At 45.1% G+C, this 70,775-nt stretch overlaps 3 protein-coding genes across 17 annotated transcripts in view; all 3 read right to left on the bottom strand.

Moving 5' to 3' along the window:
- The window catches only part of KANSL1 (KAT8 regulatory NSL complex subunit 1), a 101,922-nt gene extending 82,968 nt beyond the window's left edge, over positions 1-18,954 (bottom strand). For 2 of the 5 annotated variants that reach the window (XM_052785115.1, XM_052785114.1), the window contains exon 1: positions 10,012-10,223. The gene's annotated coding sequence lies outside the window, so the exon portion shown is untranslated. Of the gene's footprint in view, positions 1-9,027; positions 9,089-10,011; positions 10,224-18,783 lie in introns of those variants that run through there. The other 3 variants (XM_052785113.1, XM_052785112.1, XM_052785111.1) reach the window with 3 other exon arrangements.
- A 5,140-nt stretch (positions 18,955-24,094) lies between these two features.
- On the bottom strand, positions 24,095-58,816 carry CDC27 (cell division cycle 27). Of its 8 annotated transcripts, none has more exons than XM_052785120.1 (19): positions 58,569-58,815; positions 52,331-52,406; positions 48,829-48,976; positions 46,563-46,688; positions 45,485-45,582; positions 44,804-44,958; positions 44,477-44,691; positions 43,677-43,791; positions 40,027-40,160; positions 39,491-39,590; positions 38,986-39,193; positions 37,974-38,143; positions 36,614-36,766; positions 35,132-35,340; positions 34,345-34,462; positions 33,129-33,257; positions 31,319-31,393; positions 29,250-29,430; positions 24,095-26,972 (listed from the first exon to the last, which is right to left on the bottom strand). In XM_052785120.1, exons 1-19 carry the CDS (start codon positions 58,593-58,595, stop codon positions 26,890-26,892), a joined length of 2,520 nt encoding a protein of 839 aa, XP_052641080.1. In that variant the 5' UTR covers positions 58,596-58,815; the 3' UTR covers positions 24,095-26,889. The 8 variants fall into 8 exon arrangements, with proteins under 8 accessions (XP_052641080.1, XP_052641079.1, XP_052641082.1 ...); XM_052785119.1 differs by having other exon boundaries at positions 37,974-38,146; positions 58,569-58,814; XM_052785122.1 differs by having other exon boundaries at positions 40,027-40,142; positions 58,569-58,814.
- Positions 58,817-62,715: 3,899 nt separating this feature from the next.
- Positions 62,716-70,109, bottom strand: LOC128140824 (myosin light chain, embryonic). Of its 4 annotated transcripts, none has more exons than XM_052785176.1 (7): positions 69,482-70,109; positions 68,594-68,621; positions 66,022-66,171; positions 65,286-65,459; positions 64,750-64,827; positions 64,038-64,081; positions 62,716-62,948 (listed from the first exon to the last, which is right to left on the bottom strand). In XM_052785176.1, the coding sequence occupies exons 1-6, from the start codon at positions 69,578-69,580 to the stop codon at positions 64,053-64,055; spliced, it is 558 nt and encodes a 185-aa protein (XP_052641136.1). In that variant the 5' UTR covers positions 69,581-70,109; the 3' UTR covers positions 62,716-62,948; positions 64,038-64,052. The 4 variants fall into 4 exon arrangements, with proteins under 4 accessions (XP_052641136.1, XP_052641134.1, XP_052641135.1 ...); XM_052785174.1 differs by having other exon boundaries at positions 67,043-68,621; positions 69,482-69,553; XM_052785175.1 differs by lacking the exon at positions 69,482-70,109 and having other exon boundaries at positions 67,043-68,678.
- Between the last annotated feature and the right edge of the window lie 666 nt (positions 70,110-70,775).

Here is a 70,775-nt window from a genome sequence, read left to right as displayed (position 1 = left end):
TATAACATGTAACAGAGACAGGGCTTGAGGGGAACAAATCTCCATATGCTTAAACTCCCAGTGGTTAAAGAAACCCCTCCACCCCACACCCACTGGCAACCCCACTGCTTCCCTGAAAGCCTTGGATTTGAAGAAAGTTGTTTCCCTGGTGTATATGAAACCTACTTTCCCAGAAGTACATTTCCGAATAAGCGAGGTGATTTCCAATGTTAGCTATTCCCATTTCTCTTTCAAGAACATGGATAAAGATTAACCCACACGCACACCATGACAGAGCAGTTCTACACTGACTGTAATAGCAAGCCGTGGCTTAACTAAACTAGATCAAACAAGTTAAGAGACATAACCAAAGACCTTTCATTCATGTATGTACACTGCAACCATTTCCCACCCGCTCACCTTCAAGTTTCTGGTCATTTACCTACCTTCTTCACCACTAGAAGTATCAGTGTTTTTTAATGCCTTTTTTTAAACTGCGTTCACATAACCCACTGTGCTAACAGTGCAACAATTACTTTATTTTCCTTTTGCTGAAAAATTTATCCAGCACCTTCATAAGCTATTTCAATGTCAATTTAATAACAAAAAGTTGCCCTGAACTCTTGCCTGATATGCCAACCCTCTAATTTCACATAAATTTGCAGAAGCTTGTTGTAGCTGTTCATTAACGCACCCCAGTGACCAAATTAATATACCACTTTACAGGAAAAGCGAGGACTATCTATAAAGCTTGAATATGTTGAATGAGCAAAATTTAACAGCCAGTTTTGTTTCCAGCCTCATTCAGCTGCACCACAGTTGCTCCCCAGTGTCAGACCAGGTGCTTCCCCATAACAGGGACCATAGACAGACATTAGGGCTGAAAACCACTAAATACTAAAACCTGAATTTTTGTGAAAAGTCAGAGATGAGTTAGAGAAACCAGCCCACTCCCCCAGGGAGGGAAGGCCCACAGGACAAGCGCAAAGTAATTTGCTCTGTTTGGTTTCCAGTGAGCATGTACGTTGGCCAACTGGCAGGCTCACCACCAGGTCTCCAGTTCAGGCCACCCACAGTCTTGCTAACTAACTCTCTCACCAAATCCAGTTAGGTGACACAGAGGAAGACGACAGGGAAGAAAGGATATGCTAACAGAGGAAATGATTTAAAAAAAAAAAACAAGAGATAAATTGAAGCTATTCTAACAGAAGTACAGGGACACCAGAGATGGGTTCAGACTTCAGAAGTCCCCTGTTGACAGAACTTAGCATGTTTTGTAATCAACTATACCTTGTCCTTACTGAAAAAAGCATATTGCATGCCTAAAAATCTACTGCACACTCATTGAAAATGGCTTTTAGTCACCACTTGGGTCCCTAAATAAAGACTGAACATTACTATTCAAGGGGAAAAGAAAAAAAAATTTTAAAAAAAGGAACTTGCAGGGAACTTTCCACTTGTAGCTAAGATGCTCTTGGGAGAGGAGGGAGAAAAACTGTCAGAATAAAGGACTTCCCCCACTCCAGCCTCCTACCAAGACCTTCACTACAGAGACATGTACACTTGGAATGACTGTTCTTAGTGGGCGCTCTCAGTTCTGCAGAAACACGCTGGTCCGTCTTCCAAAGGAAGACTCTGGATCTGTGCTCTTCACCACAATTACCACCACAGCATTGCAAGGTATCGAGGGCAGCTTAGGAAATACCCATACTGCAAAAAAGCAGAAAAACCTGCACTTGGTGCTGACTGCAATGATTCTTCATGAATATATCTGCACTATACTGCAGCCATTTAGGAGTCTACCTAGGCTGAAGAGTATTTTAGAGCAAATTTGTAGGTCATCAACTTCAGTTAAATTAACAGAAGTAGAAAAAGGAAGCAAAACTTTCATACTGCCTTTTCCTCCAGGTTAGCAAACTCACTTTAAAAAGAAAATCCTCCTACTAAGCTACTGCAACCCTCCTTGGCTTCACTTTTAGTTGGGTGGACAGCATTTAAAATACTTTGGAAGCCTGGAAAGCCTCCCTTAAGAATAAAGCTTTGTTCTAGCAGCTTAAAGATGACCTCCAAAAGTTATTTGGTGTATTTTTAAAATTTTATTTAAGTCCTTATAAATTATCTGCATGTTAGACAGCACTGGTTTTTCTAACACTGAATTAGATCTCTACTCTTACCAACAATCCTTGGAAAAAAACATTAGGGAACATTTGTAAGCATGTTCCTCGCCCACCCCGTTTATAAGTTTGGTTGTTATTAAAGCCATATTACACTTATCAGTAATTTCTTCCTAACAGGGAATTAGAGGGAAGAGGATAGAAAGGCATCTCTCTGAGGTGACCATAGGAAGGAGGAATAAAGAAAAGAAAAGGTCATTCACACGGACACAGTCTGAGGAACCTTCAGAGCATTCTGAAAATTCTGACAGTAATTCCAAGAATTATCCTGAATCTTTTGTCTGCCTCTGGGAATCAAACCACGCTGGCAAGTTCTACCCAAAATGCTATCACCATCAATATTAGTAGATTGATGTGAGCACTCACGGGTCCCTTTTTTCAGCATTTCTCCACCAAGGATCTACAACTCCCAGCACTTGAGTTGGCACGCATGTGACCAAGAGGCTTCTCCTCCTGCAGAAGTCCTGCTGGTAGACAACTGTCAGAAAAACCGGATTACCGCTCCAGTTCCACCACCATAGCATGCCTGCTACAGTACAAGCTCCAGTCCTGCCTTCAGCAGCCGTGGCACAACACCTTGTGCTGGACTTCACTTGGGAAGATCCAAAAGGAACTGCTTCTGGCAGGCCAACGTGGCATTTACAACATGTCTTAAGATAATACTCAAAATCCACAAGCACGTTCTTCATTTCACTTTAAAACTAGAGCACTGCCAGAGCAGTTAGCATTAATTAACAGAGGAAAGATGAAAGGCTCTAGTAAGCAGGTAAAAACAGGGTAACCGTAACTTGCCCATCTTCCTTCACTTCCCGAGGAGTGCATGCGAGGCCACCGAGGGAGGAGAGCCACCAGGCGTACTCAGGTGGCTTCACCCACAATTCCACGTCAACTACACCAACATTCAAACTCTTACCACTTTTTAAACACAGAGCAGAGGGAAGAGCAGGAATAAGGTCGAGGCAACGAGGGGATGTTAGAAGAGGCACGAGGAACGGGCCCAGTCACACTATACCCCAGAGCAGCTATCGGGTCACGACACCCCTGAAAATAATCCTTCAGCGTGCTGACTTATTCAAGACCATCTGCTTTTAAAACCCAATTTTACAACCAGACGTTGAAAGGAGAACTGGGTTTCCAAGCACATGATTTTGTGCAACACCCCAGAAAATAAGCCCGAAACGAACACGGGAAGTTTTTGCTCTCTGAAATCTTTGTTACAAGAGTTTCAGAGGGAGAAACCAGGCACCTGTGCTTGCAGTGAGGTTCATGAGAAGATCAGGGGAGCTCTGAGTCCTGGACATGGGAAGTATCAATAGCCTCTCCTTTGCCCACCCATCTCAAGACTCGTTCCAGTTTCTCTCCTGAAGGGCTCTCCATGCCCTCCCACCAGCAGGTCTCCTCGCAGACACGAGTTCCCCCATGGCCACCGAGCCCTGCACCCGCCTGGCTTCTGCCTTCATTCCCTCCCAGCACCGCCTGGTGACACACACATCTACCTTGCGTATTTATATTCCCTGAATTACAGTTTAAACACTTGACATTATATCCAAAATTCCTGCACACACTGTCTAGTTTCATCACGTGCCAAACCACACTGGGACTGCTCTTCATAGCTGCTGCGAGGCCTCCTTACTTCCCCAGATCTGCTCCTATGAGGCACTCGCCCAAACCCACCTGGGCGCATTCCCCTTTTCCTACAACTTGCGCAAGAAATGAAGACAGAAGAGGTTGCGGGTGGTCATGCAGAGACTTAAGTTCAACACACACGTAAAGGACAAATAACCTCTGTGTTAAATGCAAGCCTCCCCCCCAGCTGACTACACAACCACCCGCGGACTCCTTCACCTCCAAAGCTCTGTCCTACCCAACAAAAAGGTTTTGCAGAGGATACGTACGTGAAGGTGCTGTTGCATTAGAAGCAGTAAAGGCAAAGCTACCCTGAAGGAAGTGAGTATTATACCTATTCCCACTTCCTCTCTCCTCCCCCACTACGAATCAAGAGTGCAGCCAACTCTTGAATTTGTGTGGTTACAAATGTCTTTTAGAGAAAAAAAAAAAAAAGCTAGAATAAAATCCCTATACACTTAATTTTGCAATGGAAATACATCATCTATGCTTCTAACCTCAGCAGTCAGAGTAAATTAAAAAGTAGGTACTCAACACACAAGCTAACACTCTGGGCCCTAGAAATATCTTCCGCATCAAAAATGTACATCTACCAAAAGTTATACCTATTATGCATAACAGATCCTCTACATGCCTTTTGTTATCACCTTTCAACATTTTATAGTTGTAAGACAGATGTTTACCAATTTAGAGAGAGATTTACATGAAAAGTAACTCTCAAAGCTTTAATTAAGGAAATGTGACAGACAAGTACAGGATGATAAACTTATTGATAAGCCAGCTATCACGTGCAGTTTGGCAGACTGTACGCTTATAATGACCTACATTTGGGAAACAGGCTTTTTTTTTTTAATATTAATGAAAAAAAGATTAAAGAACATACATAAGGACCACAGACTTTTTACAATATATACATGAGTACCTTCCACGTATATTAACACTACAGACTCGCACCTAATCTCTCTGAGAAAAGTAAGAATTTTAATATTAAGAACATCCCACGGAATGGTACTTATGCACTGGAGCAAATAAGAAAGATATTACTGAGCTCCGCTTTTATAGCCTTTGTTTCCGACCAGAAGCCCTCAAGATTAAAATAAAAGCTGCTGGTTTCCACTTGCTGATCTGCACGAGTGGCATAGTCTTTTGCTCAACTCTAGAAACAGCAATGTGAGGCCTCCTTCTTAAAGAACAATTTTCTCTTATGCCTGTGAATTTTCATTGGATATAAATAAATCAATTGCATAATCTGAGGGAGAGACAGTTTTATCAATATGATGTCAGAAAGAAAAACAAAAGCCACAAAGCAAGATTAACTGTCATTTCCCCAATCAAAAGTCTGGAAATTTGAATAATTACAAGCGAGAATGCCTTCACCTGGAAAATGAAGTGGCTGGAGATAAAAATACTGCTGTTAAGTCACTCTTCAGAACAAAGTTGCTGTTTACAGTCAAATAAAAAGAAATGTGGTTTAAAAAACAATAATGGGACATTTGCGCAAAGCAGCAGTCTGACAGAGACAAAAAAAAAAAAAAAAATAGCAGCCTTAATTGTGAAATCCAGGTCTCCCCCCATCCAGTATCAGAGATATTTTGTTTTTCTTTCGCATAATCTGGGCAAGTTGCCCAGGAAATATGAAAACCTGAACTCAGGACTCAGGGAGCAAGTTAAACAAAAAACAGAATTGCCTTTTAATTTTAAAGACACATTTTCATTCACTACATGCAGTCATACCAACCTTTGCTCAAAAGCACACGACTTACCAAAACTTTTACCCCCAACCCCCGCCCCATAAATGGCACCACCTTAATACTTCATGTTTTAAAACAAGGCATACGCTGTCACTACAAAAAGTCTTCTAGAGTTCCTTGCATTAACTGGCCATGTCCTCAAGAGGAAATAACAGAATAGAGAGGAGCAGAATTAAGTGTCTCCAATCACTAGATCCCTGCCCAATCTGGTAGACTCGTCTCCAGCTGAGTTTAAATACCTTATTTTGAATGGAGTTCATAACACAGTTCTCCAGGACGCATATGCTCAGCTAACTGCAGATCTCAGCTTTTATTGCTCCTCGGATCTCAGAGGAGAGAGAACAATCCACAAAGACTGCCACGGCAGCAACTCAAAACAAGATGACATGAACTCCAGAACAGAGATATTCATTTAATAGAAGGTGATGTTCAATCACACATCACAGGTTCCTTTTTATGGGCCATAATTACGGCCTGAACTCAGTTTGCTGTTTCTCATTTAGCGTAAGGCAACTTGACAGTAACCTTTCCCATCATATCCTCTGTCACTGCAGACCTCAACAGGAAGTTATAAAGATTTCAGAGAGAGGACTCCTAACGTTTGATAAAACTGAAAGTGAGAAATCTTTAAGGTCCATCTTTTGCTAACGTCTCTGAGGCCCAAAGCAGCTCCCGATACAGAAATATATATTTCAATTAAACTTTTTAAAAATAGCTAGGTTTTTTTAAAACACTTGTCCTTCCACCAAATCTGCAAAAAGTAAGTTTGCAGGAAGAGATTAGCTAAGGAACAGATGAAGATGCGGCCTGTTCAGGCTGACAGCTACTCCCATTTCCTCTCTTCAGATACGATTTTGTTACCCTTTTTCCTCATTTTATTAGATAAACAGCACAGTTCCATCACTAAATTCAGATACTGCGCTGTCAAAACTCTGTCCTCCAGAATTAAGTCTTCACGGCTATTAGCATATCCCATTTCGCTGTTTGTCTGACTCTCTACACTGACTTATACTTTGGCAGTCATCTGCTACCAGCGGTTCATGGCAGGGGGAGATCCATACTTATTTTCTAACTTTCTTTGAAACCTGAACAGGACCTTACCCAAACTATCCTCTTCCAAAAACACGGGTCTGAACTCGGGCCGAAGAGGACACGCACAGGGTTTAATGGAATTATGTTTACTCAAGTCCTGCATCACCAGGACTCTTGCTGATTTGAGTATGACAACTCCTTGCCCAGCTGAGAAAAAACAGAAAGCCTTTATTCCAATTTAAATGATTTGTTACAGAAAACTGCATCCTTGAAGACGCAGCTGAACTGCTATTTACAAGGAAGGATTCTCAAACCAAGTGGTATGCTGAAGTCTTTGCTGCTTTTCATTCCAGATAGACATTGTATTCCTGGAAGTTATGACCAGGGACGTGGTATTTATAAAATGCAACAGCGGAAACGGTGCTTCTCAGATCACCTGCCATTCTGACGGCCCAAATGCTAACAGGCTCTTTTTAATGAAATGATAAACATTTTGAAGAGAGGCATGTGTGCAGAACTTACTTAGTATTTGGTCTAATAAGTATGTGACCCACCTGAGACACTTCCTCTGCATTACATTCCCATTCAGGCATAAGCTGGCCCACCTGTTTCCCACACAGCACAGTAAAAAAGTGCAAAATCAGGTGCTGTTAAATGGGGATGGGCAGAGATATCTCTGACCTACTCTCAAAAAATAGTTCCAGAAAAATATAATTTTCCTTTTCTGGAAAATTAGATGGAATGGGGGGGTGGGGGGAAGGCCTACAAAGCAAAATATGTGGTGCTTGCCCCTTCCCACCCCCCACCCCCCCCCCCAAGCTTTACCCTTTCCCTGCCTTGGTAGGGCCTGGGAAGTCCTCGGGCCTTATCTTTATTTTGCTATACATTAAGTCTTATCCTCCCTGGAAAAGTCTTCCGAGGTTCCTAAGGACATGCACCACTCGCTGCCTGAGCAGAAAAAGGGTGGAGTGCTGAAACTCCAGAGACAGTCTTTGTTCGGAGCGTTCATTAGATAATGGCAGTTGCGTTCACAAAAACACAGTTATAAACAGGGCAAAAGGAAGTGACTTTGGTCAAAGAACTGCTCAGTTTTCACCCCTCACTTGCATGATGTCAGAATTTCACCAGTTCTCCAGTTACCAAATGATCTCTGAGAGCAAATGAGACTCAAATACGGCATTAAAAAAATGAAAGGAAAAAGAGGAGGGGGGGGAAAGCCTAAGAGAAACACACAGCCACATCTGCCTGGTCATCTGCTGCTTTATCACCTCTGAAGAGGGAACACAAGTCATCCTCATTGCTAAATCATTACAAATCAGCTATAACAGTATCACAACCAAGTTCCACAACTAACTGCTCCTGCAGCATATCAATCCATTAAGCCCTACACAGCTGTGCTACCTTGGCAGTGTGGCTACAAAAAAAAAAACCAAACAAACAAAACAACAAAAAAACACCACACCACCATACCCATCCCTCCCGCGCCAAAAAACATGCCGCCCATATCTCGTCTTTGACGGTGGCCGACAGCGGACACCTTGGGAAGGAAAAGTGAGCAGCCCCGGGATCCCGGTCCCATCGGCAGATCGGGGGTTTCCCGAGCTTTGCCTTTACAGCCCCTGGGTCGACTCTGCTTCGTCTCCCCCTTCGCCGATTTAAAAGGCTGCTGACTTCTCCATTAAAGAAATAATATAATCAGATTGAACGGCGCTACTACCCGCACCGTTCCCGTGCCAGAATGAAAATTCAAAGAGGACTACGCTAAAGCAGGGGAAGAGCATCAGAGGTTTCTCCATGAAAACAAAGGCTATAAAAAGGACAAATACGGTTCTAAAGAGAAAACACTCCTATACAAACAGATCCCTGGATTCCTAACTACGGCGGAGGTTTAGTCACACACACAGAGACACGTAACACCTTAACTGCCCCCCCCAAAGTGTTTTATATCCCTGTCGTCAGCGGGACCGTGCCACGGCTGAAGTACTCTCTACTTCCCTACCTCCGAGAAACGGGCTTTTACCTCGCCTTATTTTTAGAGGCACAAATCACACTGTACACAACACATGACATGATGTAACCGCGAACAGACATGGCCCAAACCAGTTCAAAATATAATGGTCAGTCAAAACAAATAAAAAACCTGCAGTTCCTCCCATAACCTGACCGGTTTCATGGAAAACTACAGTTTGTCATTCAAGTGCATTTTACATAACAGGCAATATAATCTGTATCGTGCCTGTGTTTTGATCCACCTGTACACACAAATTTAAACAAGCGGAGAGACGACACCTCGGTTTGTAAGGAGGGTCTGCTTTTTTTGTAGAAAATAAGGCTAGTTTCCAATAAATTTGGCCGCTGTATTTTTCCTTTTACATGACCCCCATTTATACCCCAAAAGGATGGAAATTTCTCTGTAATCAAGCACTGGAAGATGCTAATCCCGTGATGGAAGTAAACACACGTACCGATCACGGAAAGCGTTTCAGGATAGCCGTGCTCCTGCAGCTTGTTTTGAGAAAAATAATACTGGATCGGCAGGGCCGGTTCGAAAAAAAAATAAAAAATAAGCAGCCGGAAAGTAAATACAGGAAAATGGCTTAGCAGCTCAAACCCACATGAAAAATTACGCTATTGTATACCCCGAGAGAAGGGGAAAGCGCGCCGTGACACATCCACGGCTCCCGCACGCAGACACCGGTGACAGCGCCGGGAGCCCACCGGGATTACCGGAGACAGCTACGTTAATATTTTCCAGGCGGATTTAGGGACGGAGGAGCTGCTCCCCTCCACGCGTTTTGCAAGATTGAGGTTATGCAATTTAATTTTTTTTTTTTTCTGTTTACTTTTAAAACTTCGCGGGTGCCCCCCCTCCCGCCTCACCCCCCCCACCCCCCCGCAGGTTAGGGAATGGTGATCCCCCCCCTCCCTCCCCCCCCCCGCCTCCCCGTCCCTTTCCCTCCCCGGCCGGGGGGGGGGGTAAAGCGGGGCCGGGCTCCGCCGCCGCGGGGCCGCCGGCCACGTGAGGGGCCCCGGCCCGGCCCGGCGGGACCCCACCGCCCACCCGGGCGCCTCCGGGCCGGGGATTTTCAATTTAAAGTGGCGCCATCCCCACCCCCACCCCACCCGAAAGAGCCGCAGCACCGGGGGTGGAAGGAGGAGGAAGGGGGGGGGGGTGAACGGGCCGACGGGTCAGCCCGCCCCCGGTTCCCCCACCGCGACCCCCGCACTTTCCCCGGTACCGGGAAGGAAGAGGGGTGGGGGGGGGGTGGGTTAGGGAGGGGGGGGGTGGCGGGGGAGCCGCCTCCCGCCGGGCGGATAAGTTGGGGCGCGGCGGCCGCCCCGCAGCGGGGCCCGGCGGGGCGCGGCGGCGCTAACAAAGGGGCGGCGGGGGAGGCGCGGGGCGGCGGGCGCGGAACGGAGCGGCGCGGCGCGGGGCGAGCGGCACCTACCACGTGACGAGCGGCGAGCGCGGTCCGGGCGGGCTCGGCCCCCCACAAAATGGGCGCAGTTTGCAAACAAGCCCCGGCCGAGGGGCAGCCGCGGCGCCGCAACCGGGGCGGACGCCGCCAGCCCCGGCCGCAGCCCCGGCGCCCCCCCCGCCCGCTCGGGCCCGCCCCGGCGGCAGGGGGGATGGGCTCGCCCGTCTTCCTCGGCGGGCGCAGAGCGGCGGCCGCAGTCCGGGCTGGGGCGGGCGGGCGGGCGGCTGGGGAGGACGGGGGGGGGGGGGTAGGGGGGGAGCGGCCCCCCCACCCCCGGTTCGGGAGCGCTGGGCGGCGGCGGGGCGGGCCCGGCGGGCGGCGGGGCGCGGCGGAGCGGGCGCTGCGGTGCTTTTCTTCTCCCCCCGCTCCCCCCCGCTCCGGGCGAGCGCGGCGGCGGCGCGGCTCGGAAAATGGCGGCCGGGCTCCTTCTCTGCCCTCCCCCTCCCGTCAGCCGGAGAATGCACCGGGGGGGGGGGGGGGGAGGAGGAGGAGGAGGAGGAGGAGGGAGGGCGCCGCAGCGCCCCCGCCGGCCGTCGCGCGTACCTCACCCGCCGCCCGCCCGCAGCCAGGGGGCCCCGCCGAGCTCCCGCCGCCGCCGCAGCGCCGGGCGCCCGCCGCGCGGAGGAGCTGCAGTGCGGGAGGGGCGACCGCCGCCGCCGGCGGGGAGGGGAGGGGACGGGAGGGGCGGGGCGAACCCGCCGCCTATTGTCCGACCGCCGCGTACACCGCTGCGGGGCGGCTGCTTCAACTCGCCGCTTCCCGCCAGGGGGCGCCCGCTCCGCCCCGCAGCGCGCAGGCGCGCTCGGCCCCCGCTCACGGGCAGGGTTCCGCAGGGCCGCGCGGGGCATGCCGGGAGATGTAGTCCGGCACCCACTGCCGCCGCCACGCCACGTGCCACCGTCCCGCCGCGGGGTCTCCCCCCACCCCACCCCGCACCCACGCAGCGGCCCCGAACCGGGCCCCGCCCGGCAAGCCCCCTCCCTGCAGAAACTGGCACTGTTTTAAGCATTTCCCCCGCACCCACCCCCCCCAAAACCCCAACACTTCCCGTTTTTCCATCCAAAGCCCGCTCCCTGCGGAAAAACTTTGACCGTTTTAAGTGCTTTTCCCCCTAAAACAACACATCTCGCTCTTCCACGTCCACCTGCAGCCCCAGGAGCTTTTTACTGGCTCGTTTCACGTTCCCCCTTGCCAAGCTCTTCAGCTTTATTCCCAAAAATTCTGCCTAAAAATTCCATTAAAATCCCTAAATCCAGAGCACCCAACGCCAGCACAGCTCTGGGAGCCGTTACTGCAAAATACAGCCCTGGCTGCAGGACCTCCTGCAGTATCAGCCCCCTGGAGGGCTCCCGATGGAGGTCTGCGTGCCCCCAGCACCTCTGCACCAGGGGGTCTGCAGCCCCCGATGTCAAAGGCTACAAAACAGGCTTTTTTACCAAATACGCAGGGTCGCAAACCTCGGGAGGGTGGTCTGCAGCTGAGCAGAAGAGGGTTTCTCGTACCACCATAAGGATCCTTTCTCCCCCTCCTCGACAAACTCCATCTCACTACGCGCGCAGGTCGCCCTGAGAGGCAGCGGAGCAGGAAAGCATTAGTTTGGGACTGCAGAAGCCATTTCACCTCTTTGACCTTCAGTTTTGCCATCTGCACAAGGGTGACACCAATCTGTCCCCCAGCACAGCTGGAGCCGAGGCGTGCACGTTCACCTGACACGCTCGGGGTGCCACAAAACCACTCAATATTGCTGCCAGGCAAAGGCACTCTCCCCCCTCAGGCGGGTCTACACGCCGATTTTGATTTGGTATCTATTGCAGCCAGCACACTAATTCCCCCTCGCTATAGCTATGCTGCCTCTACAGTAGGAATGCAGTTATGCCAATAAAAAAAGCGCTTTATACCATCATTTGTCTGCAAAGCGAAAAAACTACAGCAGTGCATGCTGTTATACGCCGTCAGAGAGGAGTACTTGCCCTAGGGAGTTGGGTTTAGAGCAAAAAATAAAAGTTGTACTATCTCCACTGCAGAATTAGGTAAGACCTATGAATACTGTTCCTGTAGCCAGTATGGGCAGTCCTGATCTGGATTATGCAGCACACGCAGAGAAGTTTCTTTCCCTCTCTTGCTTCAAATCCCACCAGCACACCAGGGGAAAAAGCAATGCTCCCCTCCTTTAAAAAGGGTTTGGACATACAGAGCCAAGATACTACTATTGCTCTTTAAAATCCAATATATTGCTTAGTAAATCATGCCATAGAACTGTCATTACAGCTGGGTTTTTTGGGTCAGGAAATCCACGGGCAACACATTTCATCACTTTTTCTGCAGGCCTGTGTGGCCACCTATGTTTGTGGCCAAAACTGCCCCAGAGGCCAGCTACCAACTGTATTTCTGCTGACCAACACAAAAGCTCAAAACTCAGCTCATACTTAAGTGTTTTTCAAGAAAAGTGTCCTGCAAAGGACAGCAGAGAGACCAATGCTGTTTTTCATGCCCTAGCACGGAGTTGCAGACCACCAGCTCTACTCCTGTGCATGCTGTCCCTTGCAGTCACAGTCCTCCGCTCCTAGATGGCCATTCCCCATCCCAATGCATCAGCTACCCAGCCTCAGCAATTTCATGCAGAACCTTGAAAAATGAGTCTAAGGACCTTGAACTGGGCTTTAAGTCAATGAGGAAGCAGTGCCAAGGAGGACATCAGGACAGCGTGTTGTCAGCAACCCCATATCCAGCACAGAGCGGGGTCACACAGAGAATATATTCTATTCTTAAGGTTAACAGAAATAGTGTTTCTGAAAGATGGTCACATGGTGAACTCAGACAGCAGCTTCATGCCTTCTCCTGATCTGTTTCTCCCCAACACACCTGGACAGCTCTTTAGGAAGCCAGGACACAGGACCCTACGACAGCATACGTACCTCTGATTTTTTTTTTTTCTTTTTAATACCTAGAATTCAGTTCAGCTAAAAAGCAGAAGTAGCAACACATGCATTTATATACTGGAACAGAAGAGGGAGGGCAGTCTGTTGTGGACAAGTTTAAAAAAAAAAAAAAGAATCCCTGTGCAATAAAGTTTCTAATCTTTTGTTCCTTCTGCACTGCAGAATTTTCTGGTAATTGAGGCGAGCCTAACCAAGAGCTGAGATCTCTAGCTTGACAGTCCAGTACAGATCTGGATCTTCCTGCAGCACAGATGTATCTACAGCTTTCATCAGTCGACCTGATCTGGAGATGATGTAGCAAAAATTGCTGTGCAGTCTAAAATAATATAACTTTGGCCTCTGACACATACCTTTTTATAGCCCTTCCAGTCTCCATCTTCCATTCAAAATAGTGCCGCAACATCTCCTCCAGGTCACCTCGCTACTCCTGTACCAGCTACCCTGGCCCATGAGTCCCTGGCACAGCTTCGTTACTACTGTTGAGATGCCCCACATGAACAAGAGGAGCTCTCCCCAGTGAATCCACAATTTTACAGCACCATCCTTTAAGTCTTTCTTTGAAGTCGCCCTCTTCCGCAAAGCATCAAGAACACACAAACCACAGGGTTCAATACACGGTTGAGTGTTATGCACTCAACTGCGCATACCTGACCATTACCTCGTCTTTCCCACAGAGGTTCATTGCCTCTACTTATTAATCCTCATGACTTGCTTTGATTGTACCTGCCTCAGAAATGTAACAGTCTCTATAAAATAAGTATATGCATAGTTGTACATATAGTTACATTAACAAATATGCTAGGACACAAAAAGGGAGACTTTTGAGCCTGCAAAGATGCTAGATCAGTTTGAGAAACATCCTGAAGGTAGAGAAGGCAATGGCCACCAGAGAACACAGCAATGAGACTCCCTACAGACACAACCACAACTTCTGCATCTTCATTTGCAACCTCATTAGACATCCTAACAAAAAGGAGCCAACTCAAATGTCAGTGGCCACAGAGGCTTCAGAATATGAAAAACTTGTCTGGTTTAAAGCTAAATATAGATAAGCTGTAGCAACAACAAGAGACCTTTGCAGTGATCATTGTTCTTCTGATATTCTTCTTCAACACTAAAGTGTCCAGTGACATTAAGAAAGGTAGTCCTTAGCTGTGACGGACACAGCACATCCCAGCCAGCTATTCTGAAAATGCTCACTAGAAAGGAAAGAAAAAGAGCAAAGCCCTTAAACACAGAGTAGAGCCACATGATGGTAAATAGTGCAGAGGCTGGTAGAGCTCAGCAACCCCGGTACCTCCCTGATCGGCGAGGTCTCTATTCTACTAGCAAATCCTGAGGTCGAGCTACAAACCTGGATCTTCCCTGGGGACTTCTAGATCGATGGATTAAGTTTTAGTTTGCTTGATATAAACAGGAAATTTATATACTACTCACTAAAAAAGCCAAGTGATCCACATAAGAAGTAACACTGCTTGTCTGAAAACCCCCTTGATGATTTAGATCAAGTCATTTGATACAGACATTCATAATTTCAAGGACAACACACATTGCTTGTTCTCATATTGGAGAGTCTAGTGTATAGAACATCCATACCTCTCAAGGTCACAGCTCTATTGTTACCCAGGCTAGGGGGGAAGTTATTTTAATCTTCTGTGAAGTTAAGGGGCATTTGTTATTATGACATAGTAATAAGCTATTTTGAATCAATTATGGTTTCAACGGCGAAATGTATTTCTATGGTTTCCATAGGGATGAGAGGCTGGGAATGTAAGACTATTTAACAAAGGTAACAAACAAACTTCACCACTGTATTTTTGAGTCCCTGCCAAAGACGTTGGTCTCATCATGCCCAAAAGCACTCGAATACTCCACACTGTTGCATCGGACCGACGCACATTGTACAGAAGCACCTGACTTCCCGAAGTCCTCATGGGAACTTCTATTTGTACCAGTGTGGGGAATACAGTCAAATACTTTCTGAAGAAGAAGGGCAGGCTGAGTAGTCACAATAAAGCACCCTGAATTTTTAAGCTGTTAGTCCAGCTGCGGACCAATAGCTAGGTTTTATCAATTTGCTCAGGGTAAAGCATCCAAACCTACATTTAATCGTAACCCCATATCATGTAGGTCCCCATGAATTGCCAACAACATTATCATGTTGGCTTAGATCTATCCAAAACATGTGTATGAAACTGCATAAGAGGTGCAAGGGTAAGCCTCGGATCCCATCAGCTTTCTTGTGTATTTGCTTAAGAAACACCATGATGGCAGCAATTAAGGCAATACTTCTTTACAGAAATCAGTATGTTTTGCGCAGAGTACACTGTATGATCCCAGACATTTAATGATGTGAGCAGTAAAATAAAATACAAATGAACAGTAGAATAAGTAAGGTGATAGGACACTTTTAAAAAGTTGCATTCCATCCATTTCAGATTATAGGTAGTTATATTGGGGGGGGGGGGGGTGTAAAAAGAAAAAAAAAAAAAAAAGAAAAGTAGAGGGAAATGTGATCCTCCACTAACCATGGAAAAGCCCGTGTCTTATAAAACCATTAGACATAGGCTAATTGAGTTTTAGGGGACAACCCTTTCAAATTTCAACACTGAAATACACCTTATGGGTTTTGTATAGTTACAGCACAGACACATCACACTTCCATCCCCACTGCTACGGGTAATGTTCCATTCCGTTGTACGACAGACAAACAGGTTAAGGAGTTTCACATAAATAAAAGAATTAGTTCGGAACCCAGCAACTGGTAACAAGCAGGGGTATGCTTCCAGCGGTACGGGGCTGAGAGGGAGGCCAGACTAATACCTGCTGCATAACTCAACCCTCCCTCCGTCTTCCAGTTGGAAAGTTTTGATGTACTTTATCCACGAGCCATGGCTAAGGCTCACAGAATGTCTTCATAGTTTCTACTTGCACCAAATCCTGCACCTCACACTTCCCCTCATGAGTCAACAGCAAACCAGAGACTGCCCAAGGCCAGCCTCCGGTCACTGCTGACACTGGGATGCAAAAGCTCTCCCTCTGCCACAAGCAGGATGAACACCAGTTTTAAGAGTCTCTGTTTGTTAATTCATGTTATAGCCTTCTTTTTCACATGGCTTTTCTCAGATCCACTAACAGAAGAATTAGTTTCTATTTCTGCTGTGGGGCACTCGGAACAACTCTATTGCTGTTTGGATTTCCAGACTCGGGGAAAAAAACTACCGCTCTATTGGTAGCTGCTTATAATTCAGTTTAATCCTAAACTGGAGCAGCAGTTTAACCAGACCAAAACATAGCCGATAACCAGGATATTAGATTATTTACTCTTTTGGTCACGCTCAAGAGTCACCTAGCATCTTGAGATCAGAGCTGTGCTCCGAGAGCTTCTGTTCCAGAGATAACACAATCTGCAAGCCTCTGAGCCCCCAGCTTCAGGGCTTCACACAAATGCCTCAGTCCCGGCCAAATCCACCTGCCTTCAAACCCTCGGCAACGCAGGCAGACATCAGAGATCATAGGTGGAAAAAGTCAAGTCCCTACACGCTCTCCTTATTAACGATACTTCCTACGACAAGTCTAGCTCAGAAGAATCAGTGCCCAGACGACCGCAGGGAAATGGCAACGAGAGGAATAAGGTGGCGAGTCTCCCGTTTCTGCGACCACCAACACAGCACAGAGAGCTTTGGAGCAGCACAGTCTGCAGATTTTTTTTCCTGTGCCCGTTAGGTGTGAAGAACCAGGCAGACCTTCCTGCTCCTCTGCTCTGAGGAACCCTCCCTCCCCTTTGAGGAGCTGCAGGTAAAGAGGTTTATAAAATTTAAGAGCTATAATGGAGTTGCTCTCTTCTATGATGAAAAAGCATTGCAAACTGTGACGATATTAGGCGCTAGAGTTTGAGCGCAAGGCAGGGATACAGGACACAAAAGCACTCAAATAGGTACTAATCAGAGGCTTAAAGCAATTGGCACAGGAACAGATGACACACTCATACACTCAAAAAAACAAGGTCCAACTAGATCCTCACCACAAGAAGTGAACGCCTCTAAGCAAAAACGCCGAGCGGACGTGACGGCCCGACACGACGACAGCCTGCACATCCTCCTCGGTACACCCTCCAGCAGACTTACGTGTGACCGGCTGCCACAGGCGCACCTCATTCCCCTCGGCTCCTGCCAGCTTGTGGGAAGCAGAAAGGACCTGGAGTTATCCTCCCACGTGCCCATCCCTGACCCGCTCCGTTGGAGCGAGCGGGTGCCTTCTGTGCCCTCCCAAATCCAAAGCCGGGGTTCTCTCTCCAGCAGCCAGGCTGCAGAGCGCGGGCACTACCTGCAGCTTTCCCAGCCATCAACAGGAAGATGACACTATCTCTCTGTTTCACAATGGCTTGAGCACTCTTAAATTTTACCTTTTTACTCCTCCAAGTTTTCCAGACTGAAGCACGAGGCTAACAAGCTCACGTTTGGAATCAGAACGTTTTGTTAGACAGAGCAACATCACTGTTGACTGCTGTAGACCCTCGTTAGTTGGCATACACGCTGAAATCGCAGGGCTGACAACACCCTATGGCTACACAAGGACCCACACGGGTGTCAAGCTCCACACAGCCACATGCTAAATCCCCATTTAGCCAATACATCAGCGTGTGGCACTCCGGAAATAAGGACCAGTTTCCAGAGGAGCTATCTGCTGACTTCCTACCAGTTTCAGCAGGAACTGTAGGAACACAGACTTCCAAGAAATTTGGTGATAACCTCCAAAACCTGTAACAGGGAGTTTTAATTCCTTTTTTAAAGCCCGCATAACAACTTACTGTAATTATGTGTACAAAGAATAAGAGCCTTTACTGTTGTGTTAGCCAACTGGAGATCAGATACCAGAGCAGATTTGTCTAAGGTCAGTGTGAAAGGATTGAGTAAAGATTTTTGGTTTTCCCATTACAAGAGAATTTGTCTAAATTCAGCCTCCATAATTGGCCTAAAGTCAGGCTGCTTTGGCTTGAAGATTTATGAAAAAAAGGAAATACCCTTCCCTTTAGCCTTCCCTTTAGGTTTTATTCAGCTTCACAGAACTTGATTGCTGTACTTAAGTGCTTAGGGGACAATTCTTTACCTGTAATAACATTAGCAAGGTAAGAGGTGACTTTTCAAAACAAGTATCAGCAAACCCTCGCCGCCCTCCACTCCAGACCCAGAAGCACTACGGCCGCTTTGCACATGGGGAAGCCAGAGGCACGGAAACGCGAGTGTGAAAACCTTTGGTTTTCACGGGACAAAGCCGAGACCGCTCTGACAGGTACAGGCAAAACTCTCTTGATATTATAAGTAGATATATAAGCCAGATTATATCGGCACGTAAAAAGGACCCGATTGATGTAAACCTGGGGTTTAAGGATGCACGCAATAAGGGGGGGGGGGGGGAAGTAAGAGATCTTTCTTTTTCTGGGCAAGTCATACCTTGATGTCTCGATACTGTTGCATACAAGGATGGGTAATACCAGGAAATACATACACGCACTCCCAAGAGGAGGCTACACGTCTCTTCGCTACGTACGGGCATCGGCACGGTTTTTGGGGAGAGAAACACCCTGCACACACACGGGATGAATCCACATTTTCAGCCGTATTCCCGAACCTCCATTTTAAAGTTACGCATTCACCAAGAAACTACGTGCAGGGGCTCCAGGCTCATCCCGCACCCTCAGAAACTAAAAAACCGCCTGCGAACGCAGCTCGGCCCGGCCGACCCAGCGGTTTGCAAACCCCAAAGCTTGGCCTCGCCAGGCGGGAAGCGGGGGAGACCGTACCTTGCTGGGCATCTTGGCCAGGCCCATCCTCGCCACCTGCGGTCCAGGCGGTCAGCCGGTGGCGCGGGGAGGGCCTCCGGATCCTTCCAGCCTCCGCCGACGCCTGGTAGGTATGCAAGTTTCTTCTTTATTTATTCGAGGAGGTGGAAAAATCCAGGACCTGAGAAAAGAAAGGGCTGTCAGCAAAGGGGGGGGGGCACAGCCGGCACAACACGCGACCCCCGTTCTTCCGTACCCCCCCTCCTTTTACCTCCATCCCGCCCCGGGCCGGCCGGCGGGGACGGGGCCCGGCAGCACCCGCAGGCCGGGCCGGGAGGTTCGGGGGGCCGGGGGCTTCCCCCCCCCCGGATCCTTCTAGAAGCCCCCCGGGGCCGGGCCTCTCTTCCCCGGGCTAAAATGGAGGCCCAGGGCGGGAGGAGAGGGGCGGGGGGGGGGGGGGGGGGGTCCCCGCTCCTCACGGAGCCGGCCCGGCCCGGCCCCCCCCCCGGGCAGCGCGGCGGGGCGGAGCTCTCCCCGACGCCCCGGGCCCTGCGGCCGGCCCGTCCCCCGTCGTCCCCCCCCCCCACCTCCTTCCCGCCCCGCAGCGAGCCCCGACCCCCAACTCCCCGGGCGGCCACGGGAGGAGCCGCCCGCCCCCCCGCAGCCCCGACCGCGGCCCGGCCCCCCGCAGCCAAGTTGCGGGACGGCGGCGGCGCGGGGGGGGGGGGGGGGGGGCCGCACGACTTGGCCTGGCGCTGGCCGCGGGTGGGGAGGGAGGGGGGTCAGCGGGCTCCGCTCCGTGCCAGCCCACCCCGGGGCCCCCCCCTCCCCGCCGCCGCAACCGGGGGGGGGGGGGGGGGGGAGCCCCCCCCCCAACCAGCCGCCCCGCACCGGCAGCGCCTCGCCCCGCACCTACCTGCGCCGCTCAACCAGCCTTGAAGTGGGGACCTTCCGCCCTCCCCCGCCCCCATTGGTTGAGCGCGGGGCATGGGCCCGCCCCATTGGCCGCCGACGCGTCAGTCAGCGCCGGAGGGGCGGGGCGGAGGGGGGTGATTGATGCGGTACCGCGGCTCGCCCCCTGCCCGGCACCCCCCGCACCCCCCACCCACCCACGCACCCCCCCACACACACACCCCGCGCGTCCCCGGGACCCCCCGCCCGGTGTTTCCTCCCCCCCCACACACGCACACTCCCTCCCGCGTTGACCCCCCGCAGGCCCGGCCCGGCCCGGCCCGGCCGGGAGGCCCCGGGCGCTGGGCCGCCTCCCCGGGCAGCCACGGGTCCACGCGGGACCGGCGCGGCGGGTGGGGGGCGGCGGAGGTCTCGCTGGAGGAGGGGGGGGTCGGGGACTCGGAGGGGTGTCCGGCGGGTGACGGGGCACGGCTGCCCCACAGGTAGCACCCGATCGTCACCCACGGGGCGTCCCGCGGGCCACGAGGCCACTCATGACCCACGGGTGACACGGGGGCTCACGTCCCACAGGTATGGAGGCAGCCCTGGCACGCAGGGGGCACCGGGCTCCTGTCCCACAGGTGACACCGGGCCCCCATCCCCCAGATGACACTGGGCCTACATCCCACAGGCGACGAGGGCTCCTGCCCCACGAGTGACACCAGGTTTGCATCCCACGGGTGACAGCAGGGTCCCGTCCCACGCTTGACACGAGCCCCCGCCCCACGGGTGACACTGGGGCTGCAGGAGGCCCAGCAGCGTGGCCGTGCCTGGGCTGCGCTGTGGCTCCCGTGGGTCCGGGCCGACCGAGGTGACCCAGCAGCAGGTCCCTCGTGTCCCCTCGTCAGCCACACACCGCCGGTCTCGGGGTCATCTTCGGTGTCACCACCTTCTTCCAGACAAGGAAAACCCTTCCTTCCGCTGGCTTCTCCTTCTGCCTGCTCACGTGGGGGGGACTCAACGGCGGGGGTCTTCATTCAGTTGCTTCCACTGTTGCTTTTTTTTTTTTTTTTTTTTGTCTTTTAGCTTTTATCCCAGTGACGGGGCTGGGTTTAATTCAAATAAAAGGCACGACTCCGTGTCCCACAGGCCAAGAATGAGACAAGCTGCTTCGCTTTTCGCTGATGGTCCTTCTGTGTGACAAGAGTGGCTGTTTCCCTTTGGGACAGCGGAGCTGTGGAGTGGATGTTTGAGGTGCTCCAAATATGTCAACGTCATAGATGACATCCTGATCCTCAATGCCCTGCTCCCCCAGGAATCCCTGGGATGTTTTGTACCATCGTAAAATACCCCCAACATCTGAATAAAGGCGAGTTCTTCTGGGATGGATCAAAGGAGGAAATTCCCATTTCTGGCTCCTTGGGCAAACCGAGGCATGTTGGGTTTTAGCTGTCGTTTCTTGCCCCTGCACCTCCCCAAAGTCCAGGTAGGTTCATCCACCAGACGATGCCGATGGAGGGAGAGACTCCGCTACACCCAGAGGCTTTACGTGGGATTAGCTGAACATTGGTAACTCATCCAGCGTGGGGAGGCAGGAGACTTCCTCCTCTGTCAGGGGATTACCACGCACGTGCTATTAGGTACTGGCAGTCTTTTCCTCTTCAGCAGGTATTTTCAGTTTTAGGACCAAAGTGAATTTAGGACCAAAGCCACTTCTGGCCCTACTCAATGTAGCAGCCAAACTCCTCTATATTTTAATTAAAGTTCATAGACACCCTACACAGAGCAGCCACATTCACCGCCTCCCATGCAGACACCATCCTCTGCTTCCCCCGGGAAGGTGGTTTTCATATGGCAGTTGCAACCAGGCTGTTTTTCCTGGTTATCCAGGGAAATGCAGAACACAGCCATATTCTGCAGGCGATGGCCAGTGACGCAGCAGATTGCCTTAACGAAGTGCTTAAAAGCGGGTGCAGTAGATGTGCCGCTCACCCAGCGCAGTGGGTCTGAGAGAGAAACACCTGCCAGAAAGTGCCTTTTTCAAATCTGTTGAGACACACAAGAAACCAAAAGAGGCAGAAAGCAGCAAACTAATCCTCTTGTCTTCTTAAGCTCGCTTTCCAAATGTCTTGACAACAAAGAATTTCTGTTGTTCCATACATATGTGGATATGAACTGCTGGATTTTGGAACAGGAGGAGATTTTTAACTGATAAAATGTCTGAATGTAAAAATTGTCAGAAAGGAACTTGTGGCTCCTTTCTGGATGTGGTTTTCTGGGGTATTTTTGATGGAATTGACCTTTGAAAGTGGGTATTTTTTCTGATCTGGAAGGCGTTTCTGATACTTCCCTTACGGGTACCATTAGGATATTTGAAATCCTTCCCATCCTTTAAGGATGAATAAAATAGTCTGGGCCAGGAGAGCAGGTCCCAGATGAGAATGGGTCGGAGCATCACATGAAGGGGGGGCCAGGACCCCCAACCCCTGATGGATGGACCAGAAATGCAGCCAGAGCCACGGCTGAGACGTACAGGCACCGGCGGATGCAGGAGCCATCAGTGTCCGTGTTCGCCTGTGCTGTAAGGCTGCAGAGGCACAGGGGGTGGCCCTGCTGAGCATCACTCCTGCTGAAGTGCTGAGAAACCCAGAAAAGCCCCAAATCAGCCCAGTCCCAGGTGAACGTGACAGTTGGCTCTAGAGAGGAGACAACCACTCAGCCCGAGTCCCACATGTCACCCCGCCGTGCCCGCTCCCCCATTTCTCATCAGTCTCACATCTCTGTTGCAGCTGCCACAGCGGCTCCTCGGTCTCCTTCATCCTCATCTGTCCCATTTCCACCTCCATGGGCTGTTCTGGGTCTGACATTCCCGGTCTGTGGCTTTGCTCAGTGACTCTGCCCAGCTGGATGCGAAGACAGAGGCTGGAGAGGCATTTGCTGTCTGGCTCTGGTGCTGTGACCCCAGGGAAAGGACCGTGTCCGCTCCTGTCCCTGCTTACCTGACTGCCTGCCGCTGCGGGATTTCAAAGCAAGGAACATCTCCCAGGGTTTATATAGCAGCTGGACTGGAACTAACTGAGAAATCAGGTGCTCCACGAATACTGGTTTGAAAAGCAGATAGGCAAAAGCAGCAGAGATAGTCTTATTCTCTGTGTTAATATAATTTTAAACCCTGCTCCTCTGAGGATCAGGAATGTAGGGCTTCCTGCCTTAGAAACCCTGTTCTGCTCCATTTAAAAAAAAATGAACCAGAGCCTGCTCCTGGATCAGGTCTCACTCAAAGTCACTAACTTTGACAGAAGGACAGAAAATAGGGAAATGATGCAGCAGCAAAGTTACTGATGAGCAACAGAATGATGCGTGATGCACCAGTAAGCAGCTGTAGGTGTTCATGAAGACCAGGTGCCAGAAACATTCCCGAGCTGGAAATCCTGACATACTAACAACTCCTCATGTTCACTGCATTGCTACGATTCAGACACAGAACCAAGTATTGCAGCTTACAAGTCAAACTTCATTAATGCTTTCCCTTTCTCTGGAGACCTCTAAAGCTCAGCCTACCATTAACAAAGCTTCGTCTCACCGCTAGGAAGCATACAGCCTAAATCACCCGTATTTGAGCCGACACAGGGAAACTGCAACCGAGACACAGGAAGAATAACTCGGCTCTCACTGCCGTGCGTAAAGCAGGGCGGGAAGTCGGCTACAGAGCAGAGAATTCGACTACGGGACTGCATTTGTACACACAGTCATAAAGTCCAGGATTAAAAGAAACATGGGGAAGAAAAAGGGGGGAGGCAACTAGGTGTAGGAGAGGGTTGAGTTCAGTGTCACCTTTACAGCCAAACTTGGCTCTCAGAAAAATTACTGGATTAGGCTAATAGAGTGGACAAAAATAAGCGCTAAAAGCTTTAATCGAAGATGACTATATGCAGCAAGAGGAATTCCGATACAGCTATGAGCCTCAGCCTTCCTGGCAAGCTTTTCCTCCAGGTCTGAAAGTATAGCAAATTCTGTAATCATTTCTCTGCTGAGCTGACAACAGTTGCAGCCACAAGCAACGTTATAAACTGCTATGGAAGGCAGAATAAAAAAAATAATTAAAAAAATCTGCTCCATACCTGGGGGCTTATTGAATCTCATCGAGCTGCAGGATGTAAGCTGACGACAAACAGACACATTTTTCAAAACCTCACTGCATGGCCCTAACATCAGGTCTAGCACCCCACACCTCACCCAAAATTCCAGCCCAGGAAGATACACTTGCAGCCCGCTTCGCTGGAAGCCTGCAGCAGACTCACAGGTGACACCAGGATCACCTGCAGGACAGAAAACAGGCCCCACATAGCCGGAGGTGTGTCCTTAAACCTCTCTCCAGCTCTGCTGCACTTGCCCACCTCCTGAAGGATGAATCCCAACACTGACCCAAAGGACCTGGGGATAAGCCTGCTTTTAAAAGTAGTTTATTTGGATTTTCCACATCCTTTAATGAATCGCAAATATATTAACAGAAAAGACTTTTTTTTCTAAGACTGTACAATTTTTGAAATAAAAAGTCAGGAAAAGCAAAAAAAAAAAAAAGAAAAAGACAAATTACATTGTTTCAATGCAAATAGTACACACCACACCCACACTTTGCATTTTTCCATAGTTTTGTTGTAAGAAAATGACAGTTCCCTAATTCTTTTCAGTGAACACACTTGCTCTAACCTGGCTGCCAGAGTGCCTTCATGCTCACCGTCCTTCTCCCTGCCCCTCTTCAAAGAGAAGAAAATTTTATTGTTTAAATACTAATTTTGTGTATCTATTTAGAAGGTAAAATAGCAGCATGGTCTAAATGTTACTTGAGATTCTTGGGATAAAGGAAAAATCACTTTAAGGTATGATGTACATATAAAGCAAGGGACAGCTTTAAGTACTAAATCTTCCAGGTAGCATGAATATCCTTGTAACATCCCAGCTGAATTAAGAGCTCTTTCCAGGGTGTTGAAAGTTTTACTACAATTGTTCACAATTTTTAGAGAACAAAAGAAAAGGGAAAAAGCCACCTAACTTCCTAGATCTATGGTCCCCATTTAAACAACAGCATTTGTTATGGAAAAGTCTTGAGAGTAGCACCTGCTTACTCCTGTTTTTTGCTTAGAAAATATGACGGGAACCAAATGGAAGCCAATTAACACATGAATTGGTGGCATTCACACAAGTGCTGCCTCCAGACCTTAGGCTGAGGTGCTGCTTAGAAACTCCTCCTTGCGAGGGATGCACTGGGAAGCTGCATACGCTGGGGCTGGATGGGAAAACCAGGCGAGGACAGACATGGGCAACTCAAGAGCGCTGTGCGTGAGCTCTACCGTAGATGCAGGTCAGCTCTCGGGAAACTTGAACCCTGTGTCTTCCTCAGGGACAACTCATCAGGAATGAGGGAATCGGCCCAGAATATCTATCGCCACAAAAAGCAGTGCAAGATTCGGTACGCTCAAGCCAGCTGAGACATGTCATGATTTGCCAGTCAGTCATTCAACCTTCCAGACACAAGCTGATCAGAAGAACGTGGCAACAGGCACAATGCTCCTTTAATATATTATCATTCCTCAGATTTTAGAAATTCCTTTTCATGCTGTTAGGGGAGTTTAAGCCTATTTTTCACTGCTTATCTTCCTACTTCAAAAAAAACCCCCACCCAATAATAATAAAAAAAAAAAAGAATCAGAGAATTGTACTTTTGCTCAGGAGTTGAGGATTATTTTTTCAAATGACAAAGGTGTCTGTGTGGCTCATGACCAGAGAGGAGCTGTGACAGAAGATGGGCCTAGTGTAAGATAAGGACAGAATTTTAAAAATTGAAGTTCTAAAGGTAACTAGAAGACCCCTAAAACCCAATACATTAAAAAAAACCCCAAACATTAAGACTGATCACAACAAATATGTTGCTATGAAATTTATATCATTCCCAATTTATTATGCACAAATTGCTCTTTAAAACTGTTTATATCATACATTTTCTTTACCATCACTGCATAAAGGGCACCAATTGTTGCTGCAGAAGGCTACAGAGAAAGATCATTTTGGACTCATTAACATGGAGTAGCTTGCTTCTCACAGAAGCAGCCTCAGTAGAAGAAGAAAGTGTTCCTAGAGTGAGAATCTTAAAGAACAGCTCAAAAAAAAAAAAAAAAAAAGGAGAAAAGACAAATTAATTGCACATTTTTGCATCCTGCTGGAACCACACTTTACAAAACAGTTTTAAAAACAATACTAATCTTAGACAATTATTTGATGTGTTCAACTAATGTTCTGATTGTATTAAGGCTTCCACGGTCTTCCCAGTCTATCTGCTCAGAAACATGCAGTCGCTCTGGATTAAGGGTTTGATGTTTTCACAATACAGTTGTACCTACGTTTCTCTCTTGATTTTGCCCTTTATTAATTTGTATTCTTAAAAGGGGAAGAACAAGTCAAGGGGTGTATGAAAAATGAAGCAACGTGTTGCTGACTTGTTTCTCTGAAGTATAAAGTAAACACTGACCTTTCAGAAACTAGGTGAATAAATTAATTCCTGGTTAGAACATGAAAGCATTTCATGAAAGCTTTGATTCTGCAATGCGATTCTCCTGTTTTCACTCCTGCAAGTTTGCACTCTAAGTAGGGACACTGGATATTTTACATAGTCTGACACACTCCCCAGTCCTGAGCATGTGCATTGTGTTTGTTCACTGGAGACACTGCAGCTTTAAGGTCATTTACATTCCCTGGCATTTAAGTTACACTACAATATGCAAAATTCTTTAACAGCCTGCATTTGTCAACACTGTCCTTGAACTTGGAAATGAGGTTCAGCACTCTGCTTACCAAGAACGAACCAAACTAAGACACATTTCTGGAAAAAGAACAAGACACTGCTTCATTAGTACTATCCCCACATCTACTGGCTTCGTTACAGCAAACCACAAGTCTTTCTTCCATGATATTTTTCCAGCAAAGGGGAGTCCAAAAATAGCATTTTCTCCTCAGTCACTTTCATAAACGTGTAAGAGCCAACTAGTCAGACTCAGTAGCAGCTGAATATTGCACTGCCATTAACTCTGTGTACAGTTTAAGTCTGAGTGGTGTACTCATGGTGTCAGTGGAGAATAATGACAATGCTGGCTCAGTGATGTGAAGACCCAGGATGCGAAGGAAGGGGAGAACACAACAGTACCAGTCACACACTCAAGCTCAGATACTGGCTTTTAGAGGTTAAAATTCATCACTTTCAACTGCGTGGAGCTGTGTGTCATCTGCATCCGTCATGCTGCTCTCTTGGGATTCGTCTGTGCCAACTTTAAAGAAAAAGAAACAGAAAGTAGTCAAACACTACTGCGCTGCTTCACTACAAAAAGATTCCCACACAATCAACTCCATCATGCCAAAAGCACAGCAGCAATGGGTTTGGGCTTCCCCTCAAAATGCTTCAAAGCATATGGCTTTTCCCTTTTTCCTTCTAACACACTGACCCCTACCAGCTTAATGAAGTCTAAATAAATGCATTTAGAAAGGAATTAACACAAAATACATATTAACAAAACATGCTGCCTTAGCCATCTTCTGTTAAAAATCTGAAATCTCTGTGACACCTAGTTAGGTACAGAGGGTTCCAAAATTGCCTTATGAGCAATTTAACCTTCCTGCTCCTTCAAAACACACCAGCTGCCTGAAATGCTCACATTAGTTACCCACTGTATTAGTACATTGTGATCACTCAATTTGCAATCAAATAATATTCAATTAGTAGTGTTAGGCAGCCTCTACCTGCTCCCTGCTTCTGTGACAAAGAATGCTGCATAAGATATGTGGTAAGAGAACTGCTCTGAGTAAATGCATACAGACATTTCTGATGCTGAAGAATTACTCTGCTCACTCAGCTCAGGTGATGGCTAGCTTAGAGCTTCCAGGAAAACTAGATTCCTACTGTTATTTGAATAAAGACAGCATGCTGTGCACAGCATATGAGATAAATGTGTACATGCTGAGAGGCTACCCTTAAATAGTTAACTTCTATACTTGTTAAAAGTAGAACAAAGATAAATATCTAATGATGGTTGTTCTTCACACACAGGAATGAGACTTGAGTCTGTTTTCCACAGTACAAGTTAGCATATTGATTGTAAATCCCCAAATGCCAAAGTTGTTTCACATGGAGAAAGGCAGATGTCTTTTATTGCTTTACTGCAAACACTTTATAGGTTTCTGTACAATGGACACAGCCAGTCCCATGCTAGGCAATTCAATGCACAAAATGGCTTACACTAGCCAATATATTAAAAACAATTCCCCCTCCCCGCCCAGTACTACCTTAATTTACTTTAGCTTGTCTCATGTATCCTGAAAGAGTTACTCAGCTGAGACTGTGAAACTCTTCCACACTTTATCTGCACAGCCAGGGAAACTGAATTACTTACACCCAGCCTAACACAGTTTTATTTTGTTTATGTTTATTGGGCAGATTAAGGTGTTGGGTTTTTTTCTTTTTGGTTTTTTGTTTGTTTGTTTCTTTGGTTTTGGGTATTTTTTGTGTGGTGCTTTTTTGGTTGTTTTTTTGAGGTGTGGGGTGTTTTTTCTTTTTTACTGCTTAGGTGTTGCTCAACAGTTCAAGTACTCTGTCTCCATCTTCTGGTCACAAACGGGCTCAGCCCCCAGTGAGCCAGTGTTCAAAGTTAGCCCAACTACAAGAGCAGGGAGAGAAAAACTCGATACTTCAGGCAGTGGAATGCAAGATAAGTTTCCAGTATTAAAAAGCACACTGTAGATAGGATCAACAAAAATCAAAGTGATATACAGTAGGCAAACATGACAACTTTTTCAGTTGAAGATTTAGAATTGCAGAATGTAGCATATATCTATTAACAGGAGTCCAAAACCTGCTGTATTTTCTTCTTTGGAGGGAAAGAATTAAATTGCTTATTAGTATTTATATTCTATCACTATGTCAGTCTGCAAAGAGGTCAGTATTTATGACTATCCATGCTTCACAGAGCTACCCATGCTTCATAGAGTTGAAGCTCATAATAAAAAGTTAGAGAAGAGAATCCCAGGCCATTCCTTTTTGTGGACTATTCCCAAGTAGTATAATGGGAATGCTTTATTTTCTCTTGGTTCAAATGAAACTGCTTCCATGACTTTTGTCAAAAGCCACCTTTTATGTTTAGCAGACCAAATATTGTTACCCAACATCCAGTTTGTTCAACTTTTGACAAAGCCTCTACAGACAATTTCAGTTGCTATTCAGTTACCTTGAAATGATTTCATGCTTCTATGAGGGAAGATTTGTGGCTCTAGAATATCTTGCTCTCCTAGGATACTATTAGCCAACCATGATTTGTATGCATTTACAGTAGCCATTATCTCTGTTCTATTCCATCTACAGATTCTAAAGAAATGTCACAATCCTTTATTTCATGCTTACTCTAGGAAGCACAAATTAATTCTTCTGAATGAAGAGTCTCTGGAGTTCTTACTTGCTGAGCAGCAAGGTTGAACAGTATGTTTCACTTATTAAACCTGGGATTGTTCCTACCACCTAATGACACCTTGAATGACAAAGGGTTGGAAATACAAACCTGATTCATAGGGGTAACATTCACTGATTTGCTCTTCTTGAGTTATTGGTTCTTCATCATCTGGAAGGTAACGTTTATCAATGGCCTCTTTAATCTGGTTATTGGCTCCTTTGGGATCTAAGTCCATTGCCCACGAGAAATTCATTAGGGCCAAATGTGTTTGACCCATTTTTTTATAAACCTAAAATAAAAAGCATAAAAGGCTACATTTACATGAAGTTGCTACTTGAAGGTTTGGACAACAAACATACCAAGCCACAGTTAACTGATATTTTATGAAAAGCAACAGAGGGTAGATATGAAAGATTTATTATGCGAGTCTCAAGGGAAACAGCAAATACGTGTAGAAAGAATGAGCAAGTGTTTCTATTTAAGACTCCAAAAAAATTAAATTAAACTAGCAGCTGACAGATTAAAAAACATAAGGAGGTGGATCTTCAGAGATAAATTTAAGCTTCGGAACTCTGCAGCAGGAGGGTGTAAAAGCTGTTAGTGTACATGGTTTTTTTGGTCTTACCTCTCACCACTCTTTCGATTTCTTGAGTCATTGTAACCCCAAATCTACTTGGGGCTCAGGAAAAGTCCAAAGTCTCAGATTTCTAATGTCAGAGGCCCAGAGAATAGTCTGGGGAAGTATCACCACGTGCACACATTAATCTTATACTCTTCCTTACAGCTCTCAATATATATTGAGGGCTAGCAAAGGCAGGATACATGGTTACACAGATTTTTGACCTGACTCAGCACAGTCGTTCTTACATCCTCAAGTGGCATTTTAAGTGCCATTGGCAGGTGGAGAAAATAATGGGACATTAAGTGACACCTAGCTTGTCCTGCTAAACTGAACGGCAATGTTTTCAAAGCAACACTGCGTTGCAGAATCCAGCCCATATTTTACCTTCTTTGTCGCTGTAACTTGCACTGAAGCGCTGCTTATTATTAAGGACAGATGACCAAGTAATTTATCTGTGTTAAGCATTTAAACAGCAAAAGAACTTAAGTTTGTCAAGACATGGCGACTCTAATGTCAATTTAGAGGTCCAGCTACTCCTGGACAAATACCAGTCAACAAATTTCAGCACAATTTTTTTTTTTTTTTTTTACTGGAGAGAGGTAAAAGAAAAAAAAAAAAGAAATCTTGCTGATTAAGAGTTATCCAGTACTGTGCTAGAGGTAAGTTTGTTTTGTTTCTTCCTAGTGAACAGAAGAAGAAAGCTGCAGAACTTATTTAAAGCATATTAGCAGAGAAGACAGTGAGGAAGGAGGATTTCTATTACCAGATTTCTTTTCTCTGGCATTAAGCACAAAGAAGGTTGGAATGTAAACACAGCTGACAAACTAGTAATACCTTCTCCTGTGCTACCCTACTCTATTAGCCTCATTAAAGACTCTTCTACACTTTCAAACCGATAACCTTCTACAACTCTTTTAGGGAGGCTGTCAGCTGAAAAGGACATTGAGGCTATTGATGGAGACTTAGGAGTATTCTACAGTTACTCCTTGTTCAGCATTTCTGATACAACGCATTAGAATGTGATTCAACATTTTAATGGCTACACGTGCAAATAACCAACTGACTGATGGATGGACTATCCCTCAAAATTTTAAGGATTCCCACTGATCACATCATTGCTATCATATTGAATCAAGTCTTTAGATAGAGTTCCATCTTCAGGGAAAGATATAAGGCTGTGTGCATAACCACTGTATCTCTCTTCAGTGAAGAATCTTTATCAGGATCAATTTCTTGCTTTTTAAAATTAATTATCTTTCAAACTGACAGTGGTGAAATCAAAGCAGGCAGAGAATAACACTGGCTTGGGTTATTTTTTCTTGGTTTGTTTTAAAGAGAGCTGAAGGCTGCTCCAGTAATAACTGTCTTTTGCATTTAAAAGCTGATACATAACAAAGCTGTGAGCAGTAAGCCTTATTTAAAGCTTTAGGAATTTTTAGAATACTGCTCCAAAGAGAAGCAGCTTAGTGACAGGCATCAAATTTTCTCATTAAGCATACATTTCTGCAACAAAGGAAACCAAAAGAACTTATGATCACAGTTAAGTTTTACCTACCTTTCCTATTAAAAAGTAAACAAGAGACTCTTTGGGAACAATCTGTTTCAGTTCTTCAAGTTCTTGTAAAGCAGACTAAAAAGGAAGAAAAAAGAGCTTAGTAAGTACAAGCTAGCAGTCTGCAACCAGTTATGACATCACTAAACTGTGACTTAGCACCAATGTGGAAAAAAAAAATAATCCTGGCATTTACATACAGTATATTCCATCAAGAACAATAGTAGAGTCTCATGAGAAGCATCTAAAATTCTTTTTACCTTAGTTTCTCATTTAAAGATCACAGCATATTATAGCCCCATTATTACAGAACTAAAGCAAGTTTATTGGGCTTTGGTCTCTAACACATCTAACAATTGTGATATAAATTGCCCCAGTCACCCCCAACAAGGCATAACAGGGTAGAAGACAAGCAGCTGACTGTATTTACAGTGGGCACTTCCTTTAGTATACTGAGCTTCTGAAAAAGTAAGAAGATTGATGTATTTTGTGCTGGATGTACCGATCTCAAACCCCTGCTTTTGAAAGTTTCTGTTTTTAGGTAAGTATCTGTGGACTTTTACAAGTGCTGACTGTGTTTATACTAGGCATTTGAAGTCCAAAATATTTAGTGAAACTTCTACTTTACTTTTAAACTAATTGTTGACACTGGAGCAATTTATTCTGCTGTGACAGCAACCCAGCATTGTTAAGAAAACCTGCCTAAAAGCATTTAGTCTGCAGTTAGAAATAAACATTGTTTTTAGCTATAAGAAGTTCAATCCAGCCCTCTAGAACTTACTCATGTGAAGACAATTTCGAGTTAGGGCTTGTTACATAAATGGAAGTGTAAACCTACATTTATTTACCTAACACTAGCCAAATTTATCACACTATCAAAATTCTCTTCGTACTAGTGCTAAAAACCAAAACATTTCATTAAGTTTTATGTAGTTTATGTGAACAGCATAACTTTAGTCTTACAAGTCTCAGCCTGGTAAAGAAAAGAGTCCAAATGTTTTATTTCCTAAAACATCACTTCACCATGGTCAACAAGTTCCTTCACTAGTGCAGGGGCAATAAGATAGCAGACTACTAGATTTATTTTTTCATCTTATATTTATCCTCTGCTTTTAAATTTTGAAAATAATCTACAAATGGGCACTTCATTAAGTCCTTAATCTTAATACATTTGGTTCAGTTATGAATTTTTAAAAAAAAGTTCTAAGTAAAGTTTTCCCTTTACATGTGCACACACATTTTTGAAGTAAGGTTTCAAAAACCAGACCACGGCTTGTCTTCTGTGGCCAAAAAAAACAGGCCAGAGGACAACAGTCACTAGAAAGAGACTGTGGGAAGATCTTCACTCATTCTAAACAGGGTACAGTTCAGCAGGGGATCAGACCAAAATTGCTTAGCTTCTTATTTTTCACTCAATACCACAGTCTTTGAAATTTACTAAGCCTTTTTTTAGTAATTTAGTATAAAGTCATGATAATACAGCCACATGTCAGTGACAGCTGCAATAGTTTCCCCTTCTTTCCTTTCTCCAGGGTCAGACTAAAATAATAATAATTTAAAAAGCATCATCTGTTGGCCCCAGATTTTAACAATCAAGAAATTTAACATAGCTTCCCCCTCAGCAAAGGTGGCACTTGTCAAAGCAAATGCTTCTCATTAGCCTCTACAAGATAGGCCAATGTCCCAGGCTCTTGCTGCAAGCCCTGATGCTGCCCAGTGCTAATCTGTAAACATTTAGTTTCCAGTGCATCCCCATTCCTAGCTACAGCAATTTAAAGATAACCTGAGGTTGTCTACATGTACCAAATCTTACCTTGTATTTTTCATTTGCAAATAATACAGAAGCTCTATGGAATTTGCATAGCGGGTTCTTGGGGTCAATGTTAATAGCTTTGTTTAAAGTATCCAAAGCCTTTTCAGATTTTTTCAGTGCATGCTGGACCTATTACAGAAAGGGAGAACAATTTAAAAAGGGAAAATAACAGCTCATTTGCCAGACAAGGACAAATCCTTTTTTTTTTTTTTTTTTTTTTACTTATAATCTGTTCCTTTAAAAAAAATTTGTCCAATTCTAGGCCAAGTCTTAACGAGCTTTCTTACAGGAAGGAAACTTCACCTCGCCCCATCTCCACCTCAAAACGTTCTCCCCACCCAATGGCTTACAGAAATCATTTAACCTTTGGCCAGGAGTGAACTCAATGCCTTTCTCCATATACAAGTGAGAAGCAGTCACTATCCCTGTAGAATTTGACATAGCTTTGCTGCCACATAGAAGGCAAACCAATGCCAGCAGGTAACCATCCATCACACTTACACAGCCTTAAGTCACCATCACGAATATCTGAGAACTGCTTCCCAACTTTGTAAGCAAGCATTTGTTAGAGCAAGGCTACTGTTTTCCAAGGACTGCAGTATCAGATGGATAAACAACCAACTTTTCAAATAGCCCTGTCAATTTAATTGAAGGGATGGTGGCTGAAGTAGCTGCCTGCTACTTAAACTTCACTTGGCATAAAGTGGCTTTAGTAAGTTGTCACATCTACAAGTGACTGGAATGAAGGCAATGTGGACATACAGCCAGGGTAAAAATATTGCACTCTGAAAGGTGAGACAGGTACCTTTGCATTTTACAGAACTGGAAGTGCTGGTCCAAGTGCATGCAATAGCAGTTAAAACCCACTTAATTTCTTATGTATCAAGTAGGAAAAAACTCCTACAAATACTCTGTTCACATCAGTATCTGCACACAGTCTTGATTTTCATATCACTACTATTTTGGCTGACTCACAAACATGACCTGATAGTATAATTTCATTACTGACTAAAAGTAGTTTGGAGAGAGAGGAGGGTTTCTTTTCTGACACATTAATCATGTGGTTATTCATTCATATGGCACTTAAGATCCTCCAGCAGGTACTCTGAACTTGTTGGGATTTTTTGCTAAGAATGTTCAGAATGATTTTTCTACTGCTAACAAAGCATGGAAGCAGATTAAAACACAAAGATAGAGTTAAGTGCAATCTACTTACTACTCCAATGTGACACAGTAAGACTGAGCTCTGAGGATTGATATCAAGTGCTTTCTGGAAATGCATTTCTGCTAGACTGAATTTTTCCTGTTTGTAATAAATCATTCCCAACCCATACCTGCAAGCAGAAAAACAATTCTGTTAAGTAAGACTGTATTCTAAGCAAACTAGTCTTTATCAGTGAATATGACCTGGCAGAAATGGTCTATAGACTTGCCAACCCCATCCAGGGTGGGAAATGATTTCTTGTGGGGAAAGAGGTATATGTAAAACTATCTTGGTTTTTTTTTGCTCAATTGGGTAGTTTGAAGAATTGACATGCAATAGGCAAGAAGACTGGCTAAACAGCTACAAAGTAAAAAGCATACAAAAGTTTCTCAAGACTGACTTACACTAGCAGATCTAACTTTTACTGCTTTATATATTTTTTCCACAGAAAAAGCTGTAAGAAACTGTATCCTAAAGTATAAAGGTGCAGATCTCTCATCTCTCCAACTACAACTGAAGAACAATCAACTAGATGCATAAGGAGTGCTGCACAGAAGAACAAAACAGCTGGGGTAACACAGCCAAGAAGATCTGTGGAAGCCGAAAACGCTTCAATTTTTTGCCCTCCTTGTGGAAGTAACTGTTTAATAAACAGATGAGGCCCACATCTTCTGCAGAAATAGCTTTTTTTCTCAGAGAGGAGAGTGGTAGGGAAACAACAGCAGTGGCAGCATACAGAGGATACTTCTCCAGAAGTTCTGTACCATGTGCAATAGGAGGGGGATGAAACAAAACTTACCATGCATTATAGTGTCTAGGATTGACTCTGATTGCATTTCTAAAACAAGCTAATGCTTTGTCTAGTTCTTCTGTTAACACAAATTCATGCCCCAACAGGGTGTAGGCATAAGCATAGTTTGGATCAACTTGAATGGCTCTCTGGAAGAACTTGATTGCAATGTCATGCTCTCGTTGCAAGCTGAAACAGTTTCCTGCAGCACACCATGCCTAGTAAAGACAGCATTGCAAAATCAGCACACTTTTTACAACTCAGAGTGACTAAGTTTGAGCTGAACAGATTTTTCCATACTGATTTACATAATTATATATAACTTCCTCCTAGATTAAAAAATAACAACAACAATAAAACAGTTAAGTCTCATTCTTGAGAGGCAGATAGGCCTAAACACACCTTATAGCTAGACAAGCTGAAATACAGAAATTTAGAATCTAAGGACACCCAACAAGTTTGTGCCAATTAGATACTTCAATGACTAATGACTAAAGCTTTTGAAGCTGTTGAAAAGGCTAGAAATAAAACATCTTAGATATTTAAGAACAATGAAGGAGGAGACAGTACATTCACTTTCACTCTTCAGCTCCCTCCAACTGACAAATCTAGAAATCTGCAGAGCAACAATTTTAGCAGCAACCTCCTCTTTCCCTCCTGCCCAGCAACCAGCATCGAGATTGTAAAGCACCACAGCCCAGGGTCCCTTGCTTTCCCACATTGTTAGCATCACTGCCATACCGCATAACTGTTCTCTACTCCTTGTATTAGAACCTGCATTTTCTTCTCTCCAGAGTATCTTACTACAACTACCAACTGCTTCATGGGTTTTGATTTTTTCCACTATTAGACAAACTAACAAGACAACATGAACAGGATTCTCCTCCAACAACAAAAAAAATCCCAACATAATCTACAGTTTTCTTAACTCTGTTAAGAACCCATTTAAAAATGTATACATCTGTTACTTTTACTGTGGCACCCATTAAAAGATGCCTGACTTTTTGCATATCATGACTTTATATTACCATACACTCTACAGTTTAATGGACTTTGGCATAAAAACGTGCAACATTATGTCTGAAAATAAATTCTAGAGCACGTATGTTTTAAGTGCCAGTGAATTAACTACAGCAATTAAAAGGTGGTACAGGAAAAAGATATTCCTTATCTTTGCATACTGGCAGCAGTATGAGTGACTAACTAACCCGTGATCTTCCTGGATGAATGGTGCCAATGCAAATTTAAATAACCATTAATAGATAAAAGGTTTCAACCTGTTCCATGTAAGCTGATATTCTAATTCTAAGAAGCCATTTCAGGCATCATCAGCTCAAGAGACAATCCTGCCACCTCCCTCTCCAGTTTTGCCATGCAGTTCTCACAGAAGAATACACTTCAACTAGATTAGAGCTCAGAGCTTTGCTCCAAACCATTCATTTTGCCACATACATTCACCCTCTTCTCATTCAAGACAACAGCAATTCATACCTCTGGTGAATTTTTATCCATGTCCGTCAAATCCTTTGAAAGGACTGAAAGAGCAACATCTTTCTGCAGATGCCACAGCGTAGTCGAATAGATCTCCATGCCTTCTACTCTGTAGTTTTCAATCCTCCTTACTTCTGAAAATATTCTCTCAGCCTAAGAACAGAAATTAAACTTAAAACAAAATTCCACCTACCAAATCAGAGCACATAAGTCAAGGTGAAAAGCCTCCTATGTCCAGAATATGCATCCTCTTTGCTTTGCAAGTGTGCTACGCAGAGCTACAAGTCCTGTGACTTCCCCTTGAAGCAAAAGAAGTGACTATATCCCAATACAGTTATGCCGGCAGAAATGCAGCCAGCCCTCCCTACTGCTGACTGAGATTACATTACTGTTTCTATCACAGCGCACAAGCAAGGCAAAAAAAGTCACCCACAAAATCAGAAAAAGCATAGCATACTTTTGTTGGACAGTTATGATTATTAGCCATTCTAACAGATGACAGGCATCGCATTCATACTGAGGGCTACACACCTCCAGATATCGTACATAATAATTATGAGGCAAAAGGCAACATGACAATCCCTGCAGTAAACACGGCTGATGCAGGGAGGGAGGGCATGCATAAGCATGCGACAACGTGTATATGTGCCCTACTGTCATTTGAGACAGTTAACGCTTCTTATCAACAGTTGGCTAATGAAGTCTTTCTGACGTGGATATCTATTTCATAAACTTAAGTTCCAGGTTACAACACTCAAAGCAACAACAAGGGAATAAGCCTAGCTTTAGGAAACCATCAGAGTCTGTAGCCTCAGTTTTCGAAATAAACTATTAAGAAGCACAATGTGCTCTATCTCTAATCAGACTGTGTATACAGTTTAAAAACCACTTCTGAAACCTACTGCATTTGTCTCCTGCACACTATCTGTCAAAAAGTGTTTTAAAAACTTCTGAGGAAATGGGTACATCAGCTATCAGGACAACAGCGACAAGGAGAGTTAAACTGCTGGATTACCCTTAACTGCTCGCTTCTGTTTCTGAAGCAGTTTGACATCACCTCAGCTGTGCCAATACTGTCATTTCTGAGGCTGCAATGGAAACTAGGTCATTGATGTGATCTGCATTAGCTAAAAAGGGCAAGAGAAGTTTTTGGTTTTAGAACTCAAAATTGTTTCAAGTGATCTAATTTACAACATTGCAGTACAAACAATTACATCAGCACAGCTGTGGGTGAAGATGGGGAGAGGCAAGGAGGAGACTCCAATGGTTGCATGCAAGAGGAAATAATTTAAAAGAAATCTAAAGTGTAATTCAGCCTCTTCAGGAAAGCTGAGTAAGACCCAACCCACACAGTTCCTACCTGCATATATTCTGCAAGTTCGAAGTAAGCTCTCCCAATTTGGCACAGCACCCAGCCAGTGTTGTAGTGGTGGGATGGTAAATGGCTTAAAATATTTATCGCTTCTTTACAGTTGTATGAACACAAGGCTAAATAACCTTTCCCCATGTCACGAAGAAGGCTCATCAAACCTTCTAGGAGAAAAGTACAATAAATAAAAATGGGAAAAAAAAAAAAAGACAGCTGAGACTTATTTACTTGAAACTGCTAATCCCATAAGCTCTTCATTGTGGCAGGCACTGCTCCTGAATTTGCTTATGAAAATCTTTCAGGAGTTCCCAAACACAGGCTTATGCACTCTTAACTTAGGCATAATATTCTAAACATCAACCTTTGTAATGGAAGTCAGATAGTAACGACTTCTTAAGCCAGCAACAGAATGCTGAGGAACAGAGAAACTCTGAAGTTCAGGGCAACTGGAGTTTTGCATTTACAGCAGCTATTCAAACATTTTGTTAGGTTTGAACACAGTTTCCACGTCTGGTATCCATGGATACATCTTCTCACTGCCTGGAAACATTATCGAGCCAAAAGAGAGGAATTCAGCAGTTTGTCTAGGATTTTCTGACAATCTGAATAAAGACTTGTTTTTAAACAAATGGGAAATATCAAGGGAGAACAGACTACATAAACCCAGTTTTGAGGGAAGATTACTGGGTTAGTTAGTCATAGCTCCTGTGAATCAGTTTCCAAGGATCTTGCCTGAAAATATTTTAATCACTAATAAGGAACATACTCTGCAAGATATATCTGCTTACAACTGGCCACTTTTTACTACTACTTCACATGTTCTTTGTAAGTTAACTAGAAGATACTGAATTCAGTGTCTTTATAATTATAGAAAGGTGATAGCTGCAGGCTAACTGAAACAAGAAACAAACACTGGAGTGAAACTTTTTTTTCATTCAACCTTAAAATACAGACATATGAAGCTTTACTCTGAACGCTATTGGACTGTAGTAAACAAACAGACCTGCTGCTGCCTTCTGTAGTGTAAAAGCCTGGATCTGTGGTGCAACAGTGGATATCTTCCCTTCTGAAATGATGGAAGAGTCCAGTTTGGTAATTTCCAAACTGTCATTTAAGTTTGGTTGAGTTATTCCTCCCTTATTTGTTTTACTCTTTGTTTTTCTGTTTGGAATCTTAGGTGGAAACTTCATTTTTAATTTTTTGCTATTTTCCTGCAAGTAAGAAGAGTAAGAGTTACATACATAAAAGTCTTTTAAATTCAGGTAACTAAACATGCAAGTGAATTATGTAAAATAATATTTATGCCTCTTTGCAGCCTTAACAATGATACCCAGCCGTTTGAGTTTTAAACTTAAGCATACACACACTCAGTAACTTGAGTATCTTTAGTAGTTCATTTTTAAACAGCAAACATTCAAATCGCCTAACTACAGTCCATAAAGATTTGTGCTTTGGTGTTCCCAAAGCATGGTGTCCCACAAGGTTGCAAAACACACAAAGTTTGTTACCTTTGTTGTAGAGCTATCACTAGTAAATAGGCGAGAGCTTCTTCGAGGCAGTGCGTTTGGTGGAGCAGCAATTGTTGGGCTCAATACCTGAGGTGTTGTACTGAAAACAAACAGCACATTAAAAACTAAAGTTCTTCGCTGCATTTTTAATAAAAACAGCTTTTATCTTTGTTTTAAACAAAAATGCTCAAGCACTGCAGCACAGATATTCCCATTTCAAGGGATGAAAAAAAATAAATCTACCTGTTGCACATCAAGAACATGAGCAGAATTTCCTTCCAGCTACTTTTTCATTTATTGATGAAATGGTCTAACTGCAAAGGCTATTTAAAACAAACAGACCAACCACCACACATGAGTTTCCTACTTATCCACTGAAGTTGTTTTACCTAGCAAAAAATACACTTCCATCCTCATCCAAAGAGGAATTCTGCAGGAACATCCACACAGGTTGGGAAAATAAAGAGCCAAATTCCTTCAAGAAAGGAGATGCAAAAAGTAATACCAAGATGATTTTTTTGGTGTCCCCCCCCTACCTTGTCTGTGGACCAGAGCTCTGTGTTTGTGCAACAAGAATTGGAGTGACTTCCCGGCTATTTCCGCTCTGTGAGAAGACAGATTTTGTTCCAGCTTGGCTTATCCTGCTGACAGTCTGCATAACACAAAGTTTCTACAGGTTTGTTATTATGTCACTAAGAAGTCTCAGTCTCTGCTACATCAAATCAAATCCATTCTGTCTATCAAACACTGCACAAAGGAGGATAAATATAGAATCTTTCAATAAAGGGTGAGGGTCCCCCTCCACGGAGGACCCATCAAAAGCATTTCTCTTTCTACCTGTTAAAATGCCAGTAACACCTAGTTTACCAACTTCATGCACATTATTTGAAAGATATAAAATCTCCATCTAGTGGCAAGAAACTATATGTTAAGATGTTTGTGCAAGAATGAAAGATGGCATATTTAAAGTTCCTTCTCCACAGAAAGTTGTACAAAAAACCAACCATGGAAAGAAAAAGATTTTTTTGAATTATCGTATTACAATCACATCCAGAAGCCATTCACCATTAACACCTCATCGAGGTGCTTGCTGTACAACATCTGAGCCTGCTGCTCCCCTGTTTAGCATATCTGTTCATAGCATAAACCAGTATTTCACAAATTAAATCATTACTGCATGAGCCTTTGGAGCAGATACAGAAATAAACTGCTTCATCAAAAAGGGACCTGCAATGCAACACAGAAAGTTAACAGACGAATACCTACAGTCAAGTTAACACGGAGCCGCAAGTTACTGCATGTCAGTTGAGCAATGCTTTGTGTGCACACGCACATTTTTGATAGCTTTTATTTGCCACAGGTTACAAGCATGTAATATGACTTAGCACCAAAACACTGTCTTGTATCTTCACAGAGCTAAAATGTGCACTTTGATGCCTCCCCTGACACAGCCAAGGTGTGGGAACTTAGAGCTGTGATAACCTGACTGTGAATCTGAGACCTAAGGAACAAGTTTAGATAGAAATTCATTGTCTGATGTGTAGACTTCCTATAAAGGATTCAGAACAGGTCCTCCCCTCCCTGCCTTTTAAAGAAACCTTAAACCCTATCTTTCTGCCCACTCCAGGGACATCAACATTCAACTCGGTGACGGCTGTTCGGAAGAGATGTTCTTTAAGACACCAGAAATAGGCAAGTGGCATCAATGACAGCATAAGCAACACCAGTTTATGCATTATCCCGACTTCTAATGTTTTGTCCTTCCCTTCTCAATTTCTTTGTTATCGGAGGACAGTTTAGGCAGGCAGCAAACATGCTTGCCCACTCAGATAGGAAGCCTTTGGATTCAACCTAATGTTTCATTCATTTACGTAAGTGTTTCCTAGGAAACTGCCTCCGTTAAGCCATGCACATTCTAGCCACAGCTACACTAAACCTTTTCTAACTCAGTAATTTGAAGAGCAGAAGTGAAACTGGCCAAGTAATTATTTGCATTGGACAAAGCATGCCAGAATTCTAAGCTATTTATTAAAGTGTATTAAATATTTGTGTTTAAGTAGTAGCACAGATGCACCTGGGCAGAAAGCATATGCATGGATTATTGAAATTTACACCTTGGTGCTGTTTTGTTGCTTTGCTAAGTATGGCACAAAAGCAACAAATATGACTTGATTCCACAAAGCTTTTCATCTATCATGTAGCACTACACACGAGATTAAATGCAGATGAGTACTACACTGAAGAGCTGCGCTTTGCTAACTATTTCAATTTTTCAGACTCATGAAAATTTACCTTCCTATGTATGTACAATCCACCACAAGCCAGTGTTTTCAACTGTACTGTGGAAAACTGGTTGGTCCTCAGCAACTACAGGATGGGAATTGGATCAGCCATACAAAGCATACTTCTAGCAGACTGTTTTAGCATAGTCCAACCCCAACAGAACAAATGCAAAAAAAAAAAAACCCAAACAAGAAGGCAGGACTAAGAGAACTGACAGAAAGTGTTGCAGTAATGAGATGTCTAGAGACAGGATACCATAATGGCTTGTGCAATGACATTCCAGAGTTCCCAGTCACAGGCTTCAAAAGACCATCCAAAGGAGGAAAAAAAAAAAAGTTATCTGCTTACTGGCTTTTATTCTTTTAAGTACTGAGCCAATGAGAGAAGGCAAACACAGTTTTTAACAGCTCCCAAATTTCACTTACAGAACGGCACAGCAAGATGAGCACCAACTCTTTTGTCCAGAGCATCAAATGTGGAAATTCAAGTTCTACTTTGAGGAATTCAATACTATTACTTGCACTGAGTTTTTACTTTAAAAAGAGTTGGACACCTATAAAACACTAGCATCGCTCATGCAACTTCTAGATTTACTAAAAATACAGCGAAAAATCCTCAGTTTTTTTTGTTTTTAGAAAGGAACAAATGGTTCTTCAACTGTCACCAACATTCCACCTCTCATTTATCACTATGGCAACTATGGCAGTTTCTTACGGAGAAACACAGACAATTTTTAGTTTCCTCTACACAAGACTTAGCCGAGTGAAACTGCACCATTCCATCAGTCAGCCCTCCACAGACCACCAACAGTATTTTGATTACTCTGGTCTGTAAACTAGAATTCAAGAACTGCTTGCAAGAAAGCAGTAGCTTCAGCTCACTTGAGGCTTCCTGGATTATTTGAAGTCATCCCTGAAAATATATTAATTAAAAAAAAATTAAAGTGAAAACTCCAAGTTTGGACTGTCTTCAGACTCCACGTTGCACACTGAAACGTTACGAATCCTTCATTGTTTAGAATCATTAGTGTTTGTACATTCCTCTCTGATGGCTGGTGGACAGAAGATACAGCACCTTCCTCAGGTTGCCTCTAGCAACACCAGTTAGGCAGTCTGCACATGCCTGTGCATTTTGGGTGGAGGAAAAAAGGCTTGTTTTAATGAAGAAATAAAAGACTATTGCTTAACATTATAAAAGTTGAGGAAAAAAAAAAAAAATCTGTTTTGCTAGCCAAAGGAAGTGACACTATAAGCTGAAAATATTTACAACACAGACATCTTTACTTGCAATGTGGTGTATTTTTTTTCTTGCTGCCTCATTTGCTTAGCTGAAAAGGAGATTTTCAAAATAAAAAAAACCATTGGGGCTTTAGCAGTTATTTCAGTGTAACAGACTATTCTACAATGGATTTGATTTTAACTAACACTTCAGAAAAGTCTAAAAAGTTTTGTCAGGGAAATACCTGACCAGTTGCAGTCAAATTAAAAATAAACTGCTCCCTGCACCCCCAACCTCACTAGCCTATAAATATACATAGGCTGGTGAACAACATTTTATTTTGCTGCATTAAATAGTTGTAAGAGCAGGTTTTTGGTTGGTTTTGGTGGGGGTTTTTGGTTGTTTTTTTTTTCCCCACACACATACTTTGTAGACAAATTACACATAAATTTAATTCTCAATTAACCCAAACCATTTCCACAACTAAAGGCGGCTTCAATCAGTTCCACACTCAGACAAATTGTTCTTCAAAACAAATTTTGTAAACGGTGGGTAAGCTGGGTTCTCCCCACTGTCAGCACAATTCAGCTCACATGCTATGTTTTTTGCATTATAGATTCTTCTTTCAAGTACATTGCAATGTCAAACTAATAGAACAGCAATCATATTCCAGAATGCAAGATACCTTCTTTGAAGGTGCTCCTGTGGATGGCACATCAATTACAGAAGAAGAGTTCGTGTAGTTTTGTAAATACGATCCATCTCCAGGGCTTGGGGTTTCTAGTGGCAAAATTCCAAAGCTGAGAATAAAATGAAGAGGAAGGATCAATGTCTGATTGTTAGACCATGAGAGCTGGCCTGATTCTGCAGTTAAAACAGAGATCCAGATGATCAACTTTATTTCAGAACTACTTCATTGATTTATGTTAACCCTCTAATATCTTAGTATCCTCATCTATAAAAGACACTTTAATAGAAAATATTCCTGAAATCGAAAAATACAGAACTTTCTTTGCCTGCCTGCATAACAACTAAGACACAGACCATCCAAGTGTTAATGGCTTGTAACATTTTAAACGCTGTTTAAATAAGACGGCACACAGGACAGAGCACATATTTACATGCTCTCTAGGAAAGAGCTATTCTTCAAGGAATGCTCTTAAAGAGTTTATTTCAGAGCAGAAACATACTCCTTTAAAGACTTTTCCAGTGTGAACACCATGATAAGCAATATACTGCATCAAGAGTTCCTCTCTTCTAATCAAAAATACCAACTGCTTGTTTAAAAAACAGAAGAGATGAACACTAGGACCAAGAGCAGTTACTGAAGTCATTTAGCTTTTGCACCTGCAGCATTATTTATAATACACTATCAACATGCCTGTTCAAGTATGCTTTGCAGCACCAGACATCTTTCCTGTTTCAAATCACAAACATTATCAACAGCACAGCTGTAGACAGAAAGTGTCTATCTTGAGGACTTACCTTGGAGTTAGTGGGCTCAAAGCCGCAGGTCCTCCCAGTAAACTCCGCCCAGTTTTTGGTTTATTTTGAGCCTGTTTAGACAATATGGCAGTTCCTGACCCAAGAGGGACAGCATCTGGTGAAATTACAGCTGAGTCAATGTAGGACATAGAAGAATCTGTGTTCAAGGAGGAATATTTTGAATTGGAGGATTCTAGGTTGATTCTGTTCAACTCCTGAAAAATGGAAGGCAGCTGTTAGATATTCACACAGTGTAGTTTCTAATTAGCATTTTTTCAGTTAAGCTGGAAAGACTGCTTTAAATACAATGATTTTAGCACAACTCACAATTGTGTCTTGCGGCGTTTCCATAAGGACAGTCTCAGGCTGTCTATGGGATATATTGTGATTAGATACCAATGTTGTGCAAGTGTTAGGCAGACAGCTGCTGAAGTTCTGTAAAGATGTTAATTTAAATGTTTGGTCAGGGTCTGGTTTTTCACCTGTAAGATTGGAAGGAGATTTTTAAAAGAGTTATTCCTGAGTCTGTATGCTGAATATTCAGTCTGAAACAAGGAGGACAGGGGACAAAGTATTTCAGAAGGGTTGTGTTCTTATTTCATTGATTTAAAACCCCTTACATTAAGGCAGAAGTGTTCTTCCAGTACAAAACCCTGGACAATCAGTTTTATTAAAAAATAGATTTGCTTTTTTAAGTTATTCTCAGAAGCATAGTTTCTAAAGGTCTACTAAGTGTAGGTTAGAAAACTTACAGTATTGTTAAATCCAAGAATGTGTAAGTTGTGAAAATGGAAGAAAACAAGACAAAAGCTCCAAACACTGCCAAAGTATTTTACATGCCTTATTGCTCACAAAAGCACTCCCAAAGAATTCTGCTGGCATTTTCCTTACTAGTTCTGGACAAGGAGTAAAATAAACCTTGCCACGTGGCAATGGCAAATCGGAAAGCTTGACATAACCAGAAATGTAGAAAACATCTTCACTAGTAAAACAGTTCTGCAGACTTACCTATTTCACATAGCGATTCAAAAGGGGACCAGAGGAAAGGATTTAAACTAAGGCTCTTTTGGTAACATTCTGATCCTTTGGCAAGCCGGTCTGTCTTGCTGCAAAAAGAATGTAACAGTTTCCCTATAAACTTAAGAATAGCACTTTTGTTCGAGATAGCTTTCCAGAAGAGGAGTTGAAAAACAAAAACGTGTTGAGAGTCAAAGCAACATTCCTCATTTTTCAAGCCACAGAGCAATACTGAGTTCTTTTGAAGTTATTTGACATATTTAGACACAGATGAAAGTTCCTTAGACACAGTCCTCAAAAAAAGTTACATAAGCACTAGTATAGCTTGAGAATTTTCATTTTAGAAAGATGCTGTTCTTCGCAACAGCTTTTTTCTTTTTTGCAAACAGCAACCTGATTGCTAGCCTTCCGGCCATTTTAAATACCTATGGATAATATTTTTCCATATAAATTAGGGGCTAAACTGAACACTTAAGTATCTGGCTACAAAGATAGCTTCTTCCGAAATAAATTTTTTTGAGAACAGGTATACTAGGGAAGAATCCAAGAACCCCACTATTCCTATTCAATTTGTTCACATTTACCGAAACCTTTCTTGTGTCTAGGCAAAAGCAAACCACTTAAATTTGTTAAGCTATTCTGACTGGCGATCCTCAAAACTTTCATTTGAAGGTTATAGCTATACATCTGTAAAACAGATACAGAAAAATCAAAATGGCAACACTGAGTAACAGGCCTTGAGAGTTTCTTAGGTAAGAAAACAGAACAAACCTAAAGGTATTAAAAAAACCCGACTCTTGGATTGCATGCTTAACCTGGAAAAGAGGAATTTGTGTTTTCAGTCAGTCAGAAGCTCTGGGTGAAAGACGAACCATTCTTGCATTCCCAGGTTAGATGGTTTCCACAACTATCTACCTGCATCCATCATACTCCAAAACTGTGCAGGCCATATAACCCAGAAGTGTACCCTGTGGTGACTAAAAATGTACCTGACTAAAGTTGGGCTTGGTCAAATAAAAAAAAAAACAACAACCAAGCTTTATTAGACAAAATAAAAAAGCAACATTACCAGTAGACATGTCCCAGTAAGGAGAGTGTAAAGCATGCAGAGTCACCAAACTCCATAACAATGTCATCATGGCTTTTCTGTTTATTCAACACTCCACCAGATAAGATCTGCTCTCCTTCTGCAAGCCTTTTTAAAAAACAAGAGGTTTAAAGGGGTTACAAGGCTCACAGTATTGGTAGTCCAGTGTTTTCACCCTGCTGCAAACAAAAACAGAAATCCACTGTCAGTGTTCACAGGTTTCAAACCACGTACAAACTAGTTCCTGCAAATGAATTTTAAATAACTGATGGATTCCTCTAGCAACATGAAGGTATGCAGTACTCTGAAGCTGAACATCTCTACTGGGAGGGAAGAAAAACAAAACAAACACAAAACCCCACACCACTCCAAAACCGAGACACATAATACAACATGACTTTTCCAGAAGTGACTAATCTTAGAATACAAAGCAAAGGACAAGAAAGTCTTCTAGACACTTCATTTTTGAAAGTACTTTAGGTAGTAACAAGCTAAGACAACACTTAGTTTGGCTTTGTTTCCCAACTAAGAAATACAATCTATAAGGCTCCACATACTTCATTAACATCCAATACCAGGATATGGCACAGACTTTGGGTTTTAATGCCTTGCTTTCTTGTAAGAGTGGCCCCAAAGGGGAACAAAGGCTCAGTTTGCATCTACTACACCTGCAGCGAGCAGTACCACTCACATGGAATGGGCCACTCAATATTAGGCTTGAAAATTACTTTATACAACTTCTGGGGATGGGAGGCATTCTTCCGGCATTTGAGACCGACACCTGCACAAACAAATCATCTCTTCTTGCCTGCACTTGAAATTATACTTATAGGTAGATGCTTCTATCAGTATAGACCATTCCCACAAGAACATAAGGTAGATCTGTATAAATGAGCTCATATAACTGTAACAGCAAAAACAGTTAAATTTAGCAAATTCTAAAGAATATGTTTAAGAAATCCCACCTATTTAACTGAAATCAGTTCAGAAGCTGATGTATTATATGCACACACCAGACTTTGTAAAAGCAAGGGAGGGAACGATCAGCTTCAAATTTATTCCACTGGGGCCTTTCCAAGTAGAGCATTAACATGATTTCCCTTTCAACGGGAGATGCAAAGAAACCTGAATCATAATAGCTCCGAAAGTGTTAAAAGAGTGTCAAAAGAAACAACAAGCCAAGACGTCTTTGCTACTCTAAAGCTGTCAAAGGACTCGCCTATTAAAGAGTGTATTGAAGACTAAGGAGCCTCCCCTGCTGCCTCTGGAGAGACCTGCATTTTGGTTACATGTTGTGAGCAGGATCATGAATCCTGCAAAACAATCGCATCATACTGTGTGAAACACCAAACATCACATTACCTGTTCTAAAGAAATTAAACTTTCTTTTTGTCGTTGAAAGAGGGCCACTCAAAAAAAAAACAAGCCAAAAAAGCCACAACACACAACCACAAGCTGTTTTGTAGAGAGACATTTAAGCTTCTGTAAAGAACCCCCACAGTATTTAAAGTTTTTTGAACGAAAGTTTTTGCCTTTCTTGGTGCCTCATCATCTCCATTCTGTACTTCAACCAGACATTGTCTCCTACATTTGAGCTGAAGGGTCTACATAGAAATGAAATACCCTCATCAACAAACTCTCAGGGCGTTAGGGCCCGTAGCTTGAGCAATTTCATTATATACTCTTGCTGTTAGACTCCAGAAAACCAGCAAGGTACCTTGACACTACTATGTCCCTGTCAAGGTTAATTTTGATGTTGAATACAGCATTCTTGGATGTGGATTCAAGGTGTGTTTGTTGTGGGTTTTCAAAAACAGATTTCTGTCTGCCATCTTTTCTCTTACCCACCTAGTTAGCAGTAACTGGGTGAGAGGAGCAAGCCTACTGTTTGAGGGAAATGGCCTATCCATTAAATACATACCAGAAACACTTAGTGAAATAAGCAAAGTATCAGAGAAACACAAAACTAAACCAAACACTTCCCAGAGTGGTCTCCTTGAGCCATCTCAGCAATCAATGTTTTCTCCCCCTACACAGCTTGACAACTCCTTTGTAAGTTATTCAATACCTTTTAGAGGTTTCTGCAGTAGGGTCCATATCTGAAAGCAAAATTAATTGAACTTATAATAATCTTTAGAGCTCAAGGACCAATGAATTACTAGTTTATGCAATATGACAGCTTTCAAAGAGAAATCCAAACAAAAAAATGCATTTGTAACCCTGGACAAAACATAAAGGATTTACTTACTTGCTGAGGTCAACACAACATTTTGCAAGCAGGTATTTACATTGTGGGGTAGTACAGCTGTGTCCCTTTAGGAGCCTGTATGCTTTATAGGCCTTTCCTGAGCGGTAGTAACATGTCGCCAGTAAAAACAGTGCTTCTTCCGAATGTACTAAAAAAAAAAAAATAAAAAAATCATCAGTTGGTTGCTTACCATTTTGATACAAGGAATTTGGGGGCAGGGAGTAAAAGCCAGCTAGGAACAAGATACAAGGAAACGAGTATTGGTACTGGAGAAATTCATTACTGAATGAAGTGCATTTCTTTATTCGCCAGCATATAACAAATTTCCATATGCCATCTTCTTGTATAGTCAGATCAGCTCTTAACATCTACTGTTGTAAGAGAACTTTGATCCTTCTGGCTACCCAATCTAAATAAGTGATTAGCCAGCTTGTTATTAAAATAACAGCAAGACAAGCAAAGCAGTCATTCCTAGTACAACAGAACTACTTTAACACAAAGACTTGGCTCAGAGTATTATCACACCTGCTAGTAACACTTTGCATTAGCTTAAGCAGTGCATAAACACTGGCACAACAATGGCTGTGAGGAAGTACAAGAACTTTCAGAAGGAAGATCTATTTCAGCCTAAGTAGCCTAATTAACAGTTTTAATCCTAATTTCAAGTGGTCTTTTCCTGTTTGCAATTTTCCTTCTGTTATTTTTCTAAAGCACTTGATGCTGTATCTTCACATGACTTAGTGGAACAGATTTTCTGATTTTAATGACTATTAAAGTCGGTCAATTACCAGTGACCTCTACCCCAACATTAAGCCTTGTCCTTTTTGCTGCCTACACTCATTATTTCATTGGGAACATGGCTTAAGATTACCATTCCGATCCTTTATTAATTTTATGTTAAGAAGTAGTGATAGGTACAAGCTCTCCTACAAATCCTCTTCCCAAGCTGAGTTCTCAGCTGTTTCTAAATTTTTAATGAAGGAGTCAAACTTCAGGCAAAATCGTCTCTATCTAAACAGAGAACAAGAGCAATCAAGACAGAAACATTTCTCTACAGCAGAAACTGGAGGTCTTTAGATTTGATGCCTGCTTCAACACTTCTTCCACCACAGAGATGAATTATGCACTGCACCAGGAACGTTCTATTCAAAAATCTTGACTTGGCATCCAGATTTAAGACTGAGGTCAGACTTGCTGATTTTACTTGTGATTACAGCATAAAGGACAGAGCGCTAACCCCTGAAGTAACTTTAAAACCTTACAGCTGAAACTTTAAAACGCCAGAGAAGGCGCTTTTGTGAGGCAACGGTGAGCATTGACATGCTGTGATGTTAATTCAGGCACTAAGCTACGATTGTGTGAAATACCTGTATGACTTCATTTTAACTCTGTTTTCTGGGTTTTAAGCAAAAAGATGGAGATAACCAGATACACTCACAGATTATGTACAGCCATGGTGTCTTACCCTATTCTTCATACTTCCCCAAATGTTACAGTGAAATCACCCTTAGGCAATGATGTATTTTAAATCACAGCAAGGCTGCCTATAAAGGCAAGCAACCGAAATCTCCAAGTAATTAAGAAACACACATTACTTTATACTTTTCAGAACACACCACCATGCAAATGGAATTCAGCATTAAAATAAACAATTTTGATGTTTGTTCATCTACCTATATGGAACTCTTCAGAAAAATCAATACGAGCATTGTACTAAAACCTCTTCGGGCAACATGCTCAAATCCTTTGCTACACTGAAAACTGACTATTTTAAGTTTGTGTCATCACCCAGACAGTGACAATGGAAACCAAAGACCCAGAGAAGACATTTTATTAGCCTTATCCTAAAAACACCACAAGATCTTTCTGAAAATTAAAGTTAAATCAATTCTTTTATCTACTAATTTAACACACTTTGAGAGTTCTGGGAAACTACCAAGCCACAGATGTCCCCACAAGAACAGCAATTGCAGGTGGAGTTAAAAGAAGTTCTTCTCAGGGTAAAATCACTACTGCCAGTATGGAGTCACTGTATTGAAGTTCAGCAGCTTCTACGCCACAGTATAACTACTTATTTTAACCAGAAGCCAGATGTTTTGTTAGCAGTTAATTGCTTGAACCAAGTGACAGCATGCATGCTGTTCTCTCTCAGCACTGTTGGTCACCGAAAAAAGCTGTTTGAAGTACTCTTGCAGAGTATTATTCTGCAAAGATAGTGTCAGTATCAAGTCACATATTTTTCTCTTGGCTGCTGCAAAAAGTGGATTCTCTTTGTTTCTACATCCTTGGTAACTACCTTCAATCTAGCATCTCCCTGCATTTCACAATGTGCTGTGTTCAGGGAAGGTATGTCATCCCTAAAACACTATTTCCTTTATGCACACCTAGATTATAAGGTTTCCTAATACTCTACACAGCACTTCTCATTTAACCACCAGGTGGAAGACCCCAGATTTCATAAGTAACCTTGACATGAGGGGAAAAGAAAAAAAAAGAAGTCTTTATTTCTTTATTTATCAAACATTAGGTTTGTGCTTTCATTGTTAAGAACTGCATTGTGGGCATGTCAGGCGAAACATTGAAAGCAAAGCATTTCATTACAAAACACAGAGCATGAAACAGGTTATACAGTTTAATTCACATTATAAGCTTAAGTTGTTTAGCATGAGAAATTCTATTATGCTTATATTTTACCTTAAGGGTTGGGTTGGTTTTTTTATATTAGTGATTAGGGGACAATACCTTTCAAAATAGAGACAAAAAGCTTAACACCAGTATAAAGAAGAAAAAAGTAGAGAAGAACAAAAAGCTTATCTGAGGTCATGGAGGAAAGGTTAAGGAAGAAGAGGGACTAGAACACAAGAAAGAAGCGGTCTTTGAAGGACCCAGGAAAAGTACGGATTTGTGTTACTGCTGCCTGCTCAGTATCCAAGACATCCTAGATCTGACAGCATTACAATGAAGTAACAATTAAAAAGAATTCAACAGGAGATACCTATTCCATATGTTCTGATTCTCATTGTCTCAATTTCATTATGCTATCCTCTCATCATCACAAAATTATCTCTTTCAGCTAACACACCAATCAACATAACTGAACAGCATTATTAGCAAAGACAGCTTTCAATATCAAGACGATTTGTAGAATTTGTGTACTGCATCTATCCTCAAGTGCCCTTGGAAGACATGCGATGCTTAAGATTATTAAAAAAAACCCACTCTCTCCCATTTGATACCATACAACAGATCACTGTAAACATTTTATTTAAACACACAACTCTGAGTTTAATTCTTTTTAAGGAGGTTTTACTGTAAAGTAACATTGCTGCTGTTACATGATTTGATTTTCCAACCTAATTGCAAGGCATTCTTCCGCTTTCCCCAAGCAGAAAGTTAAACTTCATTATCACAACAACAGGAGTCAACAAAGCAGGACCAGAGGCTCAAAAATCCTGAATCAAAATTGAAAGCAGCATCAACTTTGTATTTGCAAAGTACATACCTTCTGCATATAATCTTTCTGCAAGGAACACTGCATCGCGGTAAGCATAGTGGTTAAGTGCTTGCCATATAGCAGCCTGTAAGACAAGAAAATAATCCAAATTTAGAGAGAAGCTTTAAAAATGCAAAACTCATTAGCCTTTACTGTCAAAAGGCAAAGCTCAATTTTGTTTTACTGGAGTCCTAAGAAGAATGGAGAAGGGTAAACACACAGGCCAAGTTTTAGTTGTTTCAACTATTAGTAAAGAGATTTAAAAAAAAAAAACACCAACAAATTTAGCACTGAAGTCATGAACCAATCTAAGAATGTTGCTCACTAGATACACAACCATCTATAAACCTCAGCCAACATGCACCGAAATAACAGTGAGTACTTCCACTTGTTACTGAGTTTTAGCCGGCTGCATAACTGAGCATGAATTATTGCAAACCACCACCGAACAATAAGACATTAAGTAAAGGCAAGAACAAAAACCACCCCTCAACGGGTTACCAGAGTATTCCATTTTGCTCTTTAGCTAGGTCCAAGGAGGGGCAGGGGAGGTGGGAAAAATCTAGAGTGCCCAACCCATTTTAATGGCATTATGCATAAACCCATTTAAACTATCTCCTCTTGAGACATGCCAAACCAAAAACTAACAGGACTAGAAATCATGTCAGTGTCTGAGGTTGTCAGTATAAGACTGCTGTTGATTGTGCTAGGTATACAGCACTTTCCTTGAAGAGTTATCAGCGTTCCCTTAAGAACCAAGATGAACGCAATCCACCGCTTTTGTTGTGGTGTTTTGTTTGGGTCTTTGCTCATCAGCCACCTCTTTACTGCCACTAATTAGAATTGCAAGGTATCACACAAGAATGAATGCAATGCAAATGAGATGGACAAATTGATATATACAGACATATATGAAGGCAATAATCAACTTCTACATTTTGCTCATATACTCATACTTGGTCAAAACCAGCTACCTACTTAAGGGTACTATCTTTTTTCACGAACACCAAGCTCAAGAGTTTGGGACTGTCAATATTTGTGCACTCTAAAGATGGCACTAGTCCAGTGAAACACAAATCAAACATACATACAGGTGTACAAACCGTGTACACCATTAACGTAGCTGTCATAATTACTTGCACTGCTGTCGCCATTAGCTGAACTATAAGCAAGAGCTGTCCAGCAAAAGAATAGGGCTGGGGTACACAGGTTTCACAACAAACACTACTCAGGCAATTTTCTTCAGATCAGATTAAAAGCCTTCTGTTATCTGTAAAAGAGGGGTGGGATGTGAAAAATAATTCCTTTTAAGATCTAGTCAGCCTTTCCTCCCCACCTACTACTAGTGGTGGTGTGCACGCTTATCAGGGTTTGTGTTCTGAGGTTAGCAGGGTTGGTATCAGGACTGCAGTTCCTTCCCATCTGGCAGTCTTGCTCAAGTTCCAAAGCAGTTTCCCATAAACAGCCGTTCTGCAGTAGTTTTGTTATTAATGATCCAAACAAGATCTGAACTTATGAACTCAAGGCACTGTGGTCTAGTATTTCTCCAATATACATCAGCAACCGACGACAAAGAGAATTAGCTTCTGATACCTATCAGGCACTCCGAGACCATAAGAAATCTTCCAGAGCTAAAGGAATAGTGCCCTGTAATGCTATTCCCAGTAGGAAAGGCAAGCGCCAATTTAATCTAAAAAAATTCAAACATTACATAGAGTTACATGTACCATATGCTACTCCTTCCAACACAAACTTGACAAACACAGGGTGTGAAAAATGTGCGAGTTCTCTTCACGGGAAGCCTACACAGCCTTCATGAACAGTACACACCAGAGTTTCCAATTACTATATAGAATATTATACATAAAAATCTATACAGAGGTACTCTTTTCTTCTACCAGTAGGTCCCAACAATATACTTAAAAAGCCAACAGGTACTTTTAAGCTTGTGTGAAAGTAAAAATTAATTCTCTCAGTTTGATTATTATAATACAGACACCTTATTATTTCTCTCTGGCTGTATTCCACACTTAGATAACTTCAGCCACAGAGTCTGCCTGAAGTGATTACTCCCTTTTACCTTGAAAAGCTCCAAGGCTGTATATTGTTCTATGCACTGTGGACAGCATGGTAGAAAAAGTACGAGACAGAAGGAGAGTGTTAAAATTTTTCACACTATATCCACGTTAGAGCAGCCTAAGGTCTCCTTTTTCTCTTGCTCTCAAAAGCAGCTTTTCCTTTACCAAGTCACCAGTGACATTTACATGAATCTATCCAAGTTGTGCCATCTTCAGGTTAAAAATACTGTCTTTACAGGGATGTGATTCAGCATGCTTACAAAACAAAGGTATGGGGGGGGTGCGGGGGTTTGTGTGTGTGTGAGTGAAATCAATGTCATTTGACTTCTCAAACAGGAGCAAGTTGCCAGAAACAATCTTGCCAAAGGCTAAGAGGGGACACAAGTGATTTTTGGCTATATCACAGCCATATTATAAAAGTTACGCTACATACTGGCTCAAATAACAATCGTTGCTGAGCAGAGTCCCAGTGAGAGCAAGAAGTCAGCTGGTAGTATCCCCGTTACATAATAATTATCATTTTGCAACCCAAAAAGTCCAAGTTGGACTCATGCCTTCAACAGACAAATGCTGAAGACTGAATCCTCGCACACACTCTCCTAAAAGAGCAGGAAAAGGAAAGGAAGGTGGCAGGGAATCAGCCATACCTATGCAGTAACAATTTTCTATTGGAATAGATGCCTGAACTACGACTGTATCTCAAACTACTGAAAACTTCTCGTGCACCTTTTAGGAAGCAAATTTTGGATGGGAACATCAATCTCTTTATAGATTAATAATTTAGTTTGTTCTAGCAGAAATTCAATGCATCTACACAGTCTTAGTGGCACATGACAGTTGCTAAACCACACCAGAAGAGTGGTCTGAAGCAAAAAACTTTGGGGGCGTTTATCCAGTAAAAACTATTTAATCCCAAAAGACTTCAGAGCAGGACAACACACCACAACCACAAATACAATCCAAATGCAGTCTTAATTTCCTCCCTGTGGTAGTTATCGAATTTTACATGGAACCTGTCAACAGAAACCCAAAGAAGCAGTCGGGTCAAGAGCGTGCAAAGCAGTTGAGATACTTCGGTTGCAATGTCTGTTCTCAGGGCTACAAACATGGACAGCAGGGAAGCTTGAAGTGTTTCAAAGTTTTATTTAAGCACGCTTGCAGACCAGATAAACCTCCAGGTCCTAGTCACTCATTTAAAATACATATTAATTTGCAAATACAAAGTGAATAGGGAATTCCAAAACTACCACACCAGCCACAGCTCTGCAGCAAAGCTTCCTCAGAGAGGAGAGCAAGAAAATAAAATAAAAGTGGATTCAGACAGGTCTATCTTCTACCCAGAAAATCCTGTGCATTGTCCAAGTGTCACTTCATATCTAAGCCAGAGAGCTCTTAAAAGGTAGGTGTTCTCTTCTGACAGTTATACAGCCTTGGAAATGATTTTCAAAGCTTTATAGCCTATTGACATACTAAACAGTTTCTATCATGATTTAAGACTTCTTCAGGGTGGGCAGAGGGGAGGAGTTTTCTGTGATAAGCTGTGCTGCATTTACTAGTTATGCAAACTCTGCCCATGAAATAGGCAGACATTGGTATCGCGTGTTTTCAGCCATGACAGTAGCCTTGGAGTTCAAGCACCATTCAAGTGGGTCACAGAAGATGATCACCTTTAACAGCTAATTTCCAAGGAAAGTGTTCTTTCCAAGATGTTTTTCAGAAATATTTGGAAGGCACCCAGCCTGTTTCTCAGCACGTGGGATACAAGGCTTTATGTTTGAGCTGAAGAATTTTAAATTGACCACATCAGGAAGTACAGTAGAGGCCTGTTGTAGACGTAAACTCTGGCACTTTTGTCCATCTTAAGGAATTTAAAAAGTTAGTAAAAATCTAACCAGTGAATAGGATGCCTTTTGGGACATTAATTTCATGTAATTAAAACCCAACATTTATAAGGCAACATACACCCAGAGATACTGTTCTTTATCTGTCATGCTTTGTATATCACAACTGCAAAGATGACAGTTTTTTTTCCTGGAATGCTAAGCCCTGTAGACATCTGAAAGGTTGAGAGAACACAGACAAATAGACAGGAAAAAAATCTCTGCAATGACAAAAATGAGAAGTAGTGTAAACTTTTCCAGTCATATCGTTAAAAAAATAATCAGAAAAACAGAGCTAAGTACATGGACTCCAGCTAAAATGGGAATTCAGAAATGCAATCAACTTCGCCCAGATGCGTACTGCAAAATGGAGACCACTCACTGGATGCGTTACACTAGTGAGAAAACAAGCATCAGCTGGTTTGGAAAGGTCCTGTAGTACAGCAGTCCAATCTCTACTCTCATAGCCATGGCACAAAGAGGACTACAGCTACAACAGCAGATCCAGGCAGAACTCCAACGTTGACCTCGTTTTGGATGGTGCACCAGTGGCTTGCTTACCATTAAAAGCAACAATATGACCAAGGCCACAACAAATAACAAATCCTGAACTTACCAGTGTTGCTGTAAGCAAGGAATAGCAGCAAAGCTAACAGCAGCAGAACCACTGATAAAGGAATTATTTGGCATTTGAAAGCAGGCAGAATCTAACTAGATATATTCAATGTAGCAAAGCCTCATCAAAACATCCAAGCTGATTAGAGCTTCAGAATGGAGAATGACATTAGAGAGGTCTTTACGTTTCTGAAAAAGGAAAACAAGGCTGCACATTTCTATCAGGGAACTCTCAGAATAGCAAATATTTTCCACTTGATTAGTCTAATTAGCACAGCACCGGAAACATTAAATATTGTTTCCTGCCATTCACTCTGCAATGCATTCTTGCTTCCTTTTCTATTGTAATCCCATGTTTTCCTAGAATACCCAACTGGTGCAAAAGACCAGTCCAGCTCCAAGGGTAACAGCAATGGCGTAAGTACGTCCACTGCAGAAAAGGGACCGGGCGGCCAAAAGCATTTCCAGCACCACATTGACCCTTGCTCTCAGACTGGACAAGCAGAACAGTGGCATCAAGGATACAAACCCCTGGTCTACAAGAGTGCCACCACTGTCACCATCTTGCACAGACAGGGCCAAGCCAGCATGGTGGTCTTCCACGGTAGAAGTCTTTCTTCCCCTCCCACGTTTTCATTAAAAGGAGAGAAGAGAGCCAAAAGCAAGAATTTTCACTATGTTCGTTACAGAACACAATCATGTACTGCCATGACACTTATAGCAAGAGGTTCCTAGCATAACTAGAAAAACCCCCACTCTGTTAAAAAGCTAAAAATAAAAAAAAAAAAGAATGGGAACATGCATAAGAAGACTCATTAATTAAGATTATAGAATAGTTGGAGTAACGGGCATAGAGGAAAGGTGGAAAGAAGCAGCAACTCTTAATTCTGTGAATCGTGCCTTTTGGATGCGAAGACCGAGAACAAGAGCAGGAAGCCCACCAGGGTAACTACAGTGAGACTAAAATATGGTAGAAAAACAAAATTTACGTTATTTTCTCTCCTAGGTCCCCCATCAGTCTGAAGGTACTAACGCCTTAGGAAGGAGGAACGTCCTTCATTTGCAGGACACGTACAGAGCCGAGCACGCTGTGAGCGTTTAAAAATGAAATAGCAGCAAATGCAGAAAGGTAAGCGAGATGAAGAGAGAGGTATCAACAGGTCTCCCAGGGGATCTACGGGGGGAGCCGAAAGGGCCTTTTCTGGAAGCCGACTCAGCTGCGGTGCAGCGGGCGACCCACACCTCCTGCGGGGGAGGCCGGCTGCCCGTGGGCGGGGGCCCGAAAGGGGCAAAAGGGCGAGGGCAGCTCGTCCCAGAGGCGCAGGCGATGGAGAGGGGAGGCACGAAGGAGCGAGGATGAAGCCCCACGGGCTCCCAAGCCCAGAGGGCGGACGAGAGCGGCCCGAGCGCCCTGCGGGCCGGGCCCGTTCCCACCGGCGGAGGGGGCACCCGGGGCCCGCAGCCCCACACACACACCCCGGGAGCGGCCCGAGCGGAGCAGGGCCCCCCCACCCGCCACAGGAGAAGGCCCGGCGGCGGGGAGGCCTTCCCCGGGGAGCAGGCGGTGCGGCGGGTCCGGCTCCCCCCGCCAGGCCAGGCCAGGCCGGGCCGGGCCGGGCCTTGGGGCCTGAGCGCGGCGGCGAGCCCGAGCCCGTGCCGCCCAGGGGTCGGTACCTGGACGGGTTCCTGCAGCACCGTCATCCTGCTCTCCCCGGCCTCCGCCTCCTCCGCCTCCTCCTCGCCGAGCCCGGAGCGGGGCGGCCCCGGCCCCGCCTCAGTGCGTGTCCCGGCGACGGCGCGGCGCGGCCCGGCCCCTGCTCATTTAAACTCCCAGCGACCGTTACCGGGGCAGGCGGCGGGGAGGGAAGGAACGAGGCCGGCCAGCCGCCGAGTCCGCCCGAAGCTGGTGGCGGAAACACCCGAACCGTCTGCCGGAAATACCCGAAGCCTCAGGCGGAAAGAGCCGAACGCCGACGGAAAACAGCTGGGAAAGCCCCTCTTGTCAGCCAGGCGGAAGCACCTCGGCTGACGGAGTCGCCCGAGCGGGGACGGAGATAGCCGAGCGGCGCGGCGGGGCGAGAGTGGAGCGGGCCCGGCGGCGGCGGGGAAGGGCAGCGGCCCGCTCCGGTCTGCCGCCGCCTGCCCTCGGTGCCCCTGAGCACCGGTACAGAAGCCGGTGCCCACACAGGCCGGCTGGGGCGGGGAAGGGGGGAGGAATACGGAGGCGCGCGGTTCTGTCCCTCACGGCGGGGGGGGCGGCGGCTGCCTCAGGCCCTCAGCGCTGGCACCCGGCGTGAGGGGGGACGGTGGAACCCCCGTGCGGGGCCTGCGGCTCGTCCCTCAAAGCGCCTTTGCACCCATGCAAGGGGTAGAAACTTGCACTTTGTACCAAAAAACGGGGTTCTGGGGTGTCTTGGGTGCTGTGGGGGCCTGTCAGGAGCCCCCCGCCGGCATCCCTCACGGTGCGAGCCCGCGGTCTCCTTCCCGCCATAACCGGAGGCCTGCTGTGTCCTGTGCCAGCCCGGCCCCTGGTGCTGGGCTTTGGCTGGTAGTTTCCTTGTCTCTGCTCCCAGTGTCGGCGGCCAGCACAGCCCAGGTGCTGTCCCTGTCATTGGCAGGGCAGTCCTGAGGGGTCCTGTGCTGGCGGCTCTCCCCAGGTGGGTGCAGCCAAGGTAGCCAGGAGTAAAATGGGCAGATTGGGGTGCTGGGGCAAGGTGGGTAATTTACAACTTGAATCTGAAGGCGCAGCATCCCCTGGTACAGGGAGCACTCTCTTCCTTTCCCAAAAGGATGGAATAAAGATGCACAACTAAATTAAAATTTATTAAAAATACTGACCTATCAATAGCCACCTGCAACTACCAGAGCCCTTCCTTCTCCAAACCCCTCTGCGGGCTTCCTGTAATACAACCGCCACATAACACCACCCCCAGACGCGCGCACACCTACGCACACAGACTCTATAACCTGCTCTTTCCAGTACCTTTTGCACTTGCACTCAGCTGCCTGAAAGACGGATCCTGGCATTGCCTGATGTGCTGCTGAGCACACGTGAGAGCAGGGGGCTGCATCTTTACGTGAGAATAAAAGCCGCGTGCCTGGTGCTTATGTTGAAAAGTTGCATGTAGAGCAAGACGGCTTGGCCTGCCTGCTTCCCCACTCTCTTTACATGTCTTTCTCTGGGTTTCTGAAAAGTGTATTTACAAGTTTGTTATCACTCCAGTAAATCTGCAGGTGTTTGCTTTCAGGGTGTGAGCAGGTTCGCATGGAAAGGCAAAGCTTTCTTCAATCCCTGACCTGAGACAAATAACAAAATGGGTCACAGAGCAGTGCTTTCCCCCGGGATGGATACCTGGCTCGCTATCAGGTCGACCCGAGTCATTTTGCTGAACACGAAGGATGCGAACAACGTGATACAGTGAAGTGTCTGCCTTCCCTAAAGGCCTTTGGCCTCACGCACCAACGGTGATGATGGTGACGTGTCCATACGTGGGTCTGAGGGAGCCTTTCAAGGAGCACAGTCTGTACTCATCATCCTCATCCTGATCTTGCTGCCCTGCCGTGTGCTGCTGATAACTCCTCAGGATGAAAGCTGGCTCCATCTGTCTCTTCCATTTCACAGGGCACAGCGCTAACTCTCCTGACATCCAGACCATCTTTGGTATGAGTCTCTGTCTTATCACAGCCTGAGGAGATACAGCCGTAGGCTCTCCTTAGAGTGGGGGGTTATTTTTACCCCTCCTCAGAGTCCCCTGGACTTCAAGTAAAGCATCCAAACTATGAAAGGACAGAGTGTTGACTATTCTCTTGGGACATATCAATTTATAGAGACTCCTTCAGTCCTGAAGTGCAGGTCTGCGTGTGGGGTCGCTCACTGGTGTTCACAGATGCTTTTTATGAATGTCCGTGGGACTAAAACCACTGTCTCCTTGGGATCTCACCTTTTCCAGAGGAGGAAGCAGGGCATGGAGGTATATACTGTACCTGTTTGAGTGCATCATTCCAACCTGCTTTGGTACAAGTCATCTCTGCTTTATCCTAAAGAGACAGAACAGGTCCCCAGAGTAAAGCATGGCTGGCTGTTAACCCGAGGGTGCTTCAAAGGCTGGATTTCACAGTCCTCATGTTTTTCTCTAGTTCTCTCTGTCATTTTCCACTGCTCTCTTTCTGTCTGTCTCTTTACAGGAATCTCTTTGGTTTTAATTTACAGTGTCATTCCTGTCTGCACAGAAGCTGGAGGCTCATATACAAGGCTTGTACTCTCATATAGGAGAGAGAGTGCAGCCTCTTGGCTTGCCAGGGCAGGAATATCACAGCTAGCAGGGCCCCCAGTCTCTCCTATGGATTTCCTCTGCAAGTTCAGGCAGGTCCCCCGCCTCTCCTCTGCTCGGTTCCTCTCTGCAACAGCACGTTCCTCTGCAGAAGTCAATGCCACGGTGGTGGCAAGGGCAAACGTGACCCTGGAGTGAGCGTGCAGCAAGCAGCATCCTTTCTCACCCTGTCACCATGGTCCTTTAACAGGTTAAAACACAGATAGTACATTAAAGAGGCGAGATGCCCAGATTCTCCCTAATGGAAGCTGTGGAAATACCACAGACAGAAGCTAAAATCTAATCTTACATCTATAAACAGCTTATGTTGCTTTTTATGAGCATTTGAATCAAGCAGTGGGAATTGAAAGCAGCTGTTACTCAGTCACTGCACAGAAACGAGCAAGTGGCAGCTGAAGTCAACCACATCGGAGCAAAACGCCTTCAGTTTCTAGTGAAAGTCACGGAGCGAGGACGTTGGAATAAGGAACAAATCAAAGAAAAGTGTTTTCTGCTCCCAGGTGTTCTGCTGATGGGAGGACTGAGTTATCTGTCATGAATTATTCACCACTTCTAACAATGCTGTGATGATTTTTTTTGCAGGTAGGAAGAGGGAGAGAGCCACCAGCTTGCATTGCACAGCCCCCAGACAGCTTCTGGCTGCTAACACGCTGTCTGCCTGGAGAGGAACCGTCCAGGGAGCCCTGTCCTGGCTGGGCTCCATCCCAGGCAGGACACGACCTGCACCCCAGGGACCCGCCATCCCGTGCCATGAGGGTGGAGGTGGGACCTGGCCCAGAAATACCCATCGCTTCCCCGTTTTCCTTCCCCCTTGCTGATTCATCAGGATTCAACTTCCTGGAAATCAACCTTCAAAACTAGACTTTTGGACCTGTCAATGATATAGAAAAAAGAATATTTTTAATGTTTTCTCTATTGTTTTTGGTTTTTTAAAGGGCCTCTGGCCTTTTCTGGCTGGGACAGGCAGGACGTTTATGGAGAGGTGCCTGCTGGTCTCTCCTGTGACAGGGACAGTGGCAGGGCCAAGCAGGTCCCTCTTTGCTCCATGGTGCAGTTCAGCCTGGACCTGGAGGGAATGCTCATGGGGTGGCATGTTGTAGGGTGGATGGGCTACAGGTCTGAAAAAGGGCTGGCTTTAGGGCAGGGAGGAGGTGAAAAACCTCCAAGAACATGGGGTCTCTTTGATGCAACCTGTCCCTCGTGCTCACTTTGCTCCAGGCCTACCTACCTCCATCAGGAAGAAGTGGCCAGAGTGCAGCCCAGCTCCTGGCCCCACACTGAGGGTGGGGTGATGAACAAAGACCCTCAGCCCCAAGTCTGAACTCCTCCCTTACATCTAGCGGTCATAAAACCTGCCTTTTTCCCCTCTCTGTGGGACGAACCTGCTAGCTCTGATAGCTGGTGGAGACCAAGGGGTCTCCTCCATCTACCACTTCAATGAGTAGTCCAAAGCCAAAGCACAGATACTGTTAAAGGGAGAAAGGAATGAAATTTAATGAGCAAAATGTCACAGGAAAAACCTGAAAATAACAACTTAAGGTTTAAAACCAAGTTACAGATGTCTCATTGTATACCCAGGCTTAGGCACACACATGTGGAGGACAACTCTTGATGGAGGCTCATGTGAAACATCTCTGCAGGTGTGCGACATCCAGGGAGGAAGGGTGGATGGAGGAATCTCTCTGTTCATGGGGCTCAGGTGGGTTCAAACATTTCTGAGAGCCTGGGAGACAAGCATGAGAGGGCTTAATGGAATGAATCTTTGAGACGAGAGTGCTCCTTCTCAGATGAACCCCAAATGTCAATAGCTGTAATTCCACACCATTAAAAAAACAGTGTTACACGCAAATAGTTTTGTGTAGAATTAAATCTCCCTGGCAGTGTTTGCCACCTATCCACCTACATTGCTGAGCTGATGAACAGGAACCGGAGAAAAATGGATTAAAAACAAGATAAAAAGGATGCTGAACATTCAAAGTTCAGACTTCTGTCTATCTCCATTTTAACCTTCTGATGTTTAAAGAGATTGGGGGGGGCGGGGAAGAGATTTTTAAATGTTTGTGTATTTAGCAGTATCTGAAGGTCCCTTTTTTTTTTTTTCCCTGCTGCCTTTCACACAGCTGAGGAGAGGAGAAATGTTTAAGAAAAGTAAGTGAGATAACAAAACCATAAGAAACTGGCAGGGTAGATGGGGGCGAGCTCTTAGTAATTTGGATTTTCTTTTAAATTGAATAGATTTCAGAGGGATAGTTCACCCTAAAAGAAACCTGTTTCTCTGTTTTCCTCAGGCAGACTTAAAGGAATGCAAAAAAGCTTAACAAGCATCAGTGGTGCATTTTCCATATTCTTTCTAATGTTAATGGGAATGTTGATATTTCTTAGTTCAGAAATTTCCTCACTAAGTAGTTAGTATTTTCTTAGCATCAAGTCATTCACGGCTGCAGGTTTTAAAAAATTTATTTCCACCGGCTACTGTTTGATGACCACCTTAGCTCCTGGTGGGTTAGAAAATGTATCACCATAAACCACACCATCCTCTTTCTTTCAGAGCAGACTCGACACAATTAACCAGACCACAACTGACAGTCATGGGGTTGATGCTGTCCTGATAAATTTTAAATGGAACGAGTTACAAATGAGGTTCATTATCATGAACGCAGCTTTTTATGCTTTCAGAGCTGGGATTATTCCTGTGGCATTAGTCCACTGCAGGGTTGCTTGTGGGGTTTGGGTTTTGGTTCTTCTGCCCCTGGCTGTTATATGCAGGATTTCCAATTTCAGAGGAAGCAGCGGGAGACCCTGATAAACTCACCTGCTCTTTCTTCTTTCAGCCAGACATGATGTGCTTGACAAAAGCTGAGGAGGAAATGAGAGCACGAGAGGTTAAAGCATGCTGTGAACTGTGGTGGGGCAAGCAGAGAGGCAGCAGGGTGTACCCCCAGCCTGGGGCACCCCAGGGATGAAGGGGATGTGCTCTGCCAGGACTGAGATTTCTCCTTCTGTTCCCACCTTTCCCATGCCATCCCAAACCTGGTTAGAGTGATACCAAACCCCTCTTGGAGACGAGCCAGTTTTCTGAGGCCAAGGGTAATGGGTACCCTCTTTTCCTCAATGCTTTCCAATTTTAGGCGTTCCCAGATTTAACCACTCCCTATGCCAGATTTTCACCCTCTTGGAGCCGCTAGCGATCTGGGTCTCCAAATGTTCCCAATTAGCCTCTGCTGTGAAAGATGCTGGCTTTGTTTATTTTTGATAGCTTACAACAAAACAGTGCCAAAACTGGGGATAAAACAGTCCTGAAACCCTTGGAAACATGCCGTCTTCAGCTGCTTTTACTGGAAACCACTGGCACAACCACCTTGTTCCCACCCCAGCTGACATGTCTTACAGCTGCCCTCTGAGAGGGTTTGGAGGATGGTCCACACCTCCATCTCAGTGATCACCAATGTCCTCCCAGAGGACACATTTTGCACCCTAAGATGACCATGTCTGGGATGGCCCTGATGAACATCTCTTGCTCCTACCTTCATAGTTGATGCAGCCATTGGCATCTTCTTGCCCTGCCATGAGCTGCTCCACCTCGCTTTCTGTCATCTTCTCCCCTGGAGGAGGAGGATGGAGAGGTGAGAGGAAAGGTTGTCAGCCTACCAAGACCCTCCTGTCCTTCTTCCAGAGAGCCAAAGCCACCAGAGGAAGGAAAAGGGGATTAAAAAGGAGCTGTGCACCACTACAGACTGGGGAATGCTGGTGGGAGGTTGTGGAGAGAGGACCAAGCTGCAATGGTTGTCTGATAATTGGTAATGGCCAATTATCAGACAATGCCCAGGAAATTGATAATGATTTGATGGACTCTCCATCTCACCTGGACCGTGCATGAAGCTGTGGCATAAGATGGAAAAGGCCACATATTCAGGAGCCATTCACTCCTACTAAAGCCTACGAGCAGCAGAATACAAAGGATCTCTGATGTGTGAGACCTGCAAACTAACCCAAGCCATTTGGCCAGAAATAGCTTAGGGGTGACCTGTGTCCTGCTCCCATCCCCAGGTCCAGTCCGTACCCAGTGTGACCAGCACATGGCGCAGCTCAGCCCCCATCACCATGCCGTTGCCCTCCTTGTCAAAGACACGCAGCCCTTCCACAAAGTCCTCGAAGGTGCCCTGCTCCTTGTTGCGGGTGAAGTGCTGCAGGATGGGGAGGAAGGTCTCGAACTCCAGCATCTTTGTGTTCATTTCTGGAAGGGGACAAGGAGATGGGGTCAGAGATCAACTTCACTGGGCTGAAGTCAGCCTCTGAGGACCTCCTACTTAACCTTCCTGGTCTCATTTCCATCTGAGTACAGGGGAGAAACCCCAAAAGGTGGTGTGACTATTAGTATATTATACTTGAGATGGGAAGATCCATATGAGGAGTAAAGTATTAACATCTGGGGACTGCACACAGACTGCTGATATCAGCCAAAAGTTAAAACCAGCAGGTAGGTCCTCTGTCACCAGGGCAATGTGGCTGCACTGGACTGGTCAGGTTACACCAGTTTGCATCAGTTCAGGATACGGTCTGCTAAGCATCACTTGCCACCATCTCCAGCTGAGGACAGCCTATCCCTTATGTCAGCCATGGTACAGGGAGGGGGAGTGAAGGCATTTTGCAGGAATGAAACATCTCTGCATCATTTCCTTCCCAATTCCTTCATCTTGCAGGGCTTTTCCTACAGGGGATATAATTCTTCACTTGCTGCTAGGGAGCACAGGGATTGCTTGTCCCACCCTGTCCCTGCTGCCCCAGTTTGCTGTCACCTTCTGGTTTGGGCTTGCCCAGCACTTTCAGGACCTCTGCGTTGGTGGGGTTGTGACCAAGCGCCCGTAGGACATCCCCACACTGCGCGTAGGTGATCTGCATGGCTCCCGTGGGCGTGCGGTCGAACAGGCTGAAGGCTTCTTTGAACTCTGCAGGGAAGAAAAGCTCAGATGTCCCTTGCCATGCTGACCCCATTTCCCACCCCGCTGAAGCAAATCCTGCCTGGCAGGCAGGGAAGGGATGGACACGTGCATGGCGGGTGCCCTCTCCACTGCTGCCCAGGGCAGGCAGCCCTGTGCTAGCTCGAGCAATGAGCTGCTGAAGCTTGCCAGACTCCTTCAACGAGTTGCTCAGCTTCTTGAGCAGGTTCTCCCACCCACGCGGAGCTGGCTGGATGACCTGCTGGGATTCCTGCACCACCTTGCGCTGGCAGCACCAGCTGCAGGTGCAGGCTGCTGTCTCTGCTGCAGAACATCCCCTTTGCTCTTCCCCTTTTCGACTCGGATTTCCTGGGGACCCCATGACCCTCTCACTGCACCCCCATGACACCTGCAACACCCCATCTGGTCTGCTGCATCCCCCCAGCCAGGCAGACACAGCACGGTGTTGGTTGTGTTTGGGCAAGGGTGACCATGTCCACCCCAGCCTTGCAGCCCACATGTCATGCCAGCCCTGCGTGGAAGGACACGGGAGATTCATTTCCAAGCTCATCCCCATAAATTATCATGCCACTGAGTGTTATGTTTTACCTGGAGGAAGGAGTCCTAAATTAGGAACAATTAAGGTTTGCTTTCTTTCTGTGTATGACGCTTTTCAGCTTCCTGACCTGCTGCTGGATTCTCTCTTTAATCCCAATGTTGGCTACATGGACAACCATGCACCTCTGCTGGTCAGAGTCTGGTCTCTGTCTCTTGTTTCAACCCAGAAGATCTTCTCCACTACAACAGGCTCCTCACTGGTGTCGAGGTACAAAATGTGGGAAACCAGTCCTCCAGGAAATACTCCCCCCCAAGTCCTTACCCTCCTCCTCTGCAGGGAAGCCAAGGACCCTGAGGCTGGTGGCTGGCACCTGCCTCTTCTGCTGCTCCCTGCAGGGAGCAAGATGGTGTTTTTCCTGCAGCAGATGCTCCACACGCTCTTCATCCTGCTGCCTCCAGGCCAGCGAGTCCACCTGAGCAGTTGACTGGCCCAAGCAGGTAATCAGCCTTTCCCGCCTGTCCACGTGAGCACTTAGAGCTGTGAGTTTCTTGTCCATGGCACTAATGAATTCCATATTCTGGTCCATCTTCTTCATGATGTCCAGCAACAGTTCACTCAAAGCAGAGCCTCTGCTCCTCCTGCTGTTGGGTGGGAGGAGACGATCGCGGTCTCCACGCGGCGATGGAGACGTCATGGTCTGGTAGGCATTGCTTTGGGTTTGGTGGGAATCCTTGCCGAGGGCTTTGGATTTGCTCCATTTTCTATTTGGCATCTTTACATCCTCTGCTGAACCTCACCATCCCATGGACCTGTCCCCACAATGTTCATGCCGTGTCCTTGTAGTCCTGTCCATGGTCCCCCCCAACACTGTTGTGGTGCTGCTGTTATCCTGCTTGACCTCACAATGGCTCCATCTCCGCAGGTCAAATCCCTCCATCTGGCTCTGGAGGGATCCAGGGAGGGACATCACCACCTGCGAGTTGCTGGGTCAAGAGGCACCGCTACGAGAGCGCTCAGTGATATCCACTCCTGACTACCTGGAGCCACAGGAGCACATCACATGCTCTGGGACGTCGCTGCAGGTTAAATCCAAATAACTTCACATTTTAACTTGCTGTCATTTCCACTGGCTCTCTTTTCTCCTTTCAAAAGCTGGTTTTCGGGTCGAGCCTGCAGGGTACTGGGTCTTCTTCTCCCAGGATTCCCACCAGGATCTGCCCTCAGATCTTGTCCTTTCCCTAGTCTGTACACAGGCGTTAAAACTGGCCGTGGAGAGATGAGAAATCCTAATACCGGCTCAGCCCCTCGGCATGGGGCTGTCCCTGCATCGCCAGAGGCTGCTCCTCCCACGTGAATCCCAGACTTTGAACCAGGCTGCATCTCTCACCATGAATGGAAAAATACCTTTTCCCTGCCAGGCTCTGAAGCTGGGATTATCCTCTTCGCTGGGACTCCCAGAGCAGAGCAAGGAACCAGGATCCATTCATTGCTCCCGACAGCCATGTGTTGCAGTCCCAGCTAAATCCCTGCACTGGCTCCCACTCACCTCCAGCATTGCTCCCGTCTCCAGCTCATGCCTCTTCCCTTCCCACCAGTGCTCTTCCCCATCTCTTTACCAGCCCGATGCTGGTTGGGGACATGACTTTCTGATTTCATGTGTCCCTTCTACCTGCTAGGAATCCTTACGAGGCCACTGTGGAGGATGAGCAGCGTATTGGGGGGAATGGGGTACCTAGACCCTGCTGGGCCTTCCCCCAGGAGCGGATTTGATGTGTGGGGCCTCAGCTTTCATGTCAGCTGTGAAAAACTACCTGGAAAAATGACTCCCCATTTCTAATGCCATCTCTGGAAGAAGGTGAAGTCTGCACTTACCTTCGATCTGCTCTGCAGTGAATTCAATCTGTCGGGAGAAGAGAACAGAGCCAGGCATGAAGGCTGTGTTACTGCTGGGGTAACGAAGGGGCTCTCCCCTGCATTTGAACATCTCCCTCCCCAGGCTCCGCAGGCTGCTTGGGATGGGGGGGCTGTATCCATGCCGAGTCCGGCCGTGCCATGCCCAGGAGCGCTCCTGCCCTTGCTGCGGAGTCAAGATCCCCGTGGGAAGCGCAGCCAGAAGCAGTGCAGCAGGCAAGGGGTGGGCAGGCAGTGGGGATGCTCGGACCACAGTCATGGCTGTTTTGGGTGGAAAGGATGTTATTTCAAGGCTTGAGCTCTAGTTCAAGTGATTAAATAGTGCCCATGCTGAGCCTGCTATTAACAACTCTCCTGCCACAGCTCTGGCTTAAAAATGTAACTATATCCCAGGGAATCGCAGAAAAAGTGAGCTCCTGTTGTAGACACTTGGATAAAAGATGCTTTTACGTGGAGAAGACAATGCAGGCGGCAAAATACTTTAGGATGGAGACAGTGGATGGCAAAAAAGCTTTTTCATGCTGCCAGGGCCCTGACACAGTGTCTCAGCCAGGGGCTGTGGGGTGTTTGACTCCGCAGCCGGAGCTCTGGGCAGCAGCATCCCAGTGCGAGTGCAAAGCAGTTTCCCTGGGCCAGTGCTGTGCAGGGCTGGATGGGGGAAAATTGAAACATTCCCCCAGCGAGGAGAACATCACTCCCAGCCCACTGCATCAGTGCAATCTGATAATTTTCCCCTCCCAACCCTGGCTCTCAGCCTGGCTAACGCCGTTCGCGTGGCGCATTGCATCGCCTGTGCCTGGCAGATGACAGGCACGAAGAAAGACGGTGATGTCTTCACTCCTCACTCACCTTCACACTCTTGGGATCGAAGGCAGGCTCTCTGGGTGGCTCTGGGGCTGGAGCCAGTTTGGCTGCTTCCTTCTTCGGGTCGGGTTTCTTGAGCGGCATCGCACTGGGTCTGTGCAAAGGTGCAGGAATGAGTCCTGCTGCTCAGTGAAGCAACCGAACGGAGGGATGAAAGGCAATGTCTGCTCCTTCCCTTATATACAGAGCCCTGTCCTCACCCCGGAGGGGCAGGCCAGCTGCTGGAGCAACTGCTACTTACTATAAAAGGAAGAAAACTCAAACGAGAGGGGCCCCAACTTGACAATTGCCCATTGTCATCAGCTCCCGGCACGGCGAAGCCACCAGCCGCCCCCCCCTCCAGCCACAAAAGGGGGGACGTCTCCCCCTCCAGCACCTGCACCGGGTGGGCTGCATGGGGGCTGCTTGCTAAATGATCACTGAAAACCTAAACGCGAATGGCTCTGGGTGCCTGGCAAGAAAATAGCAACATGATGGCTGATAAACCTGCTGCAATACCCACGGGAAAAGCGTGTCTGTTTTTAGGCAGGCCTGCCAGGGCAGACACTGCAGAGCCCTTTTTAAGACTGGGATTTATGAAGTGCTGCTTCAAAGGAGCTCAGTCTTCTCTGAATGATCCCCCCAGCTTCGTGCTCAGGGTCTGGTTTGCCCCAATCTCTCCCCAGGGCTGAGCTTGTGCCCTGGAAAAGGCCACGCTGCAGGCGGGAAGCCGTGCTCACCTCCATCAGAATGGTTAATGAGGGTAATGCAAATGATGGCTAAAGCCAGGCATTTAATTCATCAGCTCAGGATCTTTCATAGCCTTGAACCACTTGTCCCATGCACCCCCAAAACCTGTGGGGCAGAGCGGGTGATGGGGTCTCCTTTCAGCTCCTCTCCAGGCACTGGGCAGGCTCTGGTGGGAGATGCTCTTGCTCTCACCCTCCTCTCCCAACTGTTTGAAGAACTGCAGAAGAGGCAGAAGTCATCGAGGTTCAGCATCCCACAAAATGAGGCTCAAGGGTTACACTGAGACATCCTAAACCATCAACTGAAGTATAGCCAGATTGCAACAGAGCACAAGAGGAGGAGAACCCATCCCTAGTTTGCATTGGGGTCCAAGAGCTGGTATTTTGGTAACAGAAATAAATGGACAAAAAATTATTTACAACAGATGAGAGCATCTTCTCTGCTGTGGAGATGCTGCACAGCCTCATTTCTCCAGCCAGCGCTTGCTTAATTGGGCTGCAGGGACGGTTCCAAGCCGCTGGGTGGAACAGGATCCTTGCAAGATGCTGTT

This window comes from Harpia harpyja, chromosome 4 (genome assembly GCF_026419915.1).
Source record: "Harpia harpyja isolate bHarHar1 chromosome 4, bHarHar1 primary haplotype, whole genome shotgun sequence".
NCBI lineage: Eukaryota > Metazoa > Chordata > Aves > Accipitriformes > Accipitridae > Harpia > Harpia harpyja.
This window is presented reverse-complemented; position numbering and strand designations above follow the sequence as displayed.

Excerpts from the sequence above, each read along its gene's own strand:
- CDC27 (XM_052785119.1), bottom strand. The coding sequence starts at position 58,595 with ATGACGGTGCTGCAGGAACCCGTCCAG. Across the intron at positions 44,692-44,803 it reads AAACGCCGCAAGACACAATT|GAGTTGAACAGAATCAACCT; the intron begins GTGAGTTGTGCT and ends TCCATTTTTCAG. Across the intron at positions 26,973-29,249 it reads ATGTTACCCCTATGAATCAG|TTGGCACAGACGAATCCCAA; the intron begins GTTTGTATTTCC and ends TTTTCTTTAAAG.
- LOC128140824 (XM_052785173.1), bottom strand. The coding sequence starts at position 66,739 with ATGGGGATGAGCTTGGAAATGAATCTCCCGTGTCCTTCCACGCAGGGC. Across the intron at positions 65,460-66,021 it reads GGGCAAGCCCAAACCAGAAG|AAATGAACACAAAGATGCTG; the intron begins GTGACAGCAAAC and ends GTCCCCTTCCAG. Across the intron at positions 64,082-64,749 it reads TGGCTGCATCAACTATGAAG|CTTTTGTCAAGCACATCATG; the intron begins GTAGGAGCAAGA and ends TTTCCTCCTCAG.